This window comes from Cimex lectularius, unplaced genomic scaffold (assembly GCF_000648675.2).
Source record: "Cimex lectularius strain Harlan isolate CLEC.00 unplaced genomic scaffold, Clec_2.1 scaffold128, whole genome shotgun sequence".
NCBI lineage: Eukaryota > Metazoa > Arthropoda > Insecta > Hemiptera > Cimicidae > Cimex > Cimex lectularius.
This window is the reverse complement of record NW_019392876.1, coordinates 203,860-275,948: the sequence shown is the minus strand read 5'-3', so window position 1 is coordinate 275,948 and position 72,089 is coordinate 203,860. Positions and strand designations below refer to the sequence as shown.

Below are 72,089 nucleotides of genomic sequence, written 5' to 3'. Positions count from 1 at the left end.
TATTGGCCCGTTGTTGCCACTATTTCGTCGGTTCAGAAGGTTCTTTTCGAACATACAATCTTCAAGTCGCATTGTCTAGTTGATTTACAACTTAAGAACAAAGGTTTTGAACTTAGAACAATATATTTAAGAAGCAAAATAAATCTAGGAAAATTTAGTAGCACAGGTAACTAAATAACTAGAACAGTTCTCACAATACAGTTAACAGTTAACACAATGCAGTCAAAACAATGTTTTATAATCGAATCATTGGCAATGTTCAGAAAGCAACATTGCACATAAACCATGTTAATTTTGTAAAACATTTACCAGCATTACATAAAATCTCAACAAGTCTTTATTGTTTTCAAGTCAAGTAAAATCCCGCATTTGTTTTTCTATATTTAATTTTGAGTATTTTAATTAGTTTAAATTGAAATAATAAGCTTGCAGAAAGTAACGGATATTTTACGTAGCCATAATAATAAATGATTCTGAATGACAAGTTAAAAAAATAATCTGTATTAATTACATGATTTTTATACTGCTTGTGAGAAATTCAGTAGGAGTAAAAGTACAAAAGTTTAAAAAAGTCTCTCTATTCAAATATACCCAGTTTTAATCAAAAGTTTGTAATAAAAATGAAATATAATGGAAAATAATAATTGTGTAACTTGAAAACGAAAATACAGTTAAGAAATTGTTGAGTTATGAAAATAATTGCATACAATTTAAGTAGTGAGGATTTCAAAATATTATGCACTACTGAGCAAATTGGATGTAATTACTATTTGTTTAATAAGAAACACTTCAAATGTGCGTAAAGCGACATGGATTGTAATTGATGTATACAAGGTCAACTCTGGAAACTTGCAAATACATTCATGTGCAGAATGGAGCATATATTTAATCGTAGGAAAACTCGCACTAACTTTTAAGGTAGTTGGAGAGTCGGTGGACTTGCCAAAGTTTAAATTTATTTAAAGGGGACTAAACAATGATTTTTTTACTAATCACAGTAAAAAAGTTAATAAAAAATTCAATTTGTACCAAAGTCTTAAATTTAAAATCCCAAATTTAAAAAGTTGATTTTGATTAATCCAGTCTTACCCCCGAGAGGAGGATGGTTGGGAAAATCGACTCATACACTGAAAACCTCAATTTTCAATCTCCCGATACATTAAAGGAAAGAGCAGAGCTATGCTTAATTTAAAAAAAAGAATGTAGTGGACTTCACGAAGCAGGAAATTTGCTATAAAACAGCCCTCCTCCACCTTTACGAAATACCGTAGGCCAATGAGACGTAACTTTTATAACTTGCATAACTTTTATATATATAACATTACTTTTTTAAAGAAAATATTACATATTAAACATTGAAACATTAATCAAGACCCTGTCCTTTGAGGATTGGGAGGAAAATTATTATCCATGTAATAAGTCGGCACTCGGACACCTCTTCAACATAACCTTTTTCAAATGTCGTGTAATCCGAAGGTCGTGGGATCGAATCCCGCTCGTGACACCTATTTTTTCACCTCAACCAAGACCTTAGATAAAAAGAAACATTAATTGAAATAATTAATATGGTCACTTATGATTGCTAAACATATAGGTATTTATTTATTATATTTTTTCACACTAGCTGCATTTTTGTAAGTAAATGTAAAAGATTAACTACAAATGCAAAGTTAAAATGTTTCATAGTTAAAACGTAGAGAACTGTGTTACTGATTAAATAAGTTTTTTGTATCAAAACTTTTAAGTTAATATCAAGAATCAATCTTCCTTTTTGCTTTTACAAGGCTTTTATGTTAGATCTTTTTGACATTTTGACCTTTTATTGAACTTGTACGGATTTAAATGAAATGTAATCATTGTTTTCTTTATATTTCAGTAAGGACTGTGTATTTTTACAGAAACTCGAGGATAGTTTGAACGGCAGTAAAGGAGAACTGAAAGCTTTCGAGTGTGACGTTTCTGATGCGAAGCAGGTGCACAGCGTTTTTGAATGGATCGAAGAGAACTGGGGACCGGTCGGCGTGCTCGTTAACAACGCTGCTGTTTTTAAATCCGATTTACTCACGAGTAAGTTACAATACTTCATTTAACGATGAAGACCTTAGGCTAAATACGCCGCTGCTCTACCACCAGAGCTATCGTGACTTCGATCCACTCGGCAGCGGCGTATTTAACCGAAGGTCGTGGATTCGAATCGCGCTCGTGGCACTGGCTTTTTCATTTCAACCTTACATAAAAGGATTAATTAATTGAAAGAAGTAATTTGGTCAATAGACCCCTAAATATAATAGATATAAAAAAAACATTTGTTTTTCTAGATTTGACGTCAACGGATAACCTTAAGCAGATGTTTGACGTTAACGTTATTGGCGTGTTCAGTTGTACCAGAGAAGCATTAATATCTATGAAAAAATACAGCAATGAAGGATGCATCATTAACATTAGCAGGTAAATAAATTTAATATTTCAATTCAAAAGAAAATAATTAATTGTTAACTTTTCAGTGTTTCTGGTCATCACATTCTTTATTACCCGTACATCGGGGGATACACGGCGACGAAACATGCTATAACCTGTATGACGGAATATCTTAGATTTGAACTCGGTTTGGAGACGAAAATAATCAGAATCACGGTACGTTAAACTTTCAGTTTAAGTATTTCTTAACTTTTTAAATTTTGGGCTGAATGTATATGTTAATATAGGTTATTTACGGACCAAAAAAAATCAATTTGTCATATTTTTCTTCTGTTTTCTAAACTTGCTAACCTCTCGTAGTTAACGTAGGGATAGTTAGGGTTTCTGTTAACAATAAATCCAATTGAATTATGAGATTTAAAAATTGAAATAGACAATATTAAAATAAATGTATATCCCAAATAAAAATGACGGGCGGAATTGTTGCACTGCCAAGAAGTTATACATTTTAAAATGGCCACCTCGTCAATAAAAAGCTATTCGTATGGACCCGCATTATGTAGAATACAGTTTTCTATCAGGAAGTTGCACTAAGCGTAATACTCGTAAAAAGTACAATCTGGAAACACCACGAACACACACACACACACACACACACACACACACAAAATTTAAAAAAGCATGTTGAGTAGGTGTACAGTTATAAGTTGACAATAATGATATGAGATAACAATGACGTTATTCAATATGCCAAAGTAAAATTTCTTAATATTCCATTTTATCAAGACTACAAAAAGTTGATTTACAATAAAGAAAAGCTCTTTATCACAATAATTAATTAAGTTCCTTGTTAAACATCTTCTGAATATTAACTAAAGACAATTAATTGACACTACAAAATAGTTCACTTTTGTCGATTGCTTATGATAAATGTTATGGATTATTGGATACTATTAAATCAACTACACTTGTATATTTTCTTTTTTAATTTATTTGAACCAACCCTTTCCCTCACTGTCCTAACGGTCTTCTAACGGTCATATCCGTTTTTCCATCTTCCCTTGAAAACAGTCTTACCAATCTTAAATTTTCCCCTTTAAGAGATCATTTATATTTTATACATCTTAGATATTATTATATCATAGATATAACATAGACCTAGATATACTAACTTGCAAATAATAAAAAATGATTGAAAATCACTAATCACATAAAAACAAACTTTTGAGATTTTAAAAATGTCAAATCGGGGTGGGAGAAACATCGGGAGTTATTTGCATTGTCATGTCTCAAGGAGAAGAAAGAACGCAGGCAAATGAAAGGAAAAAAATCAGTTACTTCATTGTCTATAATTCAAAATGTAATTACGACAAACAAACGTAACGTTAATAATTTAATAAAATTTATGTATATTTCATAATATTGTAAAAGATGAAAATAATAAAAATCTATATCCGCATATGTGGCTAGCTGCTACAATGATGAAAGCGATAATACTTTTGCTTTGTTTTGATGAAATTCAAATTTGTTTTCAGAGCATAAGCCCTGGACTGGTTGAGACGGAAATGCTGGCTCAATTTTCCGGTGAGGTAGTACCTGAAAACATACCATGCCTCAAAGGAGAGGATATTGCCAACTGTATCTTGTTTGTCCTCGAGTGTCCTGGCAATGTCAACGTAAGTTCCAACAGTTTTTTAAAAATATTTTGATAGTCAAAATAATGCATGAATTAGTTATCCAGTCGTTTGTTACATATAATAGGCTAAATTATAATCAATATGAAGAATATTTTGGGTTTGGGTCATACATCTTTCATAGAAGTTGAAAAAATAGAGGTCCTGGCGATCTCAGGCAACCCCAATCAAAAAAGTGCAAAAAAGTTTTCAAACCTTAAAGGTCGATTAACATTACAAGACTGTCCTTTTTATCTTGTGTAAAATCTTCTCAAAAATCCGAAAGTTATTCAAGCATGCTTTTATGATGGGAAACCAGCACGCTTATAATATTTGATACACAAATAACGTTTCTAATGCACAAAATTGACAATTTCACCATATTTGCAAAAGAAATGGAGAGAATGATTAAATATATTTCTTTGCAGATAACTGAACTCACTGTTCAAGCAACTGGAGAGACCTTGGCAGAAAATAAAGAATAGGGATTGACATTCCTAAGGTAGTAAAGTATATTGTGAGACAACGTTTATTATACTTTGATATTCATATTATCATCGATACTCTGTACACTGTTTTGTAGTTCGTTTGAAATATACACTTAAAGAGAAATTAAAATAATAATGCAAAATATAATAATAATAAAATATAACATCATAATTCGTATAATAACATATGGTTTAGCAAACCTTAAAATCATTGATGGTTATTTTTTGTTAATTAAAATATAATCCGTACTAAATTTGTATGTTTGTTAGTTTGAAAAAGTTGTAAACATATCTGAAGAGAACGTTTATTATATCAAAAATTATAGAATATATACTAAAAGCTATATGTTGCGTTTTATTAATTTGTGACATGATGCCTTATCCTTTTTTAAAAGTTTGACTATTTTCTTCAATACCTAAAGCAAAGAAAAAATATGTCTTTTCTTAGTGCATCGCTCGTTGTCATGATTAGAATATGTACACGCCATAAACGAATAGTCGAGAAATAGAAAACGATAGCTAGCAGTTAGAAGATAGTCTCAGTATGGTGATGAGAGAAAGATATATAAATGTTCAGAGAATAAGCTGAACTGGAGCAATCGAGAGAGAGAGAGAGAGAGAGAGAGAGAGAGAGAGAGAGAGAGAGAGAGNAGAAACCTTTTCTGCTTAAACATGGATCGCTGGGTCGGAAAAGTCGCGGTTGTGACTGGAGTCAGCTCTGGCATCGGAGAATGCACTGCGAGGCTCTTGGTTAAGAAAGGAATGAAAGTCGCCGGCCTTGCCAGGAGATTCGACAGGGTTAAGGTCAGTTGTCATTCATAGATTTTATCCATTCTAAAAACATAGGGTTCTCATTGTAACATATAAGTATTCCATGTTTTATGTTGGTTGTGAATTCTTAAATGATTAATTTTTTATAACCATTATTTTGTATAATAGTATTTTAGCGTTATTATTTTTATAACATGTATATTTTAATAGATGTTATATAATCGCGTTTGAAAATCACTGTCATAAAAACTCTTTCTAAAAACTTCAACAAATAAACCTTCATCTTATTATATTCTTCTTTGATTTATGATAATGTTCATTTGTAAATTTCATTTTCAAGTTGTGCGAGCCATTTGATGCTGATAACATATTAATATAAATTTTCTACGTAAACAAGAAATAATTAAAAAGCCACTTTATACTGTTTTGACGAAAAAATGAGTCAGGAGAATATCATGAATTTTAACAAAAACTTTAACAAATGTGTATGTTTTGTACATTTTAAATTGGCGCTTAAGGAACATATTGTTTTTCAATATCAGCCTGCGAAAAATTTTGATAGTTAGTTTTTTGTAAAACTTTGTCTTGTGGAAAAAAGATCATCTAAAAAATACAAGGGTGTTCTTTACTTTTATTCTAATCTAATTTCGATCATATTCTGTAAATTTTGTTAAATAAGGTTTTGCACAATGAGTAAGTATTTTCCAAGCGAGATGAGATCATAGCTGTTAGTTCATTAGATTTCGTGGTCCGATTGACCGAATAACATTTTTCAATTAATTAATCTTTATATAAGGCATTGGTTGTGGAAAAAAAAAATAGGCCGCTGCTCTACCACTTAAGCTATCGTGACTTCCTCTCGGACACTAACAACACTAACTAGCTGAAAAATGGCAAAAGGGAGGTAAAATTCAAAAGGTGGGGTTCAGATGGGAAGTTAGTGTCCGAGTGGATCGCACCATAGCTCAAGTGGTGGAGTAGCGGCGTATCTAGCCGAAGGTCGTGGGTTCTAATCCCGCTCGTGACACTAACTTTCTTTATCCCAACCAATGCCTTATATAAAGATTAATTAATTGCAAAATGGTTGTTAAGATTGATCATAGGGACATGGGTTATGGGACTCCCCCCCCAAAAAAAAAATTATCCTGTATTTCTATAATTAGTTGCATGAAAAAACTTTGGTTTATATAAATTTAGATTTAGTTGGGGTTTATGGTTTTTCGAATGTCGTTGCATTATGAGAAAAATCGTATTAAAATATTTGTCATACGTCTGTTTAAATTTAAAAAAAAAATTAAATTAAACTTATGTGATTTTTGTTGCAAAATATTTTTCTGCAACGATCTAACATCAGAACGTTTTTATGTAAAAAAATATGATATACATCTGAACGTTGTTTGAAAGAGGAATATTTTAACTGACGATTTTTGGAATACATTAAGTTACGTGTGTTGATTAATTGAAAGGCTTTTTAAAAATTCTTATTAGTTACAAACACAACTTAAAATTTGAGTTGGAACATTTCCTATTCACGGATAAGAATAATTAATTCACTACTTTCGTGGTCCGCTTGACAGAAACAGAAAGGGAAAAAGAGTGAGGGAAAGTAAGGAAGTGAGAAAGAAAACAAAAAATATAAGTAGTGAGAGAGAGAGAGAGAGAGAGAGAGAGAGAGAGGAGAGAGAGAGAGAGAGAGNAGAGAGGGAGAGAGAGAGAGAGAGAGAGAGTGGAGTGAGTGAAAGGAAAAAGTAGCGAAGGAAGTGAGAAAGAAAACAAATCAGATAAATAATGACAGAGGAGAGCGATATTCTTTCTTATTCGATATTTTTAAAAATGTGTATTCTACGTTTTATTATTTTCAACTTTTCAATTACAAATCTTGTATTGGAGATTTCCGCCTTTTGCTGTGTCCATTTGCGATTGAATTTCCAAAGTTGCAATTAAATTTCGTGGTAGTATTCTAACAATGAAATATAGTGTTCAGCTCTCGACTGTCTCAGTTCAATTTAATGCTCTGCCGGTCCAGAATAGCAACGTTTCCCTCCTGTCTTTAATCATTTATCCCTTGTGCAAATAGATGTAACATTTATCTAACCGAAATTATCATTACTACGCTGATTATTATTTACTGACTCTTAATGTTACTTATAAAAAATATATATAAAATAATTTTAATTTTCTGCACGACGGTCGTGCCTCAAGGCCAGCATAGATGAATCTTGTGAACTTAATCAGAAGCGTACATTACTTTGATAAATATAAACAAAATGCTGGTTTTATTTTTCGCGTTCTTTGATAGCATTAAGTTAGCAGGGTTGTTGTATTAATTATCAGATTTATTTTGTTAAAATATGTTAAACAAAAACAGTTTTAAAGACAACATGATTACATATTGAATATTGAAAGTCCCCTTCCTTTGAGGATTGAGAGACAAATATATTATAAGATGGTTATCAATATTATACGATAATTTATTTATTATATTTTTCCAACACCAGCTGTATTGTGTAAGTAAACGAAAAATACTAACTATAAATGCAAAATGGCTTCAGAATTTACAAAAAAAGTAAATTATTCAACTAAATTTGTACTTAATTTACTAGTGGTCCGCTTGACCAAATAATATCTTTCAATTAATCTGTATGTGAGGGATTGGTTGAGATCGAAAATTCAATAGGTGAGGTTGAGATGGGAAGTTAGTGTCCGAGTGGATCGAGGTCACGATAGCTCAAGTGGTAGAGCAGCGGCGTATTTAGCCGAAGGTCGTGGGTTCGAATCCCGCTTGTGACACTGACTTTTTTATCTCAACGATTACGTTAAATACATATTGATTAATTAAATTTGTACTATTAAAGCATTTCAACTTTATCAGTCAAAATATAAAGAACTGTGTTACTCAAAAAACTTTTTTCTCCCAAAATTTTTAAGTTAATAACAAAAACTAGTCTTCCTTTTTATTGGTACAAGATTTTATATTAGAGTTTTTTGACCTTTTTTTGGACTTGTATTTCACATAAAGACTGTTAACTTTTACAGAAACTCGAGGATAGTTTGAAAGGCAGTAAAGGTGAACTGAAAGCTTTCCAGTGTGATGTTTCCGATGAGAAACAGGTGCACAGTGTTTTTGGATGGATCGAAGAGAACTGGGGACCGGTCGGCGTGCTTGTTAACAACGCCGCTGCCCTTAAAATCGAATTACTCACAAGTAAGCTACCGTATTTTTTTTATGTTAAAGGTAGCCTTTAACATTTGTTTTTCTAGATTTGACGTCAACGGATAACCTTAAGCAGATGTTTGACATTAACGTTATTGGCGTGTTCAGTTGTACCAGAGAAGCTTTAACATCTATGAAAAAACACAATAATGAAGGCTGCATCATTAACATTAACAGGTAAATAAATTTAATATTTTTATTTAAAATAAAATAACGTATTGTTAACTTTTTAGTGTTGCTGGTCATCACTTTCTTCATTACCCGAAAATCGGGGGATACGCAGGGACAAAACATGCTCTAACCTCTATGACGGAACATCTTAGGTACGAAATCGGTTTGGAGACGACAAAAATCAGAATCACGGTACGATAATTTTCCAATTTAAATATTTCTTAACTGTTTAAATGTTGGAATAAATACACAACTGGTTAATATTAAGAGACATTTAGTTGTCATTGGTGGACTGTGCTTAAACTATAAAATTAATTTTACTTTTTAATCGTAATTACGTAAAAAAATGTTGTCCCTCAGGACAGCTTGGACATTAAGCAAATAACAAATCAGTTCTTTTTTTCTTAGTAGTTTGTGCTATGATTGCAAAGTTTTAAAGTACAGTTTTGTATACAGCAACATACAAGTCTTTAATATTAAATCAGCAATGGAGGTGAATGTTTTAATGACAATGTACAATGATTAGCTTACTATTTATTAAATACATATAAACCGATTAAACCGACCTAAATGAGAAATAAAATTTGTATAATTGAAAATGATTTTTTACAATTGATATGAATAAATAGAATACATGGCAAATAGGACTAAAATTATCCATTGTTCAAAGTGTGAATTTCGATTGTATTCGAAAAATTTCACTTTTCATCAGTACGTCGTAGCTCTAAAAATGTAATGTAATAATGTGTTTGATTTAAAAAAAAAAAAAAAAAAAAAAAAAAAAAACATTGAAAACCTTTTGAGTTAAGCAAACAAATACCAAATACCACGTAAAACCTGTCAAGAATCGACATTCATTGTGATTCGTTGTGACATTGTGTGCATTCTTCGCGAACTGGATATAGTTAATTTAATGAAGATACTCTTTATGGGACAAATTAATCATAATAAAAAACAAAAAATTTCTAAAAATTAAAATCGAAGTCAAGTCGAAAATACGGACATTTTGAACATTGAGTTTTTAGAAAGATTTTTCTTTATGAAGGGAGACAAGATGGTTCTTGGGAAAAAATCAAAGGTTACTAACTCCCCTCACGACATATGGTCCATGTGAATTGTACATGTAACTCATTATATAATGTAAATAATGATTATTCGGAGATGGTAAGATGCGGTCTGGTGTGACGTAGGTTTTAGAAAAACCTTTTCTTTATCGTGCCAACGTTTCGATCTTTATTGTGATCATATTCAGGGCTCAAAGTGTTAATTTTCCGTGTAGATGTGTCATTCTTATCTGCCGTGTTGAGAGTGCCCACAACGTGTGGGCGGAAAACAAACACTTTGAGCCCTGAAGATGATCTCAATAAAGATCGAAACGTTGACAAGATAAAGAAAATTTTTTCTAAAACCTACCTCACACCAGACCGCATCTCACGATCTCCGAATAATAATCATTAACTAACGGTCACTAAACACCATATATTTCTACACGATGTAAATAATGTTACAGATGGTAATAAATATATTAAAAAAAGTTTTTCGAAACTTGTTTTTCCTTATGTTCAATTTTGCACCTTGCAAGCCTTTTTCGTTGACTTTGTATAAATTTCATTATTTTTAATAGAAGTTTCAAAATCTTAAAGACGATGTTTTAACCGTTCTTAAAGGATAAATTAAAATTTTGCAATTAAACGTTGTTTAATTAAAAATTAAACAACTGACTATCGTGAAATTACATACATGTGCTTATAGTTCATTTGTAAGGGCCGCTTTTCTGTAAGCGCCATCTGTCCTATTTACGGAACCGAGAAAATCTTAAACTTTTGACAATTACTTCGAAAACTCGTAAAAGTTTATATTCTAAGTGATTTTATATTTTGAAGAATTAGAAGGAATAATATGTTACATGTTACATCTATAATTCATCATGAAATTTCGCAGTACATAATGAATCTATAAGATCATTAAGTAAAGTATTATTAAATCCATTATATTTCGTAGTACGATTGACCAAATAACTTCTTTCAATTAACTAATCCTTATGCAAGGTATTGGTTGAACTAAAAAGCTAGTGCCACGAGCGGGATTCGAACCCATGACCTTCGGCTAAATATGCCGCTGCTCTCCCACTTGAAGTCGTGATAGCTCAAGTGTTAGAGCAGCGGCATATTTAGCCGAAGGTCGTGGGTTCGAATCCCACTCGTGACACTAACTTTTTCATTTCAACCGTAAAGAGGATCTATTTAGGTTTTTCCATTAATTAATACTTTTATAAATTATTCCAATTTAACCTAATAAAGTTGGAGCCATTTTAAGGTGCTACAACTTTCAACTTCATTCGTTTACAAATAAATGTTCTTTACTACTCTGGAAATATTTTGTCAACTTTATGAACGCTACCGACAAATTCTCTAGAGCTCTCTTAGGCTAATGGGGTACTGGATAAACCTAACTAATCTTTATGAAAGGTATTGGTTGTAGTAAAAAAGCTAGTGTCACGAGCGAGATTCGAACCCACGACCTTCGGCTAAATATGCCGCTGCTCTACCACTTGAAGTCGTGATAGCTCAAGTGTTAGAGCAGCGGCATATTTAGCCAAAGGTCATGGGTTCGAATCCCGCTCGTGACGCTGACTTTTTATCTTAACCCAATACCTTACTTTACCTTAATCTTTAGATTAATTAATTGAAAAGTCAATCGGACCACGAAATCTAATGAATCTATAAGGTTACTAATAATAACATTTACGCACAATAATATTTTACAAAATGAAAATAATAAAAATCTATTTCTTCATGTGTGACTTTAGTTGGTACAATACAAAATGACATAAGCAGTAATACTTTAATTTTGCTTTGTTGGAATTCAAATATATTTTATAACTCATATGCAATATTTTTAGAGCATAAGTCCTGGACTGGTTAAGACGGAAATGTCGGCTCAATTTGGCGGTGACATACCTGAAAACATACCAAGCCTCAAAGGAGAGGATATTGCCAACTGTGTTTCGTTCGTCCTTGAGTGTCCTGGCAATGTCAACGTAAGTTCCAACAGTTTTTTTTTATATTTTGATAATAAAAAGACAATGCATGGATTAGCTATCCTTTCGATTGTTACATATAATAAGCTAACTTATAATCAATATCAAGCAATAAATTTCGCGTTTGGGTCATTCATCTTCAATAAAATAGAGGTCCTGTCGAACTCAGGCAACCCCAGTCTCAGTCCTAACGTTATTTTCGGGAGAAATGCCAATAAGTTTTCAACCCTTAGATGCCGATTAACACTACAAGACTGTCCTTTTTATCTAGTACAAAATCTTTTTCAACAAAGATATTAACACCAGTTCTAAAATTTTTACATTTACCTTTTAACATGGCCAAAAATCCGAAAGTTATTCAAGCATGCTTTTATCACGAGTAACCAGCATGCTTATAATATTTGATACGACTACAGATACCGTTTCTAATGCACAAAATTGATAATTTCACCTGCAGATAACTGAACTCACTGTTCAAGCAACTGGAGAGACCTTGGCAGAAAATAAAGAATAGGGATTGACATTTCTAAGGTAGTAAAGTATATTGTGAGACATGGTTTATTATACTTTGATATTTATATTATCATCTTCATTGTGTACACTGATTTATTTACCTTTTGTACATTTACCTTTTAACATGGTCGAAAAGCCAATAAGTTATCCAAGCATGCTTTTATAACGAGTAACCAGCTCGCTCATACTATTTGATATGGCTATAAATATTGTTTCTAATGAACAAAATTAGTAATTTGAACGTAGTAGTAGAGAGAATAATTGAATATGGTTCTTTGCAGATAACCGAATTGACAGTTCAAGGAACTGGAGAGACGTTGGTAATCAAGAACGATTAAGGATGAATTTTTTACTTAAGAAGTAAAGTTTATTATGAGACAATTGTTATTATACTTCGACATATATATTATTTGCTATATTGTGCATACTGATTTTTTGATCGTGTGAAAAATACACTTTTCAGAAACTGAAATAGTAATACGTAGTACATATGGCATAATAATAATTACAGATGTAATAATATGCTGGTTTATAAAATCTTTAAACCATTTGTTTTCATTTTCTGTTCATTAATACAGTACAGTATTAAATTTGTATTTTGTTATTTCTAAATAACATGTAAACATATTGTAGTATAACGTTTATTATATAAATTATATAATATATTTGAACAGAATTACATTACGTTTTATTAACCTTAATATAAATTTATGATACCTTATCCTTTTTTAAAGAGCTTGAGAGTTTTCTTCAGTACCTGAAACAAAACCAAAATAATTAACATTATTATCTTAATATAATTAGTAAATAATTAACTTTTTAGTGCATCTTGCATTGCTATTATTTCAATATGTAAAAGCCGTTAAGACTGATAAATGAAAAGAAACATGACTTCGTTTTTATTTATTTATTTGTTTTTAAATTTCGACTCACTTGAAATTTTTATCTTTTTGGGAAAATATCTGGTAAAAGAATCAAATCAGTGGACAGAAGTGGTTAGACTGTTGAACAAAATATCGTTTTTTAGAACGTGTGTGTTATGATAATATTTTTTCATTCTTTAGTTAACGTTTCATTTTATTTATGGAATAAAAAGTAAGGAAATTTTCGTGTGATTTGTGTTTAATGTGATTCTGTGTAACATACATTTTGATATGATAAGCTTCTGGATTTTTTCAGTGATTGTATAGAACAAAAACGTTAATTATTTTGTTTAATATATTTATTGTTATTTGTTTAATATATTTACTTTTAAAAATGTAACGAACTTGCAGTATTAAAACAGTGTCAATACGAAAAACAAAAACAAAAATGGGAGAAGAACTCACCCTGGTGGTGAGCCTTCAAAATAATGAATAAATAATGACTGTATTTACTACAATATACCACAACTAAAGTGGTTGAATTGTAGAAACAAAAATCTGGAAATCTGCAAAAAGAAAACGTATCATTTGGCACTAGAGTGCGAAGTATCTTCTTGTGGTGACCATTCTTGATTAATCTAGTAGACCGTAATGGCTCTGACTCGATCCTGTCTGGATTCGAGTAAGTCGTCAGTCCAAGTGAAATATTGTAATAAGCAAAATATATAAAGTTGGTCCTGCGTTGAATTTATTTTAATTTTACTCTTATTGAACTGCAAATGCATTTGAAGGTTTCTGACTGCGGTTACATGATTTTTATAAAAGAAATACTGTAATGTCAGAAATTTTAACTACATTCCTAAAAACGTTGAGAATGTCAGTAGTTTATGTTGCATAAAGTATACGTTTTTAGAAAAGGTAGTTCCTACTCACAGTAAGTTGTTTTCCAACGATCTGGATTTCGAGCCCTTAGCTCATCATCAGGTTGAAGGATTTCTACAACCACGTTTCTCGACATGAATTGCAAAAGTGAACCCGCGATACCCCCGCCAACGCGATGTTCCAATGAAAAGCTGGTTTTTTAATGGCGTTCAATTTGAACGTGCGAAAAGCGGGAATTATAACACAAGTAAATATTATAATGGTAAATACTGTAAGAATTTAATTATAAATTAATGGTTAAAGATAAAAGAAAAAAATTAGAATAATATCTTAATATTATTCAATTATTATCAAAACAATAACAATTTTTTTTATCACAAAATCATTTCTCATACGATTTGCGATTGCATGGCCTTAACAGGAAAACAGTTCCTACATAATCTAGTGTGTCATAAACAAGGCGTACAATTTCTACTATTTTGCTTCTGGTGCAGGAGGAAGCCAAGATAAAAAAAATATCCTTCACTTAGGAACTCCACTTTCTTATTCATTATTCATGGTTTGTTCTTGTCCAACACCATCTAGCACAGATTTACCCGTAATTTTTTCCTAGTCTCCAAAGATTCATAATATATGGTTCTGTTCACTTTTGTTTTACATGTGATGATTTAGCACCCATCACTAGCAAATTTGAATAATCTTATTATTATCTATTATTTTTAATTTTTAAATGGAATTATCCGGGTGGCCCAACCTCCAACGGTGGTCTTTATTTTTCCAATGCTCTTTTAAAGATCTGTATAAAACTACATCCTTAAGCCGGGAACACACGTACCGATACAACGCTATGCGACGCTACCCGATGCTAACCGACGCCTTGCTACGTCTAGGTGGGGTGTGCACATCTGTCCGACGTCAAGCGCACTCCACGTACAGTCACACGGCGTGTATCACAAATCATTATCGCACTCGCGACGCCTATTTTGTTCTTAACGCACTATTTTGAGCAGTACCATGTAATAAATTGTTTGTTAAACTTAATTGTTTTAAATAAAGTTATTCCGGTGTTTTGATAAATTTTCTTCCTAACCATCATAATTAAATAAAAGCTTACGAGTTTTTGATTTCGTTTAATTTGGTTAATATTGAAATAGGTATGTTGTAATTAATATAACGACAAAAATACCTATACTTAGTTTGAAATAAACTACAAAAAATATGAGTGTCCTGTTCGACGCTACTCGACGAAAATGGTGTAATTTTATGAGCAAAACGATGAAATAAATTGTTAGTCAAATTTTATGAGCAAAACCGTGTAATAAATTGTTTGTTAAATTCATTATATCAAAAAATGGTATTCCGGTGTTTTGATCAATTTAATCCAAATCATTAAAATTAATTTAAAAAAAATAAAAAGTAATGAATTTTTGATCTCGGTTAATTTGGTTTATATTAAAGTAAGTATGTTGTAATTAATATATCGACAGTAATTGTTAGTTAAATTCATTATATCAAAAAATCGTATTCCGGTGTTTTGATTAATTTTCGACCAAACCATTAAAATTAATTTTTTAAATAAAAACCAATTAAGTTTTAATCACAGTTAATTTGGTTTATATTAAATTAAGTATGTTGTAATTATTATAACAACAATAATACATGTAGTTTGAATAAAAATATGAGTGCCCGGTAGTTTTGTGTTCGACTGTACTCCATGCTACCCGACGAAAGTCTGGACAGTGGGGATCGCAGAGCGTAGAGTAGGGTAGATAGCATCGCATCAGGCAGATATGCACGGAGTAATACAACTTACAACCTTATGGAAAATTGGACTTTGGATTTGCGTCGGGTAGCATCGGGTAGCGTCGCATGGCGTTGCATCGAGTAAAGCCAGAAACACACTTACCCGACGCAAATCCAAACTCCGATTTTCCATAAGGTTGCATTACCCCCGTGCACATCTACCCATGCTATGCCACGCTAACCTACCCGACGCTCTGCGATCCCCACTGTCCAGATTTATGTCGGGTCGCATCGAGTACTGTCGAAGACAAAAGAACCGGACACTCATATTTTTATTCAAACTACATGTATTATTGTTGTTATATTAATTACAACATACTTAATTTAATATAAACCAAATTAACTGTGATTAAAACTAATTGGTTTTTATTTAAAAAAATAATTTTAATGGTTTGGTCGAAAATTAATCAAAACACCGGAATACGATTTTTGATATAATGAATTTAACTAACAATTTATTGTACTCGCTTCGGCGGTACATATACTAAAATAGGAACAATTTATTACACGGTTTTGCTCATAAAATTTAATTAACAATTTATTTCATAGTTTTGCTCGTCAAATTACACCATTTTTTAATGTCGGGTAGCATTAGAACAGGACACTCATATTTTTGGTAGTTTATTTCGAACTAAGTACATGTAATTTTGTCGTTATATTAATTACAACATGTTATTTTAATGTAAACCAAATTAAACGAGATCATAAATGCATAAGTTTTTATAAACATTGTTTAATTAGATGGTTAGGAGTAATTTTATTTAAAACAATTAAGTTTACCAAACAATTTATTGGATGGTTGTGCTCATAAAATTTAACTAACAATTTATTACAAGGTTTTGCTCAAAATAGTGCATTAAGAACAAAAGATGCGTGGCGACTGTGATAGTGATTATTGTGATAAACGCTGTGGATTGTACGCGACGTGTACTTGCGTCGGATAGATGTGCACACCCCATCAAAACGTGGCAAGGCGTCGGGTAGCGTCGCATTGCGTAGCATCGGGTGTGTTCCTGGCTTAAGTGTTTCCCGTCTTTAGAATGAGATGGGCCCGCATTTGGCTACAAGGCTCTATCTATCTAAAACTAACCTAACTCTATCTAAATTTTGAACACATTATCGACTTATTTGGAAAGTTAAATGGGAATTATGCCTGTCAACAAATAAGTCAGGCAAAGTAATGTGATTTTTCACTAGCCAATCAGATAAGACCACCAATTAGAAAAATTGGTCCAGTTTTCTGATTTATATAACCCCCAGCCTATGGGAACTGTGGGTGGCAAATGGTCTGACATCCTCATTTATTTGAACAAGATCAGTAGTGGACCTAACTTTCCCGCTGCATTAGCGTTTATTAATACGGTTTTTATCTACTTTAATAGCAAAACACGATTGTCTTTTGCATTTAATATACGACTTGGGTCTCTGAATACTTCCTTCCCCCTCAAACTTTGAGATAATAATGAACTTCTGTAAACCACTTGTTTGGACTGTGTTCTGATACAGTTGCTCTGCTGATAGGTTTTGAGCAATTTCATTTGAGATACTTGGATTTCTCCTTAAAACGCCTGAAACCAAGTTAGGCCAGGGCGACTATCAACAAGATTATTTTTACTTTTCAAATCCATGCTCTTTTTTTATTCTCATGTTCACATGTTTTTTATACAAGCACCTTAAACGTTTAATCTGTAACTAGAAACGTTATTTGATAAAACAGTACTAGAATTATTTTTGAAAAACCTAGCTTCTTGTCAAAAAATCGTTCGCCTCCTGACAAGAAAACGCATTCCATACGTTATATCAAAATTTCGGAACTTTTACCATTTCAGGTAAGGTAAAAGGAAACAATATAAATATAAAACAGAATGATGATAATTTTTGGTTTTTACAGAAAAATGTATAAAAGTTAAGTTGACCTCTTCATCAATTAATTTATTTCTTTGTTTAATAACGTTATTGATTGAGTAGAAAGTGTTGTGACGAATAATGTTATTTATAATTGAACTAGCAAGTTTAAATTTCATGTATGTAATTGTTTAATGGATACTTTATACTGTTTCAAGAATGCTATAGGAAGAATAAATACCGAAATTATTAGGTAAATGTGTCTGATTGAACTGTAAATCAATTCACTCCGTTAGGTTGCTCGTGATTTAAAAATAAAGTTTCCATCGAAAAGTACCGATTGGTGGATGTTTGGGAACGTTAAAAAGCGGTATTTTCACCAAATTAAATGAACTTTTTTAAGGGGGGAAAACATTTAATATGATACCATTCGGGAGATGTCGAATTAGATGAAAGTTTCTGGACTCTCTGGAGAGCGAAAACTTGAGAAAACTGTATTATTAAGGGGTGTTTCAAGCATTTCATAAATCAACCTTTTTGCCGTCGATAGCTATGTTCGAGAGAGGGTCGAAAATTTTTTTAAGCCTTTCATTAAAGGGAAGCTCTATGGATTTAAGACTTTAATTACGTCTTTGAAAAGTGGCAAACCCCGCAGTTCTATGAAACTGGGCAACGACGGATGATTTTACTTTATTTAACTTTTATTGGCTGTAATAAAAAAATGATATGATTGATGTGGAGTACAACGTTAATACAAAATCCATACATCTTACGCGATCATAACTGACCATATTAATTATTCGTTTTATCTAAGGTCTTGGTTGAGATGAAAAAAAATTAATTATTTATACGAAAATCAAAAATATTAAAATCATATGTGTGGTGATTAGTGACCGTTAGTAGATGATTGTTCGGAAATCATAAGATGCAGTCTGGTGTGATGTAGGTTTTAGAAAAACATTTTCTTTATCGTGCCAACGTTTCGATCTATATTGAGATCATCTTCAGGGCTTGGGATTTACAAACATTGTTTAAATTTAACAAATGGATGTAGGGCGTGAAAAAAAATGAATTTATACAATGCTAGAAATTTTAGATTCAATCAAAGTATTTGTACCCACTCAAAGCGTTTTTTTTCTGCGTAGTTATGTTATTCTTGTGTGTCGTGTTGAGAGTGCAAGAGATATTGCTGTTTTATGTTTATATACGCTGGATTTTGAATGGGTGGAATTTATATCCAACGTATAGAAACATAAAACAGCAATATCTCACTGGCACTCTCAACACGACACGAAAGAATGGCACAATTACACAGAAAACAAACACTTTGAGTGCGTAGAAATATTTTGATTGAATATAAAAAATATATTTTGCATTGTATAAATTCACTTTTTTCCACATCCTACATGTATTTGTCAAATTTACACAATGTTTGTAAATCCCAGGCCCTGAAGATGATCTCAATAAAGATCGAAACGTTGGCACGACAAAGAAAATGTTTTTCTAAAACCTACATCACACCAGACCGCATCTCACGATTTCCGAATAATCATTAAAATCATATTTTACTTCAATTCATTTTGGTATCTATGAAAAATTACTAACATTCATTTTGAAAATGAGTTGTTTGAAGAAGTACCGTATTAATACACAATTGAAACTAAAGGATCATTAACGCATGTCTCATATTCAGTTGTCCGAACAACTTTAATTGAAAGAAACGCTGAAACAGCTTTACAGGCCTTGAAATTTCAAATAACTAAAGTCTAAATTTACGCTCATTCTGGTTTAAACAACAGTATGACTCATTTTATTTTTTATTTGAAGAAATGACGCAAACTAGTAATAAATATTGTTTAGTAAATAATATTGAAAGAGAATTATGTCATAGGGTGAATAAAACGCACTACAGAAATCGACAAGAATAAAATAACAAATATTAAAAACAATTATTAAATATGATTTAATTTTCTAAAAATTTGTTTAATCATTCTTAATTTAAACGAAAATAGTAATTTTTTTAACGCATTCACACAAATAAATACATGTACTCCTATATACTTTGCATTCATTTTATTTGGTAGATGGAGTACTCAATATTCTTCCATCGACCTGCATACAATAAAAAACAAATCTAATTGGGGTCGATGGGGTACTTTTATAAATATTAATCTATCGAACCAAATCTCGTACGCGGCTCGTGGGGCGATGGCGATGCTAGTCCACCATCACCTCCTCCCCATTCCCTCTAATAAATACACTCACTTATACAAAACACATATTTCGAAGGCTATAAACAATAAGAAATTCCCAGTTCCCCTAAAGAGTCGAACAGGGGACCCTGAAACTCGGTACCGTGTCCGACAGAGTTGGGCAAAATCAAACTAATTCAATCATGATTAAGAATTTTGATTGAAGTTTAATCATGATTGAATTAGTTTGATTTTGCCCAACTCTGCCTACAATGACCAACTTACCAAAATCCAACCGACTCCTGATAAAAATTTTGAGATGAGAGTCATGCTCAAGGCCAACCTTCAAAAAGTGCTATCATAAACGAAAACCAAAGTTACATAATTATTCTACATCTCTAGTTTATTTCAATCGAGACCCCTAGATGGTGTATTTTCCAAATAATGTAGAAATCTCTCCTTTTAAGTGGAATAAATTTTAATTCAAAGAAATATTTTTTCCATTGATCGGTTATGTTAACATATTTACATTTCAAAGCGTAGCTTGTGCTAGGATTTTTTTATTTTATTTTATTATTATTATCATTATTTTTTGGCTGTTTATAACGACGGAGTTTTATTTATAGTTGGAAGATTGATTTTTGTTAAATAAGGTGTTGAAGGATTTTCGTTTTGATGAAATAAATTTCTGTTAGACAATTTTTTAAAATTGATGAAGTTTTGTATTTTTCATTTTTTGAGCACCCATTTGAACATGATTTATCGAAAGTTAGTAGTGATGACTAACTATATTGTGACTAAATTAGTCATGCCTCGTATTTAATTACTAGTCATGACTAATTTAGCCATCAATCACATATGGCGACTAAATTAGTCATGCCTCGTATTTAATTACTAGTCATGACTAATTTAGCCATCAATCACGATCAATGGCGACTAATGACTAAATTAGTCACTTACTACCAATCATGATTAACGGTCTGAGTGATCAATCATTAATCATTAGACATGACTAATTTTTGCCCAACACTAGTGTCCGGTCTGTATGTGTATTCTTAAATCTTTTACTTTATTTAACTTTTACTGGCTATAATAAAAAAATGATATGATAGATTATGCGGCATGCCTACACGCTCTCTATATGCAGCCAAGGCATGACACGCCTTTATTATGTGGGACACATTGAGCAACCTTTCTTTGCATAAAATTCTTTGAAAGACATTTCTGCAATGTATTTTGAGGACGTGAGAAGATATCTAGGAACTGATGCAGCTCATTGCTACGGTGGTTTTCTTGCAGTTCTATCTACTTGGTGTGAAGAACATCATGTGCCATACAAAGCTGTTCCGTAGCAATGAGCTGCATCAGTTCCTAGATGTTTTCTCACTTCCTCAAAAATACACTGCAGAAATGTCTTTCAAAGAATTAAACCAATTATGAAAGTTTAAGAAACACATTCCACCACCACTGAAACGGCTACCATGCAAGCTTTTGCTCCCACTTTCAATTATTCCATCTGTTAGAATTGGGGGCATCTGCACTTGCTTTGTCCCGAAAGCAACTCTCTCTCCTGCTCAGGTTCTTCAAGGGCCATCTACCGATCGTGCTCGTGACTTACAAGACCTCTCCCACTTACTGATGCTGTCATCTTTCTTTTATCGTGTTTTTCATAGAGTGCCTGGTCGCGATGGTCCGATCTGGAGGACACATTTGTTACCCTCGGCTGACGTGTCCGAGAATCCAGACAATTACCGTTTTTCCGAGAGGCTCCAACTCCGCGTATTTCTCTAACAAGAGCACGACGAGAGGGTCCACAGAGAACCTGTCGCGTATAACCCAGACAGCGCTCAGAGTCGGTACATACGAGGAAGGCTGAGCCCTCCCCAGTCTACACTGCCCCGAGAGCGTGCCAAATCGCAAACAGCTCTGCCATGTATACGCTGTAATGAGGGGGCAACGACCAGATGGTGGCCACTCCCTCGCTATACACGGCACACGCCACACCATCGCCGGTCTTGGACCCACCTGTAAAAATCAGACAAAAACCAGCGTATCTATAGTAGCGTAATAGTAATTAAATTAATATTTTGATTATTTATTTTTGTTCCAAGATCCCACGCACACGAAAAATACACAATACTTAGGAAAAAGCCTGTTGATAGATTTAGTATAAAAAATATCAATAGTATATGTTTAATTGCATTACTCATTCTCTTAATACTTTCGCTCCATTTTTTAAATTAAGATACGTTTAACTAAATTTTTTTTCCTTAACTTCAAAATAATTACTAAATTTATTATCTTGAGATAAATGTTTTCATCATTGATCATTTTCTCCAAAGAGAAGTTATAAATAACATCGTTTCAAAAGATGAAATCTGTTGGTCGTAGGTTTTGACGATAACGATGACGGGAAGGGTGGTGCTTTGCGGTTAGAAGCTCACTTATGTACGTCTATTGATATATCTCATTTGACACCGGTCGTTTCTTCGTGGCAACATATTATTTTCTTTCCAACGGGTTTTAGTTTATTTTTCGAAAACGCAATGACTTGAAAAGTATCGCTGAAAAATGAAAATGTTAAATCTTGCAGAAAATATTCCGCATTGAAGCATGACAAAACAAACATACTACATTCTATTTTAAGCTGAATAACAAACAGTAAGAGAATGCCTTGGACGCAAGGCTAATATTTTTCGACCAAGAATCATCGAAAATTATAAACATTTTTTTATAAAAATTGGTTAATAGTTTCGTAGTCTCATGACTTTAATATTTCTTCTCAACCGTCAGTGCAAAAAAATTGGAGATAATAATTAAAAATGAAATAATATCTGTGGTTGCAGAGAATACTGGGTTACGTTCAAAATAAAAACTTATTTTTTCTTTTTATAATTTGTACGATAAAAATAATTTTATTGTCAACTTTAAGTACAGGGGGCATCGATGGCCGCAACGGTTTAGGCGGTTGTCCCGGGTTCGAATCCAGCGGCCCTACATTCGAACCTTATTTACTTAAAAATGGTTTTTTTTTTAACACCGGTACCCCGATCGTTCAATTAACCTCGTCGTAGTTCAAATACCTTCGTTAAAAAATAAATAAATAGAATATTAAAAAAAACCATTCACATGAAAGACAAAAACTTTTAAAAACATAATTGCGGTTTTATACTTATTTTGGTTTAAACCACAATAATTTCACACGTATTTCGATGTGTTTTTACTTTTATTCTTGCTTGCAAAATCACTTTATTAAAAAATATTTTGAATTATTTTTATTAAGTAGGTATTATTTATTAAGTATATTTCTTGACTTAAGAAGCAAAATATGCTATTAAAAAAATGAAAATAGAATTGTTTTATAATTGTGAGGGTCATGGTCAAAAAGCGAAAAAAAATATTACCAGTGATTAAAAATAAATATTGAATATGGTTAATCGCTAGGGAAAAAAAACCGAATTTCTAGAAACCTGCCAAAGAGTCTGTTTGATCAACTGAACAATTTCGATCTGGCCATTTTATCCAGGTTAATAATACTTGAAACTGAGTTTGCGTAATTGGAAGGTTTGATAACGTGTAGAGGGTTAATTGAAGTCGATAATTTGCCGGGAGTCAAGTAATTAACAGAACGGTTTGAAACAAACATAAAATTAAACCTTAATGCACTCATTTTGAATTAGAAGAACTTCTTGTTCCGTGATTCCCAACCGGGAATATTATTGTGTTACATGTGAACTTTAGGCGAACTTTTAAGGGAATTTATATTCGTGTCCAATAAGCCTTTATCGGTTTATCCATATCAGCAAACATGGGGTCAATCCAATATAATATTTTTTTTTGCAGATACACCTTGACTGAAACGATCTTATCGTTCATGCGTCTCGAGTCCTTTCAAGTATTTCTTGCTCGATCCTATAATGTTGGCATAGCAAAATGCCAAAAAAACTTACGATAGATACTAATCTTTAATAAAATCAAAATTTCTAAAAATTAGTAGGAATGTATAACCAATCAAATGATTGATCGACATTTAACAAAATTTCATGAAAAGTAATTTGTTTTGGCAAACCACCTATGTACAAATATTCTAAAACCAGCCTAAAAGTGCATGCCTAATTTGAAAATGAATCAAAATTTGAAACAATGGTATACGTATGAAAAAGATAGATGCGCACGTTCGATAAAATACGAATACACTAACATCGCTTTTCCTTCAAAAATGGCTTTTTTCAAAATGTCCCAAAACTTATTGACAAGCGCCAAAAAGTGACCATTTTCGTGTGTTGGTAAAAACAAGCCCATCGTATATTATAGTCAAAATGCCAATAAATTCACCTGAGGCTTCAAGGAATTAATCTTTAAGTAAGGTATTGGTTGATATAAAAAAGTTAGTGTCACGAGCGGGATTCGAACCCACAACCTATAATAACCTAATATAATAAACCTTTGGACATATAAAAAAAATATAAACTAAAATCCATTAGCGATGAACTAGATTATCGACCTGCTGGATACAAGAAGTCTTTTCAGAGGATCTTCGGAAGAGGTCAAAACAGAGAAAACTTCCTTACGGTTTTCGCCGAGCTTTCGACAGTTTTATACTGTCATCTTCAGGGCCTGTTTTATTATCATATAAACAAACAATTAAAACATGAAAAAACAATAATTACAACAATAATTGGATATCTTACTTTAAAACCTTAATAGGAAATTAAACAACATGGTGTTTTGGGCACAGAAGTACATTGTTTTTTTTTTTCAAATAAAGCAAAAATTGTCTGCTCGGTTGAACCAACACAGGTTGGATTGCGACAATAAAAAGAAGATATCTGGACTTGCTACCCATGCGTTAAACAATAATCACTTTTTCAAGTTCGACTCCCCGAAAATTTTGGCCGGGGAGTCGAACTTGGAAAGGAGATTATTGACTGAGAAAGTTTATATCAGTGTCACCCAAAATACTTGCAATCTACAAACTGATAGGTTGGGATCCATTTCGGTCTTTGCAGGTCTCCTAAATGAATACAGGATTTCTAAGCAAAGGAGGGAAAGTAGAACATCGCCCTAGTGGCGGATTTTATGTTAACTAGGAGAAAAAACGTTTGTTTCCCGTATCCTTTGTTTCCCCTGACTTTTTAATTTCGACCAAAACCTTACTTAAAAAGATTAATTAATTGAAACAAGTAATTTGGTCTATAGACCACCAAATCTAATGGTTTTAGTTTATATTGTATTTTATATGTCTAAAGTTTATTATATTAGGTTATTATAGGTCGTGGGTTCGAATCTCGCTCGCGACATTGACTTTTTTATCTCAAGAATAAATACCTACATTAAAGATTAATTAATTAAAAAATTCCTGAAAGTTAATAAATTTATTTGTAAGAATTCGAAAGGTGCATTGCACGAAATTTAAACACGGAAAGTACTTTCTCCTAAAGCGACATCACCGCACATTAATGACTTAAATTCCCTATTTTTCCTCCATTTGAAATCAGCAAATATCCAAGACCTGTCTAGGGATGGATTTATCTTTTTATAAATATTGAACAACATACTTACTCCACCATTTATCATTTCTAAGTCCTTGGGCGAAACTGACAGATTAACAGCTTTTCAGCGTGGAACAATAATGACTAAATAAACATTCCTTCCAAATACAAGAGCGACAAAATCAAATTTTTGAAAAACTCAACGGATGTATTTTAAACTCAATACAAACCGGAATGCGAAGGTCTTATGAATAATGCAATTATACAAATAAAAAGGACAGTTCGGATTTGACAGTGAAGTTTGGGCTGAATAGATTTGAGTCGTTGGAAATATGGAATGGTCCAGCCCAGACTTCACAATCGTGCACACTCAGAAGTTTTGTTATTGTCTTCTAAATTAAAAGTTTGTTTTTCCTTCTTGTTTGCAGATTCTAAGTCGTTCGTTTGTCGATGTACACTCCAAGATTAGGCAGTAATGTATTACAAAAGGCTAAAAAATTGGTAAAGGCAATTGTATGAAATTTTACGCTAAATTAACTCGACTTAAGAAAAAAATGTAAATTTAGTTTATACAAAAAATATATCTTTTCTCGATACACAATTTGAAATTCAGCACAGAAACTGTGTCTAATTATAATTTACCAATCATAAATATATCAAGTACATATGTTCCTTATGTAATATTTTAATCCAGCTAGTGAACATATGGTTTTGGTGTCATTTTTATAATATGTGTTTGAAAACTTATCAACTCACGATAGATTCCATTTGAAATACTGTTGATGTTCAATTTTTTATTACTAACATAAAAAATGTTTAGATTGTTAATTTAGGTCTTTAATAAAAGTATGAGAGTTACAATTCAGGCTTTTTTACAAACTTTTTCATTCGAGGAAAGTGGTTGGTGTAAAATTGATAGTCACCCTGTACATGTGTTAACTTTGCTAATGGAAGTTGCGATGTATATTTTATTCTAAAGAAGTACAGATTTTTTTTGCATTGTCAATAATATCATGTTATGATAATTATGACAATTTCATGTAAAAGCATGAATACTCTGCATCTCTTTCTTCTAGTTCCATCTAACGGAAAGTGACTCAATTGTGTTGGTGAAGCGATTTTTAATGCTTACGTCAGCTTGCATCTAGCATTCAGGCGTTTTATCTTCTATCACCCACATATTGCGCATAAACGCCTGACGATAAAACGAACAAAATTGAAGTATTTATTTAGTCCCATTATATTTCGTGGTCCGACTGACCAAATGACTTTTTTCAATTAATTAATCTTTAGTAAGGTATTGGTTAAAATGAAAAAGTTAGTGTCACGAGCGGGATTCGAACCCACGACATTTGAAAAATGGCAAAAATGAGGGAAAATTCGAAAGGTAGGTTGAGATGGGAAGTTGGTGTCCGAGTGGATCAAAGTCACGATAGCTCAAGTGGTAGAGCAGCGGCGTACATAGCCGAAGGTCGTGGGTTCGAATCCCGCTCGTGACACTATCTTTTTCATTTCAACCAATACCTTACATAAACAGTTTTTATTTACGTTTTACCATTTATTAATACTTTTTTAAATTATTCCGATTTAATCTAAAAATTAATTAAGGTTTTTAGTTGAGATGAAAAAAGGTTAATGGCACGAGAGGGATTCGAACCTGCGACCTTCGGCTAGATACGCCGCTGTTCTACCACTTGAGCTATCGTGACCTCGATCCGCTCGGACATCAATTCCCCATCTCAACCCCACCTTATGAGTTTTCCTTCCTTTTGACATTAATTGGTCAAGCGGGCCACGAAATTAGTGAATGAAATTAATCTATAAAGTTGGAGCCATTTTAACGTGCTAGATCTTTCAACTTTATTCGTTTACAAATAAATGTTCTATGCTTATTCGGAGATGGTGAGATGCGGTGTGGTGTGACGTAGGTTTCAGAAAAACATTTTCTTTTATCGTGCCAACGTTTCGAACTGTATTGGGTTGGCTCAATAAAGATCGAAACGTTGGCACGATAAAAAAAAGTTTTTCTGAAATCTTCATCACACCAGACCGCATCTCACGATTTCCGAATGACCATCGACTAACGGTCACTAATCACCACACATCAATGTTCTATACCACTCTGAAGATATTTTGTGAACTTTAAGAAAGCTACCGACAATGCCTGTAGAGCTCTAGGGCTAATGGGATGGCTCGATAAACTGCCATCGGTTCTCATACTTCACTCACACAAACAACCTATTATATATGACATATAACAACAAACAAACATATTCACATATACACACTGTCGAATAAATTTAATTATTTATAATATATATAATACGTACTATACTTTTTTTTTAAAACTAATTCCACGAGTGAATTTTCTAGCGACATTTGGTCAATAAATGTTGTAAACGTCCAGGTGTGTGAAAAAATCATAGTCGGTGGGCGAGAGGTATGGAGAATAAGAAGGTTCAGAAGAACCTCAACACCAAGATAATTTTCTTCTTGGCACATGTGTGACGATGCCAATTTCCGGTTCATTGCTTCAGTTCGAGAGCAATAGATTTTGGCACTGATTGTTTCGCCAAGATTTAAAAAGCTATAGTAATCAGGCTAAATGAAGCCCACCAGAGAGTCACTGACTTTTTTGATGAGTTGGTGGCTTTTGACCATATAGTGCTGCTTCTCCTTTGCCGAGCCACTGTACAGAAATTCTGTTGTTATCGTAGAGAATCAACATTTTATCACAAATAACAATTCTGTCCAGAAAGGTTCGTTTCTGTTTCGGCAAAAAAAAATTTGAGGAAATTTCATGACGATGAATTTTTTAGCAGTAGTTTAATGCAAGAGGAAGCTTTTTAACCATTCCAATTGCTATAAGGAGGTCAGCGTCGGTCGTTTTGTTAACTGAAAGATTCTCTCCAAGTTCTCGAACAGTTTTTCGTTTCTTTGGCCATAGCTTGCAGAACATCGTCGCGTAGGGGAGAAATCGGCAAAAGTCACCCTCCCGAAATTTTTTAAGCCATCTCTGAACCGTGCTCTCACTAACACTGCCATCGGCCCAGACTTTATTAAAGTTTCTGGGTGTTGGGCACCCTTCCGACTGAATTTAAACTCGTAAAATGAAATTATTCCTGTATTATAACTAAGTAACGAAATGCTACTGAGGTAAATAAACATTTCCGTTTGGAAGAGAATTAAAAATTGTTGATATTCGTACAAAAGAATAATCCATCAAACTTAAGCGTACAATATTTAGAGATAGGAATTGTGCGGAGTGTAAACTTTTTATCTCACTCAATCTCTATAAAATGATTAACTAATAATGAAATTTCATTTGTTTATAGAAGGATAAATTTTTATTAACTTAGTAATATGTTGGGATTTGTTTAAAGATAATGATTTTGTAGTTTTGACGGATGGAATTTCTAGATCAGAAAAATATATTCACGATATATTACCGCAGTTATCAAAATCATTAGGGCATCAAATTTAACCGTGTGGAAGTGATGAATTAGATTAGAAAGTTTATTAATATAACTTTATGCCGGTACAACGCACATCAATATCAATGGGTTAAATTAGCCTGAAAAGTTAGAAACAACTCAAAGCCTTTGTCGTTGAGAACGTCTAGGTTAAGACGGTGGGCGAATCTCGCCGCTTTGATAATAATAATAATTGCCACCCGGTTCGCCTGAAATTAAACCTTTTGGCCGAGTCGGATATCAGGCGGCCTGTATAATTAATTATCTATGTAATATTACTCGCATACTTCGTACACAGCCAAATGTAATGTAACAAACAGTTAGGCCATTATTCAATGCCGCGTAAGACCAGAAACAGCATTTCCTCACTCTTCTGGATCAGTCTCGATCCGTAAAAGGCAAATTAAACCAACATATCAAACGTCAAAGGCAGACAACATTTATTAAAATGAAACGGTTGTAGTTACCACTCTGCGTTTACTACTGTCATGAAAACACAAAATTAGTTAACCATCACAAATCAATAGCAAAACTGCACTAACAATAAACATTCTTCGAACGGTAAACAATCTTATAGAAAATAAAGCTTATAAATGATTCTTAGTTAAATGTATGTGAGATTTCGAAATTCTGTTTTCTATTCTATACTTCCTCTCTCTCTCTCTCTCCCTCCCTCTCTCTCACTCTTTTTCTTTCACTCTCTCATTGTTGTTTTCTCTTTCTCACTCTCTTCCTCTTCTCTCCTCTCGTACTCTTCTTGTTTTTTCTATTTCATTTCATTTTAAACTTCATCTCTGTCCCATTATTTTTCATTTTATTTTATTCTTACTATCTCCTTCTTTCTCACCCCCTCAATCCCTCTCTCTTAACCTCACTCACTCTCTTAGTATATTTATTCCTCTTTCCTTCATCCGTTCTCCACTTTGTTATATTCGGTTTTTCTTTTTCCCTTTTCCTTTCGCTCTCTGACATTTTAATGTTCACTCTTTGACTAACTCCTTTATTTTTTACATTCACTAGTTTTCGTAGTCCGCTTGACCAATTAATATATTTCAATTAATTAAGGTTTTTTGGTAGAGATAAAAAAGTCAATGGCACGAGCGGGATTCGAACCCACGATCTTCGGCTTGATACGCCGCTGCTCTACCACTTGAGCTATCGAGACCTCGGTCCACTCGGACACTAACCTCCCATCCCAACCCCACATTTTGAATTTTCCCTCCTTTTTGCCATTTTTCAAATTTTATTTTATTTATTATTATTTACCTACATTTATTTTCTACTTCACACCTCGCTCTTTCCTTCGTTATTTTCCGCTTCATTTTTTCCTTTCAATTGTTATTTTCTCACCTTCGTCTTGGGTGGTAGAATGATCAAAGTCGACCAAATCTCTGACTATAAATAAAACTTTAAACTATCAACTCTGTCAATTTAAGGTTTATTAATTATATCTGTTAGAGATTGATTACTGTCAATATTTACATTACAAAATTATAACTTTAATTTGATGGAAAAAGAAAACGAGACAAAAGTAACAGTGGTCGTTGTGGTGTCTTCTTCCAATTCTTCCAATTATCGTATGATTCATCGAAACGACTAGAATGGTAAGTGCGCGCTCTACTCGAAATTAGCGTAGAGGGGTTCAAGTGGGGCAGGATCATGCTGGTCCCGCAGGCAGTCAATTATGGAACGTTGGGAAGACAAAGTTGCAGTCGTGACAGGAGCCAGCTCTGGAATCGGGCACGCAATCGCCATCACTTTAGCCAACCATGGCATGAAGGTGGTCGCAGTCGCCAGAAGGCTTCAAAGACTTAAGGTGAAACAACTATCTACACTTGTTAAAAAAAAAAAATAGTTTAGGTTGGTTTTTAATCTTGAGAAACAAAATATTTAAGAGAAACCCAATGATAAAACAAAGTCAGCTATGATTATATATAAACCGGAAGTTCGTTTAATTACAAATATAGAACGTGATTATATAACAGATAAGAAAATAAAATAATATTAACAGGCGTATTGAGCTGAAGGTCGTGGATTACACTAGTTTCTCGTTTCAAACAAGACCTTAGATAAAAAGGCTTGAATAACTTAACAAATAATATTAATATTTAATCCAATTTAGTCCCTCCCAACATGTTCTAAATCAATATCCTTGAAAATCGAAAACAACAGTTTAAAAATACGAATCACAAACTGAGCCATTATTAGCATAAAGTCGCAATGCTAGCAGAAAAAACAAACAAGAAAACCTGATGGTTTACATTGGTCACATTTTCTTCTTTTTTTTTTATATCAAAGAGTATTTTTTATTTTCTCCCACGGTCGAGTGAAAGGTGTGGTCTGCCTATAAAAGAAAACACGCTTTAAAAAACAAAGAACGATACAGACAAATGTTCTATTCGTGATTAGTTTTAATCTTAAAAATACAAGAAATCGGTTTAATAAATTTTAAATAACATTTGTGCTTTCAAAATCATGAACTGCTTAGCTTTTACAGTTTGAACGTTCTATGGAAAACGCTATTGCCTAATATATTATCTATGCAATATTTTTTAGTAAATTCTGTAATTTATTTTAAGCAAAAATTTTATAGTACAAAAGAAATGACTTGCGTACGAGAAACCTACGAGATAGTTTGTTATTTTTTATTTGAACCTCGTGGTGCAATTTTTTATCTTTAGCCCATTTTAGTATTCTTGAAACACATGTTATCACTGTCTCAATATTGATATGATAGCCGGTTTTGAAGTAGTAGTTATATTTAAAAAGTTATTCTTAACGCTTGTAACAATAGTTACATTATTTATTAATTATAATATATTATTGCTGTTGTTAAAAATGATGACTTTGTTTTTGTTACCAATGTTCTTTTTTGTATGATTTAAACGTTCCAATTCTCTATGGAATTCGAAGCACACTTACATTCACTTAATTATTATTAAATTTTTAATAATTAAGATGTATATTTATTAAATTACCCAAAACAGGCCGATCACGGTTTTTGAAGGTGAACTCTCCAATAAATGAAAAAAAAAATTTCACCAAAAGTCGTTTATTAAAACGATTAAGAAAAAGAAAAATATTTCATATTACGAATTATTAATAGTTATATTCAAAACTAAAAATATAGTTATCTATATAAAAAGTTCCTTATACAAAATGAGATATCTGTAAACAGAAGTATAAATGTTAGCCTAAGTCTAAAAAGGAAAAAACTTTTCTGTCTCCTGCTCAAACTTTCTAACTAAAAACTATAGTTCTAACTAAAAATAGTTATCTATATAAAAAGTTCCTCATACAAAATGAGATATCTGTAAACAGAAAGCATAAATGTTAGCGTAAGTCTAAAAAGGAAAAAACTAATAATAATAAAAAATAATGGTATAAGGGTAATAATTTTCCTGAAATTTTCTTCTAAGAGAGCGGAGGACTTTAACCTTCCTTTATAATGAATAAATTTCTTAGCTTATTTTACACCTTTGCTTTCGTCGGGTACTTAATTTTTCTGTCTCCTGCTCGAACTTTAGCACACTCTCTGATGTACTCATCGGTGGGCTGACCCTTTTTATGCTCATTGGTACGACCGTTCGTTTCTTCTATACCTTGAAGTCCAGGAGACTGCTAGATCAAGATAACCTCGTTGTGTTTCGTATAACCGTAATTCAAACATTTCCTGACGGTCCGAAAGTCCGTAGATCTGTAGATAATTTTTTTCTTTATCTACTATTCAAAAAGTTTGATTGCATGGACCTCAGCTTTAAAGATAGCTAGAATCATTCCCTGGGGTTTAAGGGTATAGGACTCCTTCATAAAACTCTGGGTCCCCTTTCTTCCAAACATGTCTGACCACTTAGATCATTCGGAACCAAACTTTTCTGCATGAATGTAGAAGGGTGGGAGATGGACGTTCGATTGCGGTTGTGGACAAGTACGAATTGCTCCTGCTATGTTATGACACCCAAGACTTCGTAGACATCACAGTTTGCTTTGTATTTCCAAATGCAGTGATTTTAGACATACTCTACATATGACGAGAGTCTGTCCGTTGTGATGCATAAACAATACGCCATCTTTGGGTTTATTACCCAGTTTAGCTACATAAAACTTCACTAGTTGTTAGAAAATACCTTGGCTTTATGTAGTATGTCGCTTATATGACTTTTGTACTTGAGCCTTTGAACAAGGGTTATAGTTAGTTACTTAGTTTTTAAAAGTTCATGGCTTCATCTTTTAGAGGGCTCGTCTTCTTGTTGTCAAGGTTATGGCAGATGTTTTCATCTTCTTCTTTTTTCCCTTGCTCACAATTTTTTTTTTTTTTTGGTGGGATTTTGTCACAAGCTTTCGTTGGTCATAGTAATTAGGGATGTGTCGATGGTTGTGAAAATTATATAAACATTTACCCCATACTACCTGGACAAACTGATCAGCCAGGAAATGACTCTGTATACAATAACGATGTCGCAGTTCGCAGGATCCAACATACAAAATTCATATTAATTTTGTATACATATATACTCTCCGCTCCTACAATCTCAATGGCAAAAATGATCGGACAATGTTTTCACCTATTATTACCAAAATAAAGTTTCATTAAAATATTAATTCATTTATGTGTTAGTGGTGAATTGACCACTTTTTGTAAGGTCTTGGTTGAGATAAAACGGAATTTGAGTAGTTTTAACTAAATTTTGATGTTCCTTAGTCGTGTCGGTAACTCAAGAAACCATATTTATTGAATATCCCATACCTTCAATCACAAAATTAATTAAAAATAAAACTCAAACGCTTAATCACCATATTGATATACCTGATAGTAATAATGACTTTGAATTAAATATATATAAAACCATCACTTTTGTTAAAGAAATTTGAAATAATACATTAAATATGGTTAGGAATAAAATGAAAATAATTTTGTTCCTTTTTTACTTTCCTGGCTTCATCCTTGATCTTTCAGTTTTTACTTTTTTTTGTTTACTGCATATTTTTATGCCCAAGAATATAATTAAATTGATCAAAGTTTATTAAATTAAAGAAAATTATCATATTATGTTGTACGTGGTGAAATTATCATAAATTATTTACACAGTGTAAATTATATTTTTTCCTAGTCATCCATTTATTTTCCTTTTTAAATTTAATTTTCGATAATCAGAGGACGGTTCAAAAAATAGGCATCTCCAGTCAATATTTTGCCGGTTTTGCTTTAATAATTGGTGATTAAAAGTTGACGAGGAAAATTCCGGATTCATTGGTTTCCTTTTAGTAATCCGACGTTTTATTCTTTACCGGGTTAGATTTTTTTCTCAAATTTCCGATAATGAATTATTAAAGTTTGGACCCAGATTACATTCTGTAGGAGGGACAAATGGTTCAGACTAAATATTACACTGAATAAGTACTCTCAATAATAAAATATTTCGAAGTGATGACCTTATTATATTATTATTTATAAAGTAAATTTTGTAAATCAATGTTTTTATAGGTTCAGCTTTTGTTTTCCGCACGATTGGACAGTTCAAACTATTCAACGAACTCTCATAACTAATTCAATGCAACTGTTAAATTCAATCAGCTAAAACTATGTTTGATGCTTAGAATATTATATCAATTTAAACTCATTTAGACCTAAGAATCCACAGTAATTTTTTTCAGTCTTTATATTTAACATAATATTGCGCAATAAAGTATTTGAAATGAGTTGTATTTGGCAGCAGGGAAATGTTGAATTTCCCAACAAAAAGTTTTAATTTTTTCGATGAAATTTTAATCTTCCGTTGAGAATAAAGTTCAACATTAACATTTAAGAGTGGCAATGGTTAAATCTTTAAAACCATCAACTTCTCCAAAGTTTCTAAGTTGTACTGGAAATGGAGAACGGCTGGTGACAGCTGAGCGGAGGACATAATTCTTATAACCAGGGAGTCGGTGCGGCCCCGTTCCAACTTTGAAGTCCCCGAATGGCTTCATCCCAGTAAGCCGTTCAATCAGCGTTTCTATGATCCGATTTGCAAGTTTCGTCTGATGTGAATACAAAATGCCAGGCCAAAGGGACGTGAACTCCCTCCTGCCCGATCTGCCGATATCGTCGAACAAATTAAACTGCCCCGTTGAAAATCCACATCAATCAATAAGGGTAATGGATGGCCCTCTCTCGTCCATTTTTCCCTTCGAAATTCTCTGTTAATTCATCCCCTTTGCGGTTTTAACTTTACTCTATTGCGAATGTAATATTTGGCCACCTAACACAGAAGCGGACATGTAAAGACTGATATTACAATGATTATTGTGGCATTATTTGGAGATCGTGAGATGCGGTCTGGTGTGATGTAGGTTTAGAAAATAATTTTCTTTATCGTGCCAACGTTTCGATCTTTATTAAGATCATCTTCAGGGCCTGGGATTTATAAACATTGTTTAAATTATAAAAATACTTGTAGGATGTGAAAAAAATGTGAATTTATACAATGCTAGAAATTTTAGACTCAATTAAAATTTCTAGCATTGTGAAAATTCATTTTTTCACGTCCTCCTTGTATTTAACGCCTCATCGTATCGCCCGATCGCTCTGACTTCTTGTGTTCTAAAAACATTCGAAAGAATGATAAAAACAGATTGCTATCGTGGTTAGAAAGAAATGAACTGCTTCCTCCTACTCAATTCGAATTTCATAAAGGACTCTCGGTACATCATGCTCAAGCGAACTTAATTAGCAACATTTATGATTCTTTTACAAACCCTAAGTCACTAATTGCGTTATTTTTCGATATTTCGGCGGCGTTGGATAAAGTGGATTTTGCCAACTTAGCCCTTAAAATGTCTCACATTGGCCTCCCACATATCATTATTCAAAATATTTTAAACATTACAGTTTCAAGATAAATAATTATCAAAATAAATGAAAAGTCATTTGGACCTTATAAGACTTATCAGGGTCTCCCTCAGGGAGGAATTCTGAGCCCATTACTATTTCTAATCTTTGTTTATGATTTACCTTCTTATAAATCTCTTACTATTAAGGTGATCCAAATTGCGGATGATATTTGTCTATATTCCACGCATAAATCCATCGAAGCGGGTGTTCTTGCTCTAGGTGAAGGCATGAGAGAATTTTTAATACGGACAGAAACAAATAATTTTACAATTTCAGCTCAAAAATCATATCTCTGCCCTTTCTCTAGGAAGAGGTCGATCCCTCTCAGTAACTCAGTGGAGTTGTGTAACAATACCTTTCTTGTATGTAAAACCGTGAAATTTTTAGGATTATGCTGGACCGTAAATTGTTATGGAAGGAACAAATAGATCAAATATTATGTAAAGGTGAAATATAATGTTCTGAGATGTTTCTCAGCAAATAAATGGGGCGCCGATCCGGCAATTTCACTGCTATTTTGTAGGTCAAGTATTCGTAGTTTGATGGATTTCGATCAATATTTTTTGGAAATGCAAAAAACTCTCATTTAAACCGACTCCGAGTTTTCCACAATAAGTGCCTTCGGAGATGCCTGGGATTATTGTCAGATATTCCTATAAAAGTTCTGGACATGGAAAGCTGCGAACCACCTTAGAATTTTAGAATTGAATTAGAAATTGACCTATAACCACGTTCTAAAACTATACTCAACTAACAGAGAAATTTATCAAAAACTAGCCCTCTTGAACATAAACATTTTAACAAAGGAATTCTGGGAAAAGAAAAGTACGCTTCCTATCATAGAAGCATATTTGGAATCAGTTCCGAATATCTCAAATATTTATAAAAACGACATTTGTCCAACATTGGAATCAGATTATGAATCATACCGCTCGCACGTCCAAGTATCATTCCTCCGCGACTACTCTGGGATGAGATCCCTCGGTTGTCAGGTTGTCAATTTTATTTTTAGGAGATACGCAATTGTTTTCCAGATCTCTGTACCTCATCTTCACGGATGGTTCCAAATCCAGCGATGGGGTAGGCTGTGCCTGGTTTGACCCCCAGTTAAAGCAAAGTGAAATGTACAAGCTCCCTTCGGAAATAAGTATTTATTCTGCGAAACTATTAGGAATTTTTAAGGCTCTTGAGTATGCCTATGAAAATCAGCTAAGCACTAAGACAATTATAGTACTGTCTGATTCTAAGAGTTCCTTGGAAAATATAAAAAATCTAAATTTAAAATTTGGTGGAAACTATTTAGTACACTGGGTGGCAAACAAAATATTAGCACTAACAAATAATAAAAACACTAATATAAGATTGTGTTGGGTTAGGGGTCACGCCGGAATCTTTGATAATTTTATGATAGACAAACTAGCAAAACGAGCTTTGTATGAGGGGAAGAGTCTTACAGTTCCTATTCCCATTCAGGAAGCAAAACGATGTATCCAGGCGGAAATTATTAAGAAATGGCAGCACAATTAATTCTACACCGACGGGAGTTTCTATACCTCAATAAATCCAAATTTAAATAAGACACCTTGGTTCCATGGACTGACCTGGTCAAAAAAGGACTGCTCTATGATAAGCCGACTTAGATCCGGTCATGGCATTTGTGGGGTGTATCTTTATAAAATAAAACAAAGACAGACTAGCGGAACATGCCAAGTTGAGGAAGATGTAGAACACGTTATTATGAACTGCAAGAAATATTCGAACGAGAGAAGGATTTGGTTTGACAGATTACACGCAAAGAAGTGCATTGTCAAACCAATAAATTACAAATCCCTACTCTTGCAAAATGATGACCAGTTATACCGTCTCATGATAGAATTCTGATTTATGAGTTATATATATATANTTGTACTTAGCATACCTATCACACCCTGCGAGGTAGTGCCTTGCCGTTTCTTCTTTTATTTCACAGAAGTGGCAAAAGGGATCTGGTAGGATACCCATTACGAATTGGTGTCTTCTCAGTGGGCAGTGGCCCGTCAGAATACCTATCAGCCTCCTAATTCCCTTCCTTGAGATAGAGAATAGCCATTTCGATTCTGCGATTTATGAGTTAATTTGTGTGTAAATTATTTATTAAACAATGTTTATTTATTTAATTATTTATTCTATTTAAATGTATTCATTAATCTATTTATAACTACTGCTTACTCTCAATACTAACGAGAGAACATACTGTAATCCTAAAAAAAAGTGAATTTTCTTTTTGAGGTCAACAAAGCGATGAACCGAAAATTTGCTAGTTCCCTATTTATGATATGTCTTTTTTATAGGATTTAGCTGCGGGGGTAACGGGAAAAGGTACAATCCTTCCTTTTGCCGCCGACGTGACGAACGAAGATGAGGTGATCGAGATGATCAAAACTGCAGAAAGAGAATTCGGAGCATGCCACGTCCTCGTGAACAACGCAGGCGCTGCTTACCACACTAAAGTACTAGGTAGGTTAATTGATACTAATTAACCGTTTACAGCCTGTTGTTCATTTAGCGAACACCAGCCACGCACGGATTTAATTTCAGTTCGGAATCTCCAAGTCAATGAGCAGGAAAAAAGAGAAAACTGTGTCCCCATTAGAGACAATAAGCGATAAAACCAGCCTTGTGGTCGTTGCGCAAATCCTAACAGGAAAACAAATGTACTTATTGTTATCCGTGATTTATAATGTTTATTCATACCAAAATATCTCGTTCTGCACGCTTTGTCGGCAGTTCTCGTGAGAAATGCGTTAATCAGTTTTAATATTCTAACGAATAATAATAACAATTCGGGAATCGTGAGATGCGTTCTGGTATGACGTAGGTTTTAGAAAAACATTTTCTTTATCGTGCCAACGTTTCGATAAATTAAGATTTGTTTAATCTAAAATTGTAAAAATTCATTTTATCACATCCTACTTGTATTTGTAACATTTAAACAATGTTTATAAATCCCAGGCTCTGAAGATGATCTCAATGAAGATCGAAACGTTGGCACGATAAAGAAAATGTTTTTCTAAAACCTACGTCACGCCCGATCGCATCTCACGATCTCCTAATAATCATTGACTAATGGTCACTAAACACCACACAATAATAATAACTATGAAGTAACAAATTGTTTTAGTATTATTAATATGATGTCAAAGCATAAATAAATGAGTATGATTCTTTGCCTTTCATTCTTAAATCTGCAATATAGTAAAATACGTTTTTAATAGGCAGATTAAAAAAACCAAGAATAATTACAAAGAAAAAATCTCTTTAATTAAACTTTTATTTGTGAAGGAATGTCAACGCGAATTAACTAGATTAAGAAGGTTATATTAATTGGCAAACACTTTAGTTGCAGTGTTATCTTCCATATTTGTTGACCACGTGAAACAGAAATTCACATAAACAGCTGTTTAGGCGTGGTAAACTCTTTAATAATAAGACGTGGTAAAATAATTTGCCAGATATGTTTTAATTTTTGAGATTAGCTTAATTTACTATAAAAATGCATTAATATGTACTAATGTATGTTGCGACACGAATGAATTATTTAATGAACAAATTGGTGTTGAAATATAACCATTTTTATAAATCATTTTGAGAATTTTCGCTTTAAAATTTAATATTATGAAAATAAAGCAGCTCATTTTTTAAAATCAAATATAAGTTCTTCTCGCACTGACTAAGCGACTAAAATTTCATAAATAGCCAATTCTTAATAACAGAGTTGTATGCCTACTGGATTTTGTGTTGGAAATAGATGATGATAATTAGTGCATTTATGTTAAACCATTTCGAACACATGTATTCTTTGTGATATTAACTCTCTAAATGACTTGATAGTTATTTTATTTTTATCGTATACAAGACTAAGCATAGGTCATACAAGAATAAAGCACGTGCACCTTCTTGTTGGAAAGCGACCGCGTAGGTTCCCGTTATGCAAGGATAGAATAACGGTCGAGCACCTTTTCAATTGTGGAAGGCCTGATGTATATAGTCAATATTTTGGCACAGATCGCGGTTCCGGTACCTCAGGGCTATAGGATTTTTAAATGTATATAGTTTTTTATGTGTGTTTGTGTTATGTCTGTGTTGACTTTATGTTAATTTATTGGAATGAATGTAATTTATTAGCATGAAGGGGTGATTTAAGCCAGCCCCGAGGAATATCGAGTACTCTGGGTTCAGTGTGTGACGTCTGGAGAGAAAAAGTAAGTTATTAGCGTGAGTGGAGAGGGTTCAAACTCGCCCCTAGGAATATCGAGTACTTTGGGGGAGTGAATGTGACCAGACTTCTATGTTTCTATCGAGTGTTGTGTTTGTGTTAATTTATTGTAATGAATGTAATTTATTAGCGTAAAAGGAAGGGGTCGCTTATAACCCCGCTCCGAGGAATATCGAGTACTCTGGGGTGAGTGTATGACGTCTAGAGAGTAAAAGTAATTTATTAGCGTGAAAGAAAGGGGTTGCTTATAACAAGTTACAAATGAGAGACTAGCATTCTAGAATATCAACGTCGTATAATATTTGAAATTAGAGAGTCAGTAACCAGATCTAAACGTTCAAATGGCTGCAGTATAAAACAAACAAACAGAAGTTCGCAATATTGTTGTGAGATTGAGTCACGGAGTTCACCGGCAAATGAATATCGCAGAGGCAGTTGGCGCTCCTCAGAGCGTGGTCTCCGAGGATTTAGCCCGATTTCGAGAGACTGGAAGTGCCAATAGGAGGCCTGATAGCGGATCTAAACGCATTACGACTCTAAAGGAGGACAGAAATATTGCTGCATTGCTGCAGGAAGGAACCCTTTCCATAGTGACCTCCACATCCAAAATGAAGAACATGAGGTTTTGGCAAGGCCTTTATCAACACAAACGATTCGTAAACGTTTGTGGGAATTTGGCCTCACATCGTATGCCCCTTTGAGACGACCTGTAAAAATACTAGGCCACTAGGAAGTTAAGAGAATATGGTGCAGCGAACGCCTAGAAGAGAACACCAATTGGAATGCTGTTATGTTTAATGATGAGTCGTGTTTAGTGATAGCAGACGCCTTCAGTGCAGTTTGGAGAAGGTGGTGTAATGGTCTGGGCTGGGATTTACACTGGAGGACGAACTGGACTCCGTATTGTTGAAGGCAACCTAACCGCAGTTCGTTATGTCCAAGAAAATATCGAGGAATACATCTTTCAAATCACCAAGGTTCTCATTGGCAGGGATTTTTCGATTTACCAAGCCTGATAGAGGCATAGTTGCACATCAATGTTTAGAAAACCGAGGAATTTCCCATCTGCCCCTTCACCCATTGTCTTCAGCCCTCAAACCCATTGAACACATGGGGGATGCGTTGCAGAGAATGTTTTTCGATCACCATCCGCGGCGAGTTGACCTGCAACAACTGAGTGCAGGGTTGCAACATCTATGAATTGAATTTACTTGTGAAATTAGTAACAACAAGTTATTAAAATTACGCCTACCAGATGCACAGAGGTTTTAGCTTACAGAGGACATTACACACAGTATTAATTAGTTAAAAAAATAAACAAAATTATATAATTAAAACCTATTATTATGTTATTTTTCATACACCCTTAATTACATTTTCCTTCAGTAAAAATTCCAAATAAATTTTAGTGCAATTTACAATAAAAATAAAATAAAAATATCAGGGAAAGGAAATACTACGAAATTGTTACTATACCTATTCATTTTTAAGCAGTTTATTATTGACTAAAAGGTTTGAAATAAGAAACAAATTGATAACTAAATGAACTTCCATTATAAAGTGGCTATTGTGTAACGTTGTTCCTTATAAAAACATTTCGGCAGTACAGAAATATAAAAAAATCAGGATATTATAAACATTTTTAAAACGTGTTACCAAATTCCTATTGGATTATAAATCATCAGCAATTTCTAAAATCCTTGTATATTGCCGTAAGCAACTAGTTACTGAAAATAAATAAATAATTTCCAAGGAGCTTTCATTGTCAATAATTTATTTACGTTAACAACAAGAAGAAAAGGGAATGACGACATTAATTATACTCATCCTTTGAAACTTTTAATTAAATATAACAAGACCTTTTGAGATATATCGTGTAATAAATTAAGAACAACATTCAATCTTAGTCAAGAACGATCACCTCTTTTACTAAATTATATAAGTTAATCAATAGTTGTAAATTGTTCCTTATCATTATATTTTACCCTAAGTGGAATAAAAATACGAATAAAGTGTATGTGCATGTGTGTGAGAGACAGAAAGCAAGAGAGAGAGAGAGAGAGAGAGAGAGAGAGAGAGAGAGAGAGAGAGAAAGAGTGACGGAGAAATAGTGAAAGATAGAGAGAGAAAGAGAGAGAGGGAGAAAGAGAGAAAAAAGAAAAATGAGAGGGTGAGAGCCAGAAAGGGTAGGATAGAGAAATAGAGAAAATGAGAATAATTGAGACAGAGAGAGAGAGAAAATAAAAGGATAGAGATAGAGTGAAAGGGTGAGGGAGTCAGAGAGATAGAGAGAGCGTGAGACAGAGGAAAAGAGAGTGAGATAAGAAGGGCTAGAAAGAGTGAGATATGTAAAATAGTACTAACAGTTAATTTTAAATGTATTTTAGATCATTCATTACGTAGGAAATACACTACATTTTGAACAATTTCTGGTCTGGCTAAACAGTTTGCCAATGTACAAGATGATAAAACTTCAATAATTAAAAAAATCGAGGAACATTTATCCTACCGAATTACCTGATCAGCCAAACTATTGCAGGGTACAACAAGAACAAGCCCACAAGGCCTTCTTATGCAAGACGTTTGAGAGAGAGCAAGGTTCACTAAAAAAGAGCACTCGATAAATGGTCACCCACCCTCAAAGAGTCCAAACGATGCAATTCTACCAAGCTCTTAAAACTTTTTGTGATAATAATGATGGATATTTTATTCGTTTTTATTTATATTATTAGGTCTTAAATTGCAATCTTACGGAAATTTTGTCTCGGGATGATTTCCTCTTGACGTAATTAAAAATTTAAACGCAATTTAAAAACCATTCCATATTCTAGTGTAAAAGGGGAAACCAGCAAAGGGAGATCCATTTAATTAGAATAAATATTTCTAAATTTATACAATCTCCCTTATCCTTGTTTAGCCTCCCTTCATAATCGAGACAAAACGAACTTAAGAAATTAAGCCCTCTTTCAAATTGTATTTTTAGCATGCCAAGTAACAGTTCTGCTGTAACAGTAACTGTAACAGTGTTCTGCTGGTATGGGGCCTAGTGAAGCACGGTGGTGTGGAGGTTGTTAAAAAAAATCAAATGATTTTCGCAGATTCAGTGAAATTAGTCTGGAAAGTTAGTCTACCGATCGAACTAAGTTGGAGATAATATAAGCAATAAGTAAACCCTCAATCATCAGTGATATTTTTGTATTTGATTGATCAAATAACTGAAAATTTAGACAATTTAATTTTTTCCGATTCCTGTATTTATTTCAACTGTTATGTTGGACAAGTTATCGTAATTTCATTTAGCACATAATGTAATATCGAATGGAATCCTTAGGTTTTTTAATAAGTGATTAGTTCTTGATGCTGATTAATTATAATCAATTAAGTGAACAGTCAGAATTGCTAGATCCTTTATTTAAAATATTGTTAGAATTAGATTGATCGAAGTGAATGTTATTCTACTTTTCACACCTTTCTTCTGATTGTTTTGTCAACAATGCCAGTATAAGAAAAAAACGCGTGTACTTGCATTATAACCCAACTTTAAAAAAGGTTGCAAAATAGCGTAGATGTTTGCATCATAATTTTTTTATCACGCTAACCACATATAATTTTATATTGAAACAACATGTCCTTTCATGAAGATTTCGAAGTATATCTACTTCACCAGAACTTTTAAAACTATTAATAATTAATCTTTATGTAAGGTATGGGTTGGGATAAAAAAAATAGTGCCACGTGCGGAATTCGAACCCACGCTTCGGCTAAATACGCCACAGCTCTACCACTTGAGCTATCGTGACTTAGATCTACTCGGACACCAACTTACCATCTGATACCTTACATAAACATTAATTAATTGAAATGAAAAATGTTATTTGATCAATCGGACCACGAAATCTAATGAATTTAATAAGTTAAATGAAGTATATCTTCATTAAAGCTCTCCGTGGCCATTTCATTTGTCGCCGAGAATCAAATAGATTACAAGACATTTGAAAAATGGCAAAAAGGAGGGAAAATTCAAAAGGTGGGGTTGAGATGGGAAGTTAGTGTTCGAGTGGATCGAGGTCACGATAGCTCAAGTGGTAGAGCAGTGGCGTATTTAGCCGAAGGTCGTGGGTTCGAATCCCGCTTGTGACACTGATTTTTTTTATCTCAACCAAAACCTTAATCAATTGAAAAGAATTTATTTGGTCAAGCGGGCCACGAAACCTAATCAAATCTATTTATTATGTTCAAGCATAAGACTACGGCATTTTAATGCTAAAAATTTTAAAGTTGTATATTCAAAATAAAGGATGGGGCCATTTCTAAAGTAAACACTCGCTATATAATACATTAATTTAGTTTCATAATTCTTAGCTTTATTCCTGATTTTGAATATATAATTATAATCTTGTCGATTTATTTTTCATGAAGAACATTATTTTATTAGCATTATTTGTTGTCAATATTAAATATATTAGTAGTATTAATATAGTATTATTTAACCTACTAAAAACGGAAATGTCAAACAATATTCCCAGTTCCCTATAGCCTCTGCCCCTTGCGTTAGATTTATGTAAATGCAAACCCCTGAAAAGGGCCTGTAACTTGGATGGATTCTAAATTCTGTGACATTGTCTAAAGAACTAAAATTGCATTTCTAATTTTGTTAATACAAATACAATTAATTGTAATCTAATATTTCACAATGTATTTCCAGTTACGGTCAGAAATGTGTATTGACCCATTTTGTTTTATACCGAAAACGCTTTATGACGTCGTAAAATGAACATTATATTTTACATTCAGCGACATTTGTTTTATGAGATTTGGAACCGTTTTTTCTTGAAACAGTTCATTTAGAATAATTATTCTTACAAAAACTCTTTTCCACCCCAAGTCAAATGGATGTTTTATCTTATAATTTAACCAGAATTAAACAACTTCCCAACTTTTGAGAGTCTTATAAAGCTCTAATGCAATGAATAAGCACAATATCAATTTCTATTGAGTATTCTGTGCAGGAAAGGTCGGGTTTAATCTGTAGATGATTTAACGCAAAGATATTGAGTCAAGCATATTCATCGTGGTTTTCAATTATTCCTCATCTACTTTTAGCATTGCAAAACTGATACGGACCTTCTACCTATTGTTAGAGATTGCCGTTTAAACTGGGAAATACTTTAATCTGCCATGACAAAAGATAATTTTTTAAAATACAAACTCTTTATTTTTTCAGAGGTTGATGATAACCTACTTTTTTAATTTCCCACTACAAAAATGAAGTCATGAGTACGGGTTACTTTACATCAATACTAACATGAATCCATATTTTCTTAGTGGTCATGTTGTAATTATATACCGATAACAAATACGAAAAGTTTCAAATAAACGACAAAATATGAGGGTTTTTTTGTCTTTTAGTCTATAAAAAATTAAGTCGGTTTTAAGCACTTGTATTTAAGAAAAAGGTAATAATGGTACATTTTTATTGCAAATAGCATTAGCAAGCGTTGAAGATATCAATAACAAAATTTATAAATGCAATGTAAAATGTAAAAGTTGATCGTTACCGGAATTGTACTGCCGGATTTATACGCCTTTAACCATCCAGCTTCTACTTCCTACGTGATACGGAAGGGATCGAGGAAATATTGCCGCAAAGGGTTCACCGAAGAGGATTAAGTAGGATCGTACAGTTATTCTTGTATGTATTTTGACCTTAACTTGGAAAAACAAATGTGAGAGGAAAATGTTTATACTGGAAGCCTATATATGGACAATTTTATGCAAACTGTTAATTTTTTTATGTCAATATAATCTATAACTTCTTTTAATAATATAATTATATTCATTTTGTTTTTAAATGATTTATTTAAAAAGTAGGTTTTTTTAAAGATCTTTTTCTAGGTAGGTTACTTTTCATAAAGGACCAAATACAACGAGTTGTTCTGTTTTATAAATTTTATATAGTCAAACGGTCTTGCTTCAACATACAAAATCTTTAATAATCAAAGGTGCACATGAATAATTTTTGTGTGGTTAAGATGAAGCAAGGCAGGTTTGAAATATATACAGTTTATAAATGAGAGCTGGTTGTATAGTTCTCATTTATAAACTGTATTTATGTGTACTGACATTAAAAAAAACCAATACTATACTAAATAATTTATTCATGGTAAATATGCATTTGGCAATGTTGTGGGTAGTATTTAAATTTAAAAAATAATCAAGCCGCAATCATTTTCTCAGAAACGAGATAGGTCTGACACAGTTACAATTAAAATAAGTAAGTAAAATAATTCCTATCGTACAGAAGGGCACAACTGTTGAGTGCCGGCGATCCCTTTATCGTACCATTTTACAATAATTTTATCGAATTTTAACAAATTAAAATAACGTGGACCGTATTCGATTGGTTATGGCAGAGTGTTAAACTCAGCCAATTAAACGAATTTTTTTTCATATTCAAACACCTTTTCTTTTATTTCACCATTTCTTGTTTCTAATTTTTGTCTAAAAGTTGGGATAAGAGAGGCGGCCTACTGCGCCACGACCTAATTAGATCTCTTCAGCTCTTGTCTAAAAGTAAAAAATTTAAATTTCTAAGAACAATGAAAAAAAAGAGGGAAAGATAAAATTGGTTTTAATTTGGTTTAAGATTTTTAAGTAACATTTCAATATCGCGTATTTCCTCCTCTTGACTTAATTACATATGAAAGACGCCTCGGCATACTTCCAACCAGTGTGGAAATGTTTCTTTGCTATAGGTTAACCCATACTTCACGAAGACTCGTTTCAAGATCGTGGAGTGTATCAGGATGTGATGGACGTGCTCTTATTCGTCTTTTGAGGTTATCCCATAAATGTTGGAAGGGTTTAAGTCTCGAGAACGGGCTGGCAAGGCTAAGACCCTGATGGTATGCTGTTTAAGGCTTGTACTATACAAGCAACATGCATTAGAATAGGATTGTCGCCGATTTCATCGAGGATAGGCAACCCATGATGTTCCATGATTTCATCGACATAGCGAGCGTCCGTTAAAGACCCTCCACGAACAACAACCAACTCTGTGCGACTCTCCATTTAAATTCCCACCCACACCATCACTGAGCTACGTTGAAAAGGTTGGTTCTTGGAAAAAGCTTCGTACCTTTCATTTCGTCTTCTTCACACTCTCTCACGCCCATCTTGGAATCGTAGAGAAAATCTACACTCATCTGTAAAAAGTACAGTAGTCCAATCGTCCAAAGACTAATGGCTGCGTTCTCGAGCAAATGGCAGCCGTGCAACTCCGTGTGTTCTGGTCAATTCTTGTTCTCTTACGGAGCGAAAAGCCATCAGTCCATATTGATTTGATCTTCTTCAAGCAGTGCGTTTAGAAATTTGGACACCTCCATCTTCTTGGAGCTTATGAATCGCATGAACAATAGTAAGGTGCCGGTTTCGCAAAATCCTCAAGGTAAAAAAAAGGTCATTCTTGTTACTTAGGGCGCCCAGAACAGGGCCTTTTATGGTAGACCCAATTTCTCGAAAAACATCTAACGGGTCTAAAGTAACTGTAAATAAAAGTTGATACTGTGAAACATGAGCTGTGAAACGATAGGAAAATTATCCTATTTTAGAATCATGTGCCTTAATTATGTTAAATTATGAGCAAAATACATTAGACCATTCTTTAACAAATTGATTTCATTAGTTCTATTTTAATTTTAGTTACTTGCAGGGCGATAGTTCATTACTTTTTTAAAATTGTTTTACACATTTAAAAATAAGCTTATGGTATCAATTAAGACCTTTCTACATAAAACGGTTTAACAGGAGTGGTTTTAATTTGTGACAATACGTACTTTATTGAGTTCCTCAATTTACAATTTTATATTTTGTTTTTTCAGGCTTCTTTCTCTTTAAAAAAATTAAAACTGTATATACAGACAAGATAGTGCTCTAATAGAATATTGAAGTTCACACAAAAAACTCAAACAAACACACACACACACACACAAATCCGACCATTCGTATTTTGTCGTTTATTATTATATTCACTACATGCATTTTTATTGTTTGATTAATTACAACATATTTTTTAATGTACATCAAACTAAACGACATCAGAAATTGACGAGTCGCATTTTAATGTCTCACTAAATGATTTTACGTTGTTTTGCTGAATTTTCTTTCAAACCGTCATCATTAAATAATTGTAATTAAAATTCATGAATTTTTAAGATTTGTTTCCATTAAAATAAGTATGTTTTAATTGATATTACGATAAAAATGCATATATACAGATTGTAACAACAAAATCTGAGTGTCCGTTTTTTTTCTTTTAGTGTTTATTAACTATGTTAAAAAGTCAGTATTTTTAAAAATTCTTATCAGCTATTTGCATACTTCAAGGTCTGCAGTAATCTGTAAAACGCTTGTTTTGAGTACAAGGACTTTTGAATCTTCATATTCAACAGTTCAACATTCCGCCTTTGGTTAATCAGAACCTAAATAATGATGTAACAAAACAAGTTCAGCCCATAGTCAATTTGGTCATCGGAAAAATTCGAAGAAAATAAAAGAATCATCACGTAGTTTATATCGGCCGTTTACTGTCAGCGTTGAAAATTTAATTTTATCAAACCGCAAAATTTAAAATGATGTATAGTGTAGTATTCGGTATATTGTAGAAAATCGCCGAGTCTTGTACAAACAACACGTAAAATTCAATATTTTGGCCATTGTTTGTTAATTCAATTTTCTTGTATGAAATTTCTTAATTTTTTTTATTAAATTGGCTCGGTTTAGCATGCTGTCATAACCATTCGAATCCTGTTATGGTCCACGGAATTTAATTCGTAAATATACGTACAAAATATAAAATGGTTCAACCTCCTTGTCGGCGACACTCAGCAGATAGACGTTCTAGTTAATCCCTTCTGTACGATATGACTTTTTTTTACTATTTATTTTAATTTTAAGTGTGTCAGACGTATTTTAACTTTGTTTCAGGGAAAATGGTGAGTAGCTTGAGAATTTTCTAAATTCAACCTCATTTAGAAATTTTACAAAACATATGATTAATTTGGAAGTGTACTATTTAGTATTAGTATTATTAAATCCATTATATTTCGTGGTCTGATAGATCAAATAACTTCTTTCAATTAAGTAATCTTTAAGTATTGGTTGAAATAAAAAAGCTAAGTGTCACGAACGGGATTCGAACCCACGACCTTCTGCTAAATACGCCGCTGCTCTACCACTTGAAGTCACGATAGCTCAAGTGGAAGAGCAGCGGCGTATTACCTTCGTACCGAAGGTCATGGGTTCGAATCCCGCTCGTGACACTAGGTTTTTCATTTCAACTTCTTCTTTTGATTTGACTACCACTATCTAAGACTCCATTTTCGTGGTATAAGTGCTAGTTCACAGGCCCTTAAAAGTTGACTAGGATTGTTCTCATGAATTCAAATCACTGTTGTGGAAAATTTATATTATTTATATCACTTATCCCTGATTTGTCCTGGTCAAAAGTACCCAATTTATTTAGTTCGGAGTGAAATTTTTTGAGAGATTTCCGGTCTTTTTACCAGTTGGCTGTTTTCACTCAGTACCTACGAAAAAAAAATCGCATTGCGTGAGCTATCGTGACTTCGACTGGTTGAGCAGCGGCGTATTTAGCCGAAGGTCGTGGGTTCGAATCCCTCTCGAGACACTAGTTTTTACATTTCAACTTCTTCTTTTGGTTTGACTACCACCTATCTGTGACTCCATTTTCGTGGGATAAGTGCTAGTTCATAGGACCTTCAAAGTTTACTGGGATTGTTGTGAATAATTCAAATCACTGTTGTGGAAAATAACTTATCCCTGATTTGTCAGGATCAAAAGTACCCAATTTATTTAGTTCGGATTTCCGGTTTTTTTTGTTGTTGGCTGTTTTTACTCGGTACCTGAAAAAAATCGTATTGCATGAGCTATCGTGACTTCAACTGGTTGAGCAGCGGCGTATTTAGCCGAAGGTTGTGGGTTCGAATCTCTCTCGAGACACTACTTTTTTTATTTCAACCTATACGTTACACAAAGATTAATTAATTGAAATTAGCATTTTTTACTATTTTTCATTTAAATCATAATAAATTTGTAACAAGACGTGCACTAGACCATTCTTCTTTATCTATGTGCTATGTTTGTCAGTACTGTATGTCTAAACTTCTCCCGAATGACACACATACCTTTACAGAAATTTTTGTGCCGTAACAAATTTTTGACTAGAAAATCCAATATCTGATAACAATTTATTTATTGATGTTTAAAAAATCGAATAATGATACTGTACAGTGTACACAATGTACAATTGCAATTACAAATAAATTTTACTGACACTGTTAAAATATTTAACTTTATTTAAAACTTCATTTATTTTTATATATGAAATAAAAATGAAGACATCATAAGTAAATGATACGGAACATTATTTTGCGAATACAAAAAAAAAATCTACTGTTACTACGTTTAGGATATATTATAGACGAAATAAAATAATTACTTTTAGATTTAAATAACAGTGCTGATTGTATTAGTGAGTTTCTTTTTTACTGTCGACAAGTATGAAATGTGTTTATTAAATAAACAGTAAACAGATAATTTTAAAAGTAAAGAAATAGTGTATTTTAACAGCGGTTTGACTGTACACGCGTTACGAACTGGCGAACGTCATATTTCGCATCCTAATTAACCGAGTTTTCTAAACGAGATTTTTCTCGTTCGTACAAAGCTCAATTGAGAAAACTTAAAAACGAAAGTTTCATTTCCTTATTCGGCTCACGATATGTCTGCTAGACGAGGATCATTATCTGCGGTTTAATTTCACAAGCTTTTAACCCTGACAAAGTTGGAAACAGTTTTGCGTTTAATTGTGAAGTTCGACCGGTCTCAAAGTTGGCAAGCTGTTGTCAGCAGATTATTACTTATCATATCTGGACCGTCTCGTCTTTATTGCAATTCAGTTAAGACGTGATTAGGTCGAAAAGCTTTCTGCCTTAGGGCAAATTGAGTAGACCGAGAGGGTAGTGCTATAAAATAATTTTCTGCTGATAAGAAGTTCTTAAGCAATTAACGCTCCTAATATACTACAATTCCAATTTGTAAGAATAAACAATTGAAACTAAAAATAATTGATAATTAAATTCGATAGTTAGTTAATACTTGAATTTTTAAAAAAAATTAAAAGGATGTACAGGTTCATAAATCAGATTATATTTATTTTTTACGGTTTCTTCTTGATTAAACAAGCTGGGCTCAACTCTCAATCCTTTTTATTAGATCCGTTATATTTAGTAGTCTATTGACCAAATTACTTCTTTTAATTAATTAATCTTTTTATGTATGGTTTTGGTGGAAATGGAAAAGCTAGTGCCACGAGCGGGATTCGAACCCACGACCTTCGGCTACATACACCACTGCTCTACCACTTTTTATTAGGAACCTCAGACGTCTTGATCGAACCTGAATACAAACCGATCAGGTGCCTTTTTATAGTAAAATGTAATTAAAGATTTAAAATAATTTATTAATTACACAAGAAAACAACAATTAACTCAGATTAAATTTCCTTTTTAAATTTTAATACAAACAATTAAAGCTGTTTCAATTTAAATGGACAGGAATTTCATGTTAACCGTTTGCCAGGCGATTTGGAACAAGGTGGATTGTTACTCAATATTTACAGTCAATCCGCTGTGGACTGAAGAACTCTTTTTTTAGGGATTTCAACACTTTTTAAACTCTTTTCTAGGATCTGACATTTCTTTCTTTCTCACCTACACGGAATAGACTGGTTCACTTCTGAACTGACTGTCTCCTACCCTCATCGTGGAAATTCTATTTTGTTTTCACTCTTTGACCAATCATGACCTCTAAATAACAACATTGTCACTAGGAAATACATTGAAATTGGACACATTTATAAATTTTTGTATTAGGATAAAAGATGTTAATTTTCTTATCTTACATAGCTTTCATCTTGATGTGTTAATATATTTGCATTGTTTCATATTGTTATATAATTTTTAGTAATGTAAGGAGTTGTTTATACAATATCTATACGAGATGTTATCAAAAACTCTTTCAATGTCTATGAAGCAAAAGAGCACATTCTTCCTTCTCAAATGATTTACCATGTCTCCATGGATTTAACCTTTTCCAACTTGTCTTTAGTTTTTTTTGCAAGATGAATATATGTATTATTTTGATTTTAATTTTCTTAATCGAATTTTGGGCAAGGAGTATTAGATTATTGCATTTGCCAAATCAAAGTTTCAACCTTCTTCTTTTGAATGCATTATATTCAGTGGTCTATTGACCAAATTACTTCTTGCAATTAATTAATCTTTTTATGTAAGGTTTCGTTTGAAATTAAAAATTTAATGCCACGAGCGGGAAAAGGAGGGAAAATTCGAAAGGTTGTAGGTTGGTGTCCGAGTGGATCGAAGTCACGAGAGCTCAAGCGGTAGAGCAGCGGCGTATTTAACCGAAGGTCGTCGGTTCGAATCCCGCTCGTTGCACTAACCTTTTTATTTTAACTTCTTATTTTGGTTTGACTACCACTATCTGTGATTCCATTTTCGTGGTATAAATGCAAGTTCAAAGGCCCTTAAACGTTTACTAGGATTGTTCTCATGAATTCAAATCACTGTTGTGGGAAATAACTTATCCCTGATTTGTCCGGATCAAAAGTACCCAATTTATTTAGTTCGGATTTCAGGTTTTTTTAACCAGTTGGCTGTTTTTACTCGGTACCTACAAAAAACATCGGATTGTATTCCACAAGTTTTGCCCCTGGGAAGTAAACTGACATCATTTCTTCTATAAGAAATCGTGGGTTCTGTTTCTATCTGCCTTTAAAATAAAACGAATTGCTAATTGCTTGGATCAGGTACGGTATATGTGGAGCATATTTGTTAAAACAAATTTAAGACCAACCGCTAATTGTGCTACATGCGATGTGGTCGAGGATCTCGAACATATAATTTTGATCTATAACTAGCACGAAGTTCAGAGAGCGGACTTATTACGGAATTTGCTGGGTGTAAAAGTGTTGAACTGCCTTTCAATTTGGACACTTTAATTGATACTAATGATATAGATATATATACTCATATATTTGATTTTCTGGTGTCGTGTGGCATTGAAATTTCAATTAGAGGATTAGGCTAGGTTGGTTGTGGCGGTGATGGTCGGGGGGTGTGTAGGGGTCATTGCCGGTGCGCTTGATTTTTATAAAGCCCTATTGTCCTCGCTGGGTTGGCTTAGGCGGCTTTGGTCCTTTTTGAAGTAAACTGACATCATTTCTTCTATAAGAAATCTTGGGTTCTGTTTCTATCTCCCATTAAAATGAAACGAATTGATTGGGTCAGGGCACGGTATATGTGGAGCATGTTTGTATAAAACAAATTTTTATTTTTATAAAGCCTTCTCCTGGCTCTTTTGGTCGTCTCCGCCTCATCGGGCTTCATATAGTTATTTCTTTGGCCAATGCATAAAGTACGGTCAGAAAAAAATTGCTTGGGTGGTCCTTCGCAAGTATTTCACTTTTGCTGTATTAAAACGTTTTCGTATTTTAGTTCTTAGACGGTTTAGTCCATTATTCGGCCATGGAAATTCCAGTATATCATTCTGGTTTGATGCTCCACTATGTTCCAGCTACGATAAACTTTAATGATTAACTTTGTCAACTGTTCGGCCAGTCGATCCACTGTGGGTGTTAACTCCAAATACGAGCAATCAAAATCATTAGGGAAGTTCACCTCGGTCTTTCAATCTGATAGATTTTATCAATACGTTTGCTATAGAAAATCTTAAAGGGGTTACACTGACAAAATAACCCTCATACAGTCCCTAAAAGCGTTCACATATAAATAGTCGGTGAATTCATTATAAAACCTTGGAAAAATATAATACCTGATGTTGTCTTGCTTCCAGGACAGCAAAAAACTTCTGCGTAATCAACAAATAGACAAACTGGCCGAGGTAGGATTTGCAAAAACATATGTAAGTTCAAAAATTATATTTTTGATAAGAAGGACGAATACAAGCTCATAATGGGTCCAAAAGAACAAAAAGAGAATTATGCAAACTCTTGAGCTGCCCGATTCAGTAGACATTTGCTTAAAGACCGTAATCTGACCAAAACCTTAGGATAAAAAGGTTAAATTGTATCAGAATAAACAGTGGGAAATAGAGGAAGCCAGCCATTAGACCGCAGTACTTTTGGAATACAAAACCCCCACTTCCTAACTTGAACTTATCACCATCATCAACCCTTGTGGTGTTAACTGCTTAGTTCCGACCATTTGCCTCTTGTTTCAGGCAGTCTTAGTGAAGAAGCCACTTAGTCCTGTTACGATTTCTGTTATGTTTTTGTCTAGTAAGCAATCAAAGACAGACCCACCCCGCTTTTTGATGAGCGTTGCCCCAGTAGAATGATGTGAATTCGCGTTACACCCTAGTATTATGAAGAGGGTGTAATATAGATCGTTCTTAGTACTCAAGATTTTATTTTTCAACAGAAAACAAATATGTATGAACAAATGTTTATCTAGAAGCGATAATATCAAAGATTAGCCATAGGTTAATATTTTTGTAATAACAGCAATAGTGCTGTTACATAGGTGTATGAAAGAGTTTTAAGTATATAGCTACGCCGTTATAGATACTATAAAAAAAAGAAACACTAGGGTAATTTTTACTCTAAATTTAAAAAAATCCATTTTATACATTACGGGAATTTCTACTTCATATTAGTTTTTGGTTTTATAATGAATGTCTCATTTAGAAATGCTATAAAAATAAAACCATTTTTTCTTTTTGTAACATGCATGAAGTAAGATTGTTATGAAGAATAAATAAAAATGAAAAACATGACTTGAATATGTGTATTTTCTAGTAAAAACTAGTTGTACTCAATCTACAATTTAAAACTACGATAATGCAGAATGTACATAACGAAAATTATTGATGAAATACGAAAATGTCAAGATTCTTTGAAAAAGTAGTCAGTAATGTTATAACGGCTGGCAGACAGTTGCAGTTAAAACTTTTACAGGCCACAGTGCATTTGTTCCAATGTTCCTAAAACGAATTATACCCGAGGGATTCAAATTTGAATTTATGTCATCTAGCAAAGTTAAGAAATGTTAAAAAGTTTTCTGCTCCGAATAACTTTGTAAAACATCCCCAAACAAGGCGCTTTAGAATGTTCGATCGTTTCTCATTTTTCTGAAGGAAACTTTTTACCAACTAGCTAAAAACCCATAAAAAGTACGACCTTTGCCGCCATTTATATAATATAGCGTCAAAAGTAATTCCCTTGTTATTTCGAGCCGTGCGGAAAGTAAACAAACGATAAAACAAAATGTAACGCAGAATCGTAAAATTTGCAGTAAAGTGAGCAACGTTGATATTCAGAAAGAAGAGATTACGCTCCTCTTCGATAAAAAGCAAAAACATTCCTAAGATAGAGCATGCCCGTTGACCCAATTACATTTTTTCTCTATCGACGATAATAAATTGAGATAAAGAAGAATATTGGGGAAGCATCGTGGAAGTTCGGGAACGACGGAGTTCAACTACTTCTGATAACACATCGTCCGTGTATCGTGCTCTTAGGTAACCCTCGATGAAGATCAAGTTTGTGACCTATAGAATTTCCTGCCCAAACCATAACACCACCATCTCTATACCTTCTCTGGAGGGAAAATGTTGCGGTGATGTATCTCCCTCATGTTTCCAAACCCTATCTCGGCCTTTCGAAGGCCACAAACAAAACTTTGACTTATCCGAAATATTTTAGTCCAAATTTGCCCAGACCAATTGATCTGATTTCCAAAACTTAGCCCAGCTATTCTGTGCCTTGTCGGAAGCTCTTGACCAATGGAAGGCCTCGAATGTAATCCAGGTCTGAAGTGCGTAAACTAACATTAAAATTTCTAACTCGTTGAAGTCGTTGATGTCAACAGCGGTACAATGCCGAATAACATTTGAAACAATAAAACGATCATCTCTCTGAGGTGTAATCCGATGGCGACTTGAACCATGCCTTCTTGAGTACCCTCCAGTATCTTGGTAGCGAAGGAAGATCGTTCGGACTGTTGCTTTGGAAAGTACATACACTTGACTTCTTAAATGTTCTAAAGATGGATTCTAGCCAATCTGTATCACTTAAACCCTTCACTTAAATAAATTTGAACCTTATAAATGGTAAAAAAAAACACTGGAACGTTAGAAAGAAGTATTTAAGGTATTGTTGAGATAAAAAAAGCCAGTGCTGCAAGCGGGATTCACGCACGACCTAAATACGCCGCTGCTCTACCACTTGAGCTATCGTGACTTCGATCCACTCGGACACTTCCCATCTCCACCCCACCTTTTCAATTTTCCTTCCTTTTTGAAACAATTGAAAAATGGCAAAAAAGGAGAGAAAATTCAAAAGATGGGGTTGAGATGGGAAGTTACTGTAGCGTATTTAGCCGAAGGTCGTGGGTTCGAATCCGCTTGTGACACTGACTTTTTTATCTCAACCAATACCTTAAATACTTCTTTCTAACGTTCCAGGGTTTTATTATTTTTAAGTTGTACCATTTTTTATTTATTTACGTCGATCCAGTCGGACAACTTCCCATCTCAACCTCACCTTTTGAATTTTCCCTCCATTTTGCCATTTTTCAAATGTCGTGTATTCTGTTCCATTCTCGGCGACAAATGAAATGGCCACGGAGAGTTTTAGTTATAATAAAAAAAGCCAGTGTCAAAAGCGGGATTCGACTTTTTTATCTCAACCAATACCTTAAATACAGATTAATTAATTGAAAGATATTATTTGGTCAAGCGGACCACGAAAACTATTGAAGTTAGAAAGAAAGTTTATAGAAAAATTAATGAAGAAAGGATTGACTATTGAACGATTTATTTACCAAATTTAATTGTAAACACAAGTAGCAAATTTTATATGTTTTGTTTATAAATATATAAAATCCTTTAAAACGGACGAAATATTGTTATAAGGTGCTATAAAATATAGTTAGTCTAAGAGATAATTAAAAATATTAAGGGTGGCCTCTTTTTGTTACCTCTCAGTGCTTTGTACATGTAGTAGAGTTGAGGTAAACTAAGGCACAAAAGTAAAAATCTGAGCTCAGTAAATACAGAAAACCCATCGATTCTCCAATTGAACGAAAAACCCCCCTGGGAATCCCTCGAGTTGGCCCAAGGCGAAATAAATTAGGAGTTCAGATTGAACATCAAATATTAAAGAATAAAGTGGCCAAAAAGTTTTTAATAAGCTAAGAGTGAACTCGAATCGCCCGAGGGGTTTAGTTTGAAGTTGAACCTCTCTTGAACCATTTGTAACGGATTTTCTCCTTGTGGAAATGAATTATTTTCTACCACGTGCCATATTTTGCGATTATCAAATTATAACTTCCTATCAAATATCTAATCTAATATCAAATATTCTCTCAAATTTTAAATTATAAATTAAAACCGTCCAAGTTCTTTTCTTTTGACGGTTGTCCATGGAGGAATACAAACGATTTGTGAAAGTTTTACGCAAGAAATGTTCGTAGGTTTTAATTAAATCCATATTTCTTTACACTGTGTAACAGGGATGGGTAATCCTTTTTCAATTAGCCACAATCATTCCAACAAACTCTGTTCTTCCAAATTTATGGAGCTATACAGAAGCTTTATTACAATTTAGACGAGACAATAAACAAAAATGTAAATTCTTTAACCAGATCTAGCAAGAAAGCATTGATGTTCAAAACGTTTTATAATCAAAATAAATAATTAATTAATTAAAGTAAATGTGTAAAAAATTAAAATTTAATTTTATTATGTATTTAAACATTTTACACGATAAGATTATTATTATTATTTTATTTAGTTTTTTTAAACCATTTTTTAATTAATTGTATGAATAATACTCGGATTCAGAAATGTAAATACAAAATTATCAAAGAAATTGCTTACATTACAGACAGCACAATTTCATATAGTAACACGTTATACACAACTAACAAAAATAAGTGATAAGAAAACTTAAAAAATATAAATATTTATCGGGTTGTCCGGAAAATAATGCAGGATTTTAAGTTTTCATTAAAAAAAATCTATATAAAATATTCTGTTTACGTTTACAGGATTACTCATTTGTATGAATGNATGGCATAAGTCTGGTGTTTTTCCAAATGCAAATATTTTATTTTACCAAAAAATAATGTATTATTTATATAACATAATTATTATGTTGTCGGAGAGTTTGGACTATTAAAAGATTCTCTAAGAATGTCGGCGGTGGAAAGTATGAGAATAAATACATTTATTTAATATGATAATATCCTGTTTTTACCAAATCGTTTTTTTATCGTTTAATTTATCTATGTATGGCATAAGTCTGGTGTTTTTCCAAATGCAAATATTTTATTTTACCAAAAAATAATGTATTATTTATATAACATAATTATTATGTTGTCGGAGAGTTTGGACTATTAAAAGATTCTCTAAAAAGGTCGGCGGTAGAAAGTATAAGAATAAATATATTTATTTAATAAGATAATATCCTATTTTTACCAAATCTTTTTTTATCGTTTATTTTATCTGTGTATTTCATAAGTCCGGTGTTTCTCCAAATGCAAATATATTCTATTTTTGTTCTCACTTAATTGTAAACTAACAAAAAGTAATGTGTAGTAAGATGATCCTTGTTTTAACTTTGTATAGATTTATTTACACACAAGACATATTGCTGTCTAGTGATAAATATGAGATTTTTTCTCTTTTTCAATATACCATGAAAAGACCCATTTGTGGTTTTCCCTGACCAAAATAACAAAATATAATACTTGTCCAATTTATTTCTATACAACTTCCAAACAATTGCTGCAGTGCTATCGTCAGATGTCTATACCGCAGTAGGGGCGGCAAAAACTCATCTGCGACCAGTTGCCAGCTGATTTAATCTCTAGGACGATTAGTACAAACGCCCGATAAAATTATTAACTCTGCAGAAGTTTGCTTTGTCAAATTTATAAGATTTTTATCCAAAAGATTACAAAGGTACATTAATTTTTGTAAAGATTACAAAGGTACATTAATTTTTGTAAAGATTATAATGTATTTATTTTTTAATCCAACGTATATAAACATAAAACATAAATATCTCACTGGCACTCTCAACACGACACACAATAATGACACATCTACACAGAAAACAAACACTTTGGGAGAGTACAAATACCTTGATTGAGTCAAAAATTTCTATCATTGTATAAATTCATTTTTCACGTCCTACATGTATTTGTATATTTAAGCAATGTTTATAAATCTCAGGCCCTGAAGATGATCTCAGTAAAGATCGAAACGTAGGCACGATGAAGAAAATGTTTTTCTAAACCTACGTCCCACCAGACCGCATCGCACGATCTCCAAATAATTGTAATAATTCTTAAACTTATTAATCTAATTACAGAGCTCAACTTATTTTGAATGGTTTAAAAATAAATAACCAAAAACGTAATAGTTAATTTTAATAGTACTATGCTATTTTTGTTGTAATTTTATAATATTTTTAAGCAACCAATAAGTGCAGATTGAAGCCCAATTCTACTCACGCCGCCTTTGATTTAGAAATTCTCGCACGTTGAGAGAATCCTGAATGTAATGCCCTGGCCTTCTATGATCATTTGATCACGATAAAAGCATCGGCAAACAAGATAACACGAATGCGAATTGCCAGTTTCTTACATTACAGACTGAACTTCTAAGACATTGATGTTCTCAAAAGCTGCAGAACCATCTCTCACAAATAAATTAATTAGAAGACTTATCGATGTATACGGCCTTACAGACTTTAGTTTCATCAAATAAATAGTGAATTTAGAGGAAATTTAAATATGTATGCTCTCACACCTGAAATTAAATTTGTTTGGAAAGATCGATTAGCTTGGTGCTAGTTTTTAATCGTTAGGTGATATCGGAAACGATCAAATTTCAAAATTATCGCCACGAAAAATTCAATAAATATCTCACAATTTTTACTACTGTTCTTCACAAGCGATTTCCCATCTATACGAACAATTCGAATTGGTAAAATGCCGAAACACACCATACAGCAGGTAGATTGTAATGACAGACTAGAGAGATAAATGAAGAGAAAATTCGAAGGTTTATAGCCGCGAAGCTTTCAGCGAATCTTACAAATATTATTAAAATTAAAAATCAATCATTTTTTCATCTAAATCTAAATCGACAAATGCAGGAACACTGATAGAACAAACATTAATATTAGGAGAGTGGGAAACCAGCAGAGTCTAAATTTATCTCCTCAAAAATCTCAAAAGAGTCATGAGCGGGATTCGAACCCACGACCCTCGGCTAAATACGACGCTGCTCTACAACTTGAGCTATTTTGACTTCAATCCACTCGGGCACTAACTTCCCATCTTTTTTTTTTTTATTATTTTTTTATTGGCCTTATGATCTTGCATATTAGCCATAGTACGAATTCTTGTGTGTTCAAATTGGGGGTTATCGGGAAAAAAGGGCCAGAGGCGACGGTGGGAATCGAACCCGAGAGTCTCTCAACTTCCCATCTCAATCCCACCTTTTGAATTTTCCATCCTTTTTGCCATTTGACCACGAATACTAGTGAATTTAATAAGTTAAATGAAGTATATCTTCACGAAAGCTCTCCGTGGCCATTTCATTTGTCGCCGAGAATGGAACAGATTACACGACATTTTAAATATGACAAAGGATGGAAAATTCGAAAGGTGGGGTTGAGATGGGAGGTTGGTGTCCGACTGGATCGAAATCACGTTAGGTCAAGTGGTAGAGCAGCGGCGTATTTAGCCGAAGGTCGTGGGTTCGAATCCCGCTCGTGACACTGACTTTTTTATCTCCACCAATGCCTTATATAAAGATTAATTAATTGAAAACACGAACTCTAATGCATTTAATTTCAAAAGATTTCACAATTGTTTGCTACAGTTAAAATTTAATCGATTTATCATCCAACGACATCACTTTAGATGGAAAAACGTCCAATATACTGACAAAAGCAGCGAGAATAGTAGGACTAGTTGAATTGAAAACTACTAATGTCCAGATTTATCGTGCGGATCACCTCAAAAATAAATCTCACAATTTTTCTTGCAGCCCAAAACCAGTCAATTTTTCATCTAAAAACCATCACTGGTACTGATAAAATGCCTATCGTTATCAGACCTCAACCGTTAGAATAATAGGACAAAAACGATGTAAAACTACAAAACTTAGGGTTTATTTACACGATGATCATTAACAAGAATCTCCTTCTGTGGGGGGGGGCGTCGGTGGCAGCAACGGTTTATGCGTTGACACGGCGCTCATCACTATAAGGTGAAGGTCCCGGGTTCGAATCGAGCGGCCTTGCATTCGAACCCGACATACTTGCAAATTGGCTTTTTTTCAAAAACATCGGCACCCTGAGGGTTTATATGACCTCTGCTGTCGCGAACCCTCGTAAAATATAAAAGAATCTCCTGATTTTGGCTAAAGTTTATTTGGCATTCTATGGGCGGCTACGCATATGCGATTTTCAGTCACGTGGAGTCAGAAAATCGTACGTGCCTAGCCGCCCTGAGCATCAAATCCATAATTACTTCCAAAAATGGTAATTATTTGTAAAAAAACGTATATAATCAAAAAGCTACTTGAATGAAAAAAACAAGTAAAATAAGTGTTTATTTTTCACTTATAATACAATTTAATATATACTTTGTTGTGTTTTTAGTTAATTAATTTTGTAATTATAAACAGCATTCTGTCTCTTACTTTTGGTATATATAAATACTCACTTCGTATTTCTACATAAGTGTATTTAATTTATTTGTATATTACCATCTATCGTATATATTGCTCGTAATCGTGAAGTCTCGTATCGGCCTTTAAAGGATAAATACTAAAAAATTGTGAGATCAGTAATTAAGCCACGATGGGACCAAATTGTTTTCTGATGATGAGCTTTCGGGCTTCTTTGACGCCTTCCTCAAGATTCTTTTTAATTAAGAAAATTAAAAAATACACATCACACATATACATTTTATGGCTGTTTAAATAACTTATTTGAAAACTGGGTAGATTGGTACCTTTTGGTAATGCAACACTTGAAAATTACGAGTTCGTATCATTTCCTAAAGTTTTTATAACTAAGTTTTTAGGTAATAAGATTGTAATGAAATTAGGCTTATTTGTTTTCAATTTGCACTTTAAACAACTTGTAGCTCAAAATTGTCATTTGGGAACTTATTTCGTTTTGTTAAAAGTTTATATTATGCGAAGCAATTAAAACTTTCTGGTGCTTAAAGGATTTGATTGAATTAGATGGTTACACATGGTTATGAGTAAAAATATATTTTTTCAAATGTTTCAGAGGGCGATATGGAAAAATGGAGAGGAATGTTCGATTTAAACGTCCTCTCTCTTGGAGCTGCGACTAGAGAAGCTGTCGCCTCAATGTTAAAGAATGACATAAACGACGGTCATATAATTAATATTAGCAGGTAATTACATCATTAAAGTAGTCTTATTTAAACTTAAGAATAATCGAGCGGGTGTTTGCCAAATAAACTAAAGACACATGTGAAAACTGAAATTTAATTTGTTACAAATGGATTTTTGTTAAAACGTTTTATTGTATAAGGGGATGTTTATTTAAGTAAAGATAACAGTAAAACAGCTTAGAAAACATTGATCCAACCCGTGGGCCAAGGGGTTGATCTGATTAGTTTTGGAGGGTGGTCGAGGTAAAAAAAAAGCAAAATCATATCCTATCTGGGTCGAGTCCTACATGGTCGGAACTGAGGAAAATGTTTACCTTTAAATTTATAATCTGGGGAAATTCGTTTTTCAGCATATCAGCACATCACCCACCAACTGATCTAGGCAAACACGTGTACAACGCCACAAAACACGCCGTAAGAGTGATCACGGAAGGAATCCGTGCGGAGTTGACTAATCTGAAGTCAAACATCAAAGTTTCCGTACGTCGAAAGTTTTAATTGTTTTTTGATATCAATTAAACGTTTTAATTTTTTAGATGGTTAGCCCTGGTGTTGTGGCGACTGAAATATTCGATGTAGGCGGTTGGGGTACATACAACTTCGACCTCATCCCTGCTTTGGAATCTCAGGACGTGGCCAACGGCGTTGTGGCCGTTTTATCAACCCCGCCGAACGTTTTGGTAATTCTCCAATTGGTTTTAGGTTATACTCCCTGAATTAACAATTTTTTGCTTCCAGGTTGCCGAATACATAGTGCGCCCCATGAAGGAGACAGTTTTTGCATAATCTAGTTACATTTTTTATTCACGAGTCTATGTCCAGCAATGCTTAATCATTTGTAAGCCCTTAATAAAGCTATCGTTGTGTGCAATATGTACGAAATTCTATTTTATATATCAGTCGGCGTTGGAGAATCGATGCGTGCCTGTTTAAAATAAATTCTGACGGGGAACCGTGGTTAAAGGAATGTAACCGATACCGCAAGCCAACCGCACCCGGAGCAACTTATCTCAAATGACGTGGAGTAGACGTATAACAAGATCCTCCTTTAGGAACCTCTAAAAGTCACCATTAGAGTATAAGTTATACAATCCAAAGGGGCAGAATTCGATTGGTTGATTTTTAGAAATAATTGTAAAAAGAAAAAGTACAATACGAACATTGCTAGTAGATTGAGTCCTATTAAAATTAATTTAATATTTACATGGTTTACAACACGAAATAATTGATGATACTACAAGTTTATACCAGTTTAAGTTCACACATTATTTATTTCTTAAGTTAGGGGTTAACAATTGCAAAAACCTTTTTGGCGATGTCACCTGCAGTTTCGTCGATTCCGGTCATTTTGCTCTGCCTATCCCAGGCTGTTTTTGTCTGTAATGAAAAAGGGTTCTAGCAAATCTCCATTTTTAATAGGCAGTTTGTGTCCAAAACATAAAAATTAAAATAATATGCATTTCCATACTCATATCCCTGTCGCCTTGCCAACTAAAGCAATATCTGAAAATGCGTTTATATATATTCAGGCAGCCATTTTTGTTGGATTCGTGAGGGGCGTTCGAGAATGAGGTCGTTTAGAAAAAAAAACACCTTTTTTTTCCGACGTTTCGATCTTTATTCGGGTCATCTTCAGACTGGGTAAATTTGGAGTGGAAAAAATACAATACAGATGTAAATATAAACTTTGGCCAATATGCTAGACCATAAGGCCAAAAAAAAAAAAAAAAAAAAAAAAAAAAAAAAAAAAAAAAAAAAAAAAAAAAAAAAAAAAAAAAAAATATAAACTTGAACGGAGTATTTCATACTCACATATAGTAGTGCTCAATAGCACCACACTTTATGTGAGTAGGAAATAATTAGTTCAAATTTCCAAATGAAAAAGGTGTTTTTTTAAACTACGTCATTTTTGACCGCTCCTCACGAATCCAAAAAATTATTAAACAACCGGCCACTAAAAATACACATTTTTTAAAATTATTTTTTTAGAATTATTTCTACATTAAAACATGAAAGAAATAAACCTTTCACTTGAAAATGTTATAGGATGTTAAAACGCCGTATTTGAACATTTCTTTAACTACTTTCTAAAAAAGGTATAAAAACCGAGAAACTATCCATATTATTGAACAACCAATTCCAGTTTTAAAGATGAACAGTTTAATAATGAACGATATATTCCAAGAGAATGACCTGTAAATGGCCCTTCGAGCACCTCGGCCGGAGAAGAGGGATCGTTCTCACCCGATTGAGGATTGGCCATATGCGTTTGATACATGGCCACCTGCTTTTGGGCCAAAGCCTGCATAGGTGACCCTTATGCACAGATAAGTTGCTCGATGTATCCCACATAAAATGCAATGCCTTGACTCCATATGGAGAGCGTGTAAGCATACCTCCGGATTTAAGTATGGTTCTCGAGCACAGCAGTCGGTTTTAGTTCCTTGTTCCGTTTTCAATAGGTAGTGGGGATATTTTTTGGGATACATATAGTTATATTTGTATAAATATATTATATGTGTTTTGTTTTAATGCGTGTATTTATATTTTGAGTTGTGAGGAGTATGGTGACATATAGTGTCACCAATGCCCATCTAGCAGTGTGTTTGGTTTGTCTTGATGGCAGAATATTTTTAAAAGTTCCTCCTGGACACTAATTTTGGTTAGATTATTAATACTGTGTACAGGTCGATGGAAGAATAACCAGTACTCCACCGACTAGTAGAGGATAGTATCAACCCAGTCACATAACGGGGTGGGTGAACTGTTGGATCTGTAGACACACTACTATAGTCAACAAATACGGAAGTGACAACTCTTTGGGGTGAAAGTTCGTAAATGAGACTGTTGAGCAGATTAAATTGTTGAAGTTATCGATCAATCTAGTTAATAAAATCAATGTACTATTTACTAATTTATTTAGATCTATCTGTGGCATGTTGCTTCATAGTTACGACAAAAATATGAACGTTTGTTCATTGTCCGAGTGATTTAGTGAAATATCCATTTTTGATTACTTTTTATTGTTTTACTTTTGATCGTGCTAGTAATAATTTTTACAGGACAGCGATGACCGTGTGGAGTTGTTCGTATCGTATTTGCCACGATTGCGGTTCGGGTTCGAATCCGGAAGAACTCATAGAATTTTAATTGAGATTATTATGAATTAAGTTTTGTTAAGTGGTTGAACCTCCTCTCCACATTCAGCTTGTAGTTGAGATTAGCTTGTAGTTAAGCCATCCTGTATGACAGGAATTATGCTGTTATCCGTTCATTTAAGCTGTTGTCCAATTTCTGCTTTGTTCTACAACAAATTGCTTTATGCGTTTTGAAAAATAGTTATGATATTTTGCATTGGTTTGGAAATTAACTCACCTTTGGTAAATATGGCCAGGTAAAAATATTGTTTTCAGATCTGCTAAATTGTACCGTTGGATTCTCATGTTGCAATTTGTAATGACCAATTAAACTCAAATACAATAGGTATTTGTTACATAGTCTTAGTTAAAAATGAATTACATTATTCTTAGTTAAGAATGAATTAGCCAGCATGGCAAAAGCACCACTTGTCTTTCCTTCAGCATGGTAAACCAAAAGTAGGGTTTGAAAATTCATTCACATTTGGTAAATATGGCCAGATAAAAATATTCCTTTAGTAAATGGTTTTAAGGAAAAAACAACTGAACATGCATGAAAAATCTTTTCTACCAATAATTTATACAATAAATTTAGTTTGAAATCTAAACATAATAAAATAAGAAGTATGGAAAATGAAAATACCACGTGGTATAAATACAAAAATGAATTTTTACAACTGAAATAGCTCAAGGAATATCGAGTACTCTGGGGTGAGTGTATGACGTCTGGAGGGTAAAAGTAATTTATTAGCGTGAAAGGACGGGGTTGCTTACAACCCCGCCCCGTGGAATATCGAGTACTGTGGGGGAATGAATGTGACCAGACATCTATTTTTGAGGTGATGTATATATGTATATGTATTGTATATTTTCTTTCTATTCTGTATTTGACAACCTGAGGTACAAACGAGAGGCTAGCACTCTAGGATATCAACGTAGTATATATTTGAAAACAGAGAGTCAGTAACCAGATCGAGACGCTCAAATGGCTGCAGTTTAAAACAAAATACGCGTGAAAGAAGAGAAAAAGAAGAAAAACACGCAGACGGCCGGCGATGACTTCAGCTGTTTGTCGTCCAACCATTAACTCTCCACTTTATTACAACTGAAATTTGAATGGTATATAATTATAATGGAAAACCGAAAATTATTGCTTACTACATCCCATTGTTAAATATTATAAAACCATGGTAACCTTTTAAATTAAGCAATAAATTGTTTAACAAACATTTATTTTACACTGCTTACTATACCTGTTAGGCATAATTCAAAGCTTTCATTTTTGCACTCAAATTTGAGAGAATCGATATTGAACAGCAATTATTAAAAACAAATTCATGTTAAAATATGAAAAAATATAGTGTCGATTGTAATTGGCCATTAGTACAAATTAATAACTTAGTCGGAATATATTCAAACGAATTTGCATTAGGGTATTTTCTCCGCTCCACGGCAAAACATTACGTCTTGGATGTATAACCTTACTCATCCTTGACTTAATGTAACTATATTAGCACAAACCGTAATACTAACACTAATCCTATCTCGACCTTTTGTAACCTAAAGGACCCTTTCCTTAACTTTAACCTAAAGCAAGCGTAACCTAACGCAACCCATGCGCACTCCGATATTGTAAAATCGATGACGTGAAGACGATCACGCAAAATAAACTTGCGTGCCCAGCCCAGAAACATATCCATCATTTAGAATTTTACGATTGCTGAAAATGATTTAGTTCTTAACATCTCAATCCTGAGAATTCAATTATATGATTAAAAAATAATAGTAGTTGAGAATTGACCTGCCAGTTAAAACATATATTTGAAAATATTCCTGTCAAAAATATATTTTGCGTTCACCCTTTGAATTTTAATTAATATATTTTCTTTTGTAAGGTCAGCTCCCTCTGTTTATAATAATCTGGTTTAGGGCTAAAGGTTTTCTTTCAGCAAAATTCCTTTTATTCACCCAAATGGTCTCCGTCAAAAGATTACTCGATGTTTCCTGAATTAGATTCTTAGATAACCTTCTTCAGACAACAGTCTGTTTACTTTATTTACAATTTTTAATAACCCACACGATATTAATCGAAAAGAAAATTGGAGTAAAGCTAATAATTTCATTGATCTGTCTCTCCATATAGTAAATGATTATAACATTTTATAAAATTTTAAAAAAGTATACATTTTTCATTCATCAATTTGAGCCAAAGTATTGATTTAACACAATTGCTGCAAAATCTGATCCTTAAGCTACAAGTGATCTCTTAGGGTTGTTGAGGGTGTTTTATTTCTCCACTTTTATTCAGCCGAGTGTCAACTCTCTTATGGGTTTTTCGATTTTTTCCTATTCCTTTTCTGATAGTTGAAATAAATAGAGGGATATAAATCGAAAAGGCAATTTGTATAAAAAGTGTGCTAAAGTTTATTTTTCATGAGGTAAGAGTAAGACTTTATTCAAAAATCTTTTTTGTATCCCCGATTATGTTTTTAAATTGTAAATATTTGGACATGCTACACATAAAATAAGGTAATATATGTAAAAAAACACATACAAAATCATTCACTCTTCTCACTTGTTTTGGATGTTTTTTACTTAAAGTTTTCCGTGGATTAGCTGTAAGTTTTAACCATACCAATTAGCTAACAAATATATTCACATTTTAAATAGAGTTTTATTGCAATTTTAGTAAATTTTAAAAACCATACATGTTGAATAGGCTTGCTAACATTATAGCATTTCTTAACAGTATTAATATTATCACGTAATACAATTATATTACTAAAACGCAATACATATGTGATAGATAGGTAGATACGAATACGTACTACAATATCCGCAAAGATCTAGTTCAAATTTCATATCGGGAAAGCATAAATAGGCAGATGTATAACAATGTAGCGATATTTTAATTAAAATCATTCAGCAATGCTTCTCGACCTGTGTATCAAAGAACCGTAGGATACTGAAAGTGAACTGTATTGTTGATTTGACCTTTATCACGTCAAGCTATCGAGTCCGGTTCGATGTCAGTTATGACAGTTATTTTGGCAATAATATCCATCCAAGATGAACATCCTTGAAGATCAATCCATATTCTAAAATCTTATATCTATTATTTTTTTAAAGCACATGCACACATTGTTTCTTTTATAATCAAAAATATTGTTGGGTTGATAATTTCATAACAGAAAGAAATTCGCCCAGGAAACCGATCGTTTACATGATTACTTGCATCATTCCATAATTCGTTTTAATATATTACTATATTTCTTTTTCCTAAATGGTAATATGTATGTCTCTCACATTCCCCTAAAGAAATTTATGTTCAGATTACAATTTTAAGATAAAAAAAGGCCAGTTTCATATAATATTTTCCAATTTTTGAAGGGGCTTTTTTATATTAACTCAACCAAATTTTTTTTTTTTTTTTTTTACTGGGACTTCCGACATCTAGGTCATTTGAGCCCCCAACTAAGTCTATATTCTATTTACCCTTTCAAACACTACATTACATTCATACTAATAAATACATCCATAAAGTACACTCATTCCGTTTGGTTGGTGATCTAAGAGAGGGAGAAGTTCCCCTGAGGCTTCTTCCTCGACGTAAAGACATTTTTTGGTCGACCAACCAACTTCATTGCGATGTTACTTGATATGCACTCATACAGACACACAAAAAATTTTATTGTTCTTATTGCAAACATGGTTCCTGTTATGGCAACATCACAAATTGTTCAACATTAATAACAATAATGTTATTTGTTTCCCTAAGTGACAACTTAAAGCAATAATTCATTTTTTTCACAGCAAAAATGGTACTGTTACGATACTATTATAATGGATTATTACGTGCTACCTTACGTAACATTTTTCCTATTCCAAAGGTTTTTCTATTTGTTACTTTTAGTTCAGTAATTTTGATTGATTATATATCACTTATTACACATTTATATAAACTGAGCTGAACCTGTAACTACTCGCAGCTCGTCGGTAATTTCAGGTTTTGTGAAATGTATAATCAATTACCGGCAGGCCCAGAGAATCATCCACCTCCGTTGTTGGCAGTCCAGGGTCAGACCTGGGTCACATCCCTAGAACCATCGTGTTTGGGCTACAGAGGTTTCCTCAACGAATGCTTGGAAGTGACAAACCTTTGTACACTCTCACTCCTTAGAAGCAACGGTAGCCATTTTGGCATCCAACAGATCATTCATTAGCAATTTCATGTTCGTTAAAAAAGAAGACAATGACACATCGCAATGAAGTTGGTTGGTCGACCAAAAAATGTCTTTACGTCTAGGAAGAAGCCTCAGGGGAACTTCTCCCTCTCTTAGATCAATCGATTCTCTTTCTGGGAGAATTCTTAGTGGTGTCAAACTGGAAAAATTAATTAAAAACAATTTTTTCCGAGAGGGAGATAGTTGACTTCTTTTCCAAAATCGTTAATAAAATGGTAAAGCCTCTTGTCAACAAACTATGGCAACGACCGTGAACCGTACATCGTCGGTCTTTTACCTAAAAAAAGTGTACAATGATACTGTGAAACCCACTAAAAAGTCGAGCATAGGTGAAGAAAAAAAACATCTTTTGCTGTATCCTCAATCAGGCTTCAACTTTCTTTAAATTTAATTAATTAGTTTGTTTATGTTTTCTAGTGTAAACTTGACGTGATTGTATATTTTGAAGAATTTGAGATTTTCCCTTTTTTGTTCGTCGTATGGTAGTTTCTTCGTTCTCAATTTCATGTTCGTTAAAAAAGAAGACAATGGTACACCGCAATGAACAGTTGGTTGGTTTACCAAAAGATGTCTTTACCTCAAAGAAGAAGCCTCAGGGAAACTTTTCGTTGTCTTAGGTCAATCGATTCTCTTTCTGGGAGAATTCTTAGTGGTGTCAAACTGAATAAATTAATTATAAACAATTTTTTCCCTAGAATTCCTTTTCTAAAATCCTTAATAAAATGATAAGGCCTCTTGTCAACAAACGAAGGCAACGAACGTGAACAGTAAACACTCTCTGAGCACTGGACCGGCAACGGGCCTCCTCGAAATCGAGCTAATAATTTAATTCCGAAGGTGGTACATAGTCGGTCTTTTACGCGAAAAAACAAAGCAATGTATACTGATACTGTGAAACCCACTAAAACGTCGAGCATAGGTGAATAAAAAAAACACCTCTTTCTGTATCCTCAATCAGGCTTCAACTTTCTTTAAATTTAATTAATTAGTTTGTTTATGTTTTCTAGTTTTAAACTTGATGTGATTGTATATTTGGCAGATTTTGAGATTTTTCGCCTTTTTTGTACGTCATACGGTAGTTTCATGTTTGCGTTAACGATATTTGATAGTTTCTGTAAGTGATATTATACGTTTTTTCTATCTGTTCGTAACAGAACACCAAAACATGGAAATGGCGATGTAACTACATCGGACATACAGGATTAAAAATAAAATACAGATATAATAAAATATGTAAAATCGTTTAGGGTCAATAACGGAAAAGCGGATAGAGTGAGTCTCACCCGTCTGGCAATATAATAGTCTGACAGGGATGATTGAAAACGAACAAATTACAGATTCACCACCCAGCAGACCGCATAAAATAATCTGGCAAAAAGTAATATTGTTCGTAATAATTTAAGCATAAATACAAAAGCGAGCGTCTCTTTCTGCCTACATGCCGTAGGGTTCAGGAACAGATTGCTTGTATTATCTTAAATTGCTCACTGATGCATATCAATGACTGTTGTTCTTATGATTTTCGTATTCGATTCTAGTCAAAAGCTGGTTATTCATATGAATGCCATAAGCGGTAAATGAATGCTAATGCGAAATAAATCAATATGTTATTCACCGTACTCCATAAAATAACAACAGTCGGCAAACCGAAAAAAAGCATGTTTTAAGATGTATTAACTTTATAAGTAAGTTCATAAAAAATTATTAAAGAAAATAATTGAAATATCTGTTTTAGAGCATTGTAGCATGAATTTTATACGAGAAGGTAAGAGCGTGAGTGAGGGAATTTGCACCGTGTTGTTGATTACGTCTCCGGGTTTCCTACTTATATGGTTGGGTGGTTTCAAAGGGTGAAATATTCCATAAGGAATCTGATTATTTTTTTATTTACACATCGCTAAACCAATCGAAACGTACGAAACGAATTGTACGTATTTTCCTGTAAAAAGAGAAAAATGTTAACACATCAAAAAACCGTATTTTCAACTGTCTGCTTGATGGAACTGGTAGAGAATAGGTTTAGCGTCAAATAACGTATCAAAATATTTTTTGTTTTGAGATTAAACTTTCCATTGTTTCCTGCACTGTTTCATCCCTGGCCAATTTTTCAAAAAATGGTTTTTACGATTGTTGACAATAAAACTTAACTTTATATTTCATCAAAGTATAG

General features: G+C 33.2%; 2 protein-coding genes and 1 non-coding gene across 3 annotated transcripts in view; all 3 read left to right on the top strand.

Annotated features, from left to right (window-relative positions):
* The window catches only part of LOC106669480 (uncharacterized short-chain type dehydrogenase/reductase y4vI-like), a gene marked incomplete at its 5' end in the record, with an annotated part of 15,619 nt that extends 2,652 nt beyond the window's left edge, over nt 1–12,967 (top strand). The window contains 12 exons of the mRNA XM_024228967.1: nt 1,899–2,067; nt 2,319–2,448; nt 2,505–2,634; nt 3,954–4,094; nt 4,520–4,570; nt 5,231–5,383; nt 8,387–8,555; nt 8,612–8,741; nt 8,798–8,927; nt 11,638–11,775; nt 12,233–12,306; nt 12,570–12,967. Of these exons, the coding sequence (XP_024084735.1) occupies nt 1,899–2,067; nt 2,319–2,448; nt 2,505–2,634; nt 3,954–4,094; nt 4,520–4,570; nt 5,231–5,383; nt 8,387–8,555; nt 8,612–8,741; nt 8,798–8,927; nt 11,638–11,775; nt 12,233–12,289 (1,398 nt within the window). The remainder of the gene's footprint in view (nt 1–1,898; nt 2,068–2,318; nt 2,449–2,504; nt 2,635–3,953; nt 4,095–4,519; nt 4,571–5,230; nt 5,384–8,386; nt 8,556–8,611; nt 8,742–8,797; nt 8,928–11,637; nt 11,776–12,232; nt 12,307–12,569) is intronic.
* Nucleotides 12,968–26,791: 13,824 nt separating this feature from the next.
* On the top strand, nt 26,792–26,864 carry Trnac-aca. The gene has a single exon. It is a non-coding gene; the product is annotated as a tRNA-Cys (tRNA).
* Nucleotides 26,865–30,491: 3,627 nt separating this feature from the next.
* Nucleotides 30,492–63,415, top strand: LOC106669481 (dehydrogenase/reductase SDR family member 11-like). The gene is made up of 6 exons (XM_014398998.2): nt 30,492–30,654; nt 38,043–38,208; nt 62,409–62,538; nt 62,889–63,018; nt 63,075–63,218; nt 63,277–63,415. The coding sequence occupies exons 1-6, from the start codon at nt 30,523–30,525 to the stop codon at nt 63,322–63,324; spliced, it is 750 nt and encodes a 249-aa protein (XP_014254484.1). The 5' UTR covers nt 30,492–30,522; the 3' UTR covers nt 63,325–63,415.
* Nucleotides 63,416–72,089: the final 8,674 nt, after the last annotated feature.

What these genes read in the sequence shown, in the direction of transcription:
- LOC106669481 (XM_014398998.2), top strand. Translation starts at nt 30,523, where the DNA reads ATGGAACGTTGGGAAGACAAAGTTGCAGTCGTGACAGGAGCCAGCTCT. An exon ending in CATATAATTAATATTAGCAG is followed by an intron (nt 62,539 to 62,888) that starts GTAATTACATCA and finishes TTCGTTTTTCAG; the next exon opens with CATATCAGCACATCACCCAC. An exon ending in CAACCCCGCCGAACGTTTTG is followed by an intron (nt 63,219 to 63,276) that starts GTAATTCTCCAA and finishes TTTTGCTTCCAG; the next exon opens with GTTGCCGAATACATAGTGCG.